Source organism: Monodelphis domestica, chromosome 8, assembly GCF_027887165.1.
Source record: "Monodelphis domestica isolate mMonDom1 chromosome 8, mMonDom1.pri, whole genome shotgun sequence".
Taxonomy (NCBI): domain Eukaryota; kingdom Metazoa; phylum Chordata; class Mammalia; order Didelphimorphia; family Didelphidae; genus Monodelphis; species Monodelphis domestica.
Window position 1 is genome coordinate 241,546,137 of NC_077234.1, and position 72,089 is coordinate 241,618,225.

The following is a 72,089-nucleotide window of genomic DNA, read 5'->3' on the forward strand; positions in this document are numbered from 1 at the left end:
AGGAAAATTAAGGAGGGGGAGGGGGGAGGGAGCACAAAAAGGGAGGGAAGGAGAGGGGGGAGGGGAAGGGAGCATAAAAAGGGAGGGGCTAGAAAGGGAAGCATCTCAAGGGAGGGGACTAGGGGGACTGACCTAAAGTAAATCACTGGTTCAAAAGGAGAAAGCTAAAGAAGAAAGGTCAGAACTAGGGGAAGACATCAAAATGCCAGCGAATCCACAAATAACAATCATAACTTTGAACGTGAATGGGATGAACTCACCCATAAAACGCAGACAAATAGCAGATTGGATTAGAACACAAAACCCTACCATATGCTGTCTTCAAGAAACACATATGAGACGGGTTGACACTCACAAGGTTAGAATTAAAGGTTGGAGTAAGACCTTTTGGGCCTCAACCGATAGAAAGAAGGCAGGAGTTGCAATCATGATATCTGACAAAGCCAAAGTACAAATAGACCTGATCAAAAGGGACAGGGAAGGTAAATATATTCTGCTAAAAGGAAGTATAGACAATGAGGAAATATCACTAATCAACATGTATGCACCAAATGGTATAGCATCCAAATTTTTAATAGAGAAACTAGGAGAATTGAAGGAGGAATTAGACAGTAAAACCATATTAGTGGGAGACTTGAACCAACCACTATCAAATTTAGATAAATCAAATCAAAAAATAAATAAGAAAGAGGTAAAAGAGGTGAATGAAATCTTAGAAAAATTAGAATTAATAGACATATGGAGAAAAATAAATAGGGACAAAAAAGAATACACCTTCTTTTCAGCACCACATGGCACATTCACAAAAATAGATCATACACTAGGTCATAGAAACATGGCACTTAAATGCAGAAAAGCAGAAATATTAACTGCAGCCTTTTCAGATCACAAGGCAATTAAAATATTGATCGGCAAGGGTACATGGAGACCCAAATCAAAAATTAATTGGAAATTAAATAACATGATACTCCAAAACCATTTAGTTAGAGAAGAAATCATAGAAACAATTAACAATTTCGTTGAAGAAAATGACAACGGCGAAACATCCTTTCAAACCTTATGGGATGCAGCCAAGGCAGTACTTAGAGGAAAATTCATATCCCTGAGTGCATATATTAACAAATTAGGGAGGACAGAGACCAAGGAATTGGAAATGCAAATCAAAAAACTTGAGAATGAACAAATTAAAAACCCCCAGAAGAAAACCATACTAGAGATCCTAAAAATTAAGGGAGAAATTAATAAAATAGAAAGTGACAGAACTATTGAGCTAATAAACAAGACTAGAAGCTGGTACTTTGAAAAAACAGACAAAATAGACAAAGTACTGGTTAATTTAATTAAAAAAAGGAAAGAAGAAAGGCAAATTAATAGCATCAAGGATGAAAAGGGGGATCTCACCTCAAATGAAGAGGAAATTAAGGCAATCATTAAAAACTACTTTGCCCAACTATATGGCAATAAATTTACCAATCTAGGTGATATGGATGAATATTTACAAAAATATAAATTGCCTAGACTAACAGAAGAAGAAATAGTTTTCTTAAATAATCCCATATCAGAAATTGAAATCCATCAAGCCATCAAAGAACTGCCTAAGAAAAAATCCCCAGGGCCTGATGGATTCACCAGTGAATTCTATCAAACATTCAGAGAACAGTTAACCCCAATATTACACAAACTATTCGACATAATAAGCAAAGAGGGAGTCCTACCAAACTCCTTTTATGACACAAGCATGGTACTAATTCCAAAGCCAGGCAGGCCAAAAACAGAGAAAGAAAACTATAGGCCAATCTCCCTAATGAATATAGATGCAAAAATCTTAAATAGGATACTAGCAAAAAGACTCCAGCAAGTGATTAGAAGGGTCATCCACCATGATCAAGTAGGATTCATACCAGGGATGCAGGGCTGGTTCAACATTAGGAAAACTATCCACATAATTGACCACATCAACAAGCAAACCAACAAGAATCACATGATTATCTCAATAGATGCAGAAAAAGCCTTTGATAAAATACAACACCCATTCCTACTAAAAACACTAGAAAGCATAGGAATAGAAGGGTCATTCCTAAAAATAATAAACAGTATATATCTAAAACCATCAGCTAATATCATCTGCAATGGGGATAAACTAAATCCATTCCCATTAAGATCAGGAGTGAAACAAGGATGCCCATTATCACCTCTATTATTTGACATTGTATTAGAAACACTAGCAGTAGCAATTAGAGAAGAAAAAGAAATTGAAGGCATCAAAATAGGCAAGGAGGAGACCAAATTATCACTCTTTGCAGATGACATGATGGTCTACTTAAAGAATCCTAGAGATTCAACCAAAAAGTTAATTGAAATAATTAACAACTTTAGCAAAGTTGCAGGATACAAAATAAACCCACATAAGTCATCAGCATTTCTATATAATTCCAACACAGCTCAGCAGCAAGAACTAGAAAGAGAAATCCCATTCAAAATTACCCAAGACAAAATAAAATACTTAGGAATCTATCTCCCGAGACAAACACAGGATCTATATGAACACAACTACAAAACACTTTCCACACAACTAAAACTAGACTTGAACAATTGGAAGAACATTAACTGCTCATGGGTAGGACGAGCCAATATAATAAAAATGACCATCCTACCCAAACTCATCTATCTATTTAGTGCCATACCCATGGAACTCCCAAAAATTTTTTTTACTGATTTAGAAAAAAACATAACAAAGTTCATTTGGAAAAACAAAAGATCAAGGATACCCAGGGAATTAATGAAAAAAAATACAAAGGAAGGGGGTCTTGCAGTCCCAGATCTCAGACTATATTATAAAGCAGCGGTCATCAAAACAATTTGGTACTGGCTAAGAGACAGAAAGGAGGATCAGTGGAATAGACTGGGGGCAAGCAACCTCAGCAAGACAGTATATGACAAACCCAAAGATCCCAGCTTTTGGGACAAAAATCCACTATTTCATAAAAACTGTTGGGAAAATTGGAGGACAGTGTGGGAAAGATTAGGCTTAGATCAACACCTCACACCCTACACCAAGATAAATTCAAAATGGATGAATGACTTGAACATAAAGAAAGAAACTATAAGAAAATTAGGCGAACACAGAATAGTATACATGTCAGACCTTTGGGAAGGGAAATACTTCAAAACCAAGCAAGAATTAGAAAGAATTACAAAATGCAAAATAAATAATCTGGATTACATCAAATTAAAAAGTTTTTGTACAAACAAAACCAATGTAACCAAAATCAGAAGGGTAGCAACAAATTGGGAAACAATCTTCATAAAAACCTCTGACAAGGGTTTAATTACTAAAATTTATAAAGAACTAAATCAATTGTACAAAAAATCAAGCCATTCTCCAATTGACAAATGGGCAAGGGACATGAACAGGCAATTCTCAGCCAAAGAAATCAAAACTATTAATAAGCACATGAAAAAGTGCTCTACATCTCTTATAATCAGAGAGATGCAAATCAAAACAACTCTGAGGTATCATCTCACACCTAGCAGATTGGCTAACATGACAGCTATGCAAAGTAATGAATGCTGGAGGGGATGTGGCAAAGTGGGGACATTAATTCATTGCTGGTGGAGTTGTGAATTGATCCAACCATTCTGGAGGGCAATTTGGAACTATGCCCAAAGGGCGATAAAAGACTGTCTGCCCTTTGATCCAGCCATAGCACTGCTGGGCTTGTACCCCAAAGAGATAATGGACAAAAAGACTTGTACAAAAATATTCATAGCTGCGCTCTTTGTGGTGGCCAAAAATTGGAAAATGAGGGGATGCCCCTCAATTGGGGAATGGCTAAACAAATTGTGGTATATGTTGGTGATGGAATATTATTGTGCTAAAAGGAATAATAAAGTGGAGGAATTCCATGTGAACTGGAACAACCTCCAGGAAGTGATGCAGAGCGAAAGGAGCAGAACCAGGAAAACATTATACACAGAGACTGATACATTGTGGTACAATCGAAGGTGATGGACTTCTCCATAAGCATCAATGCAATTTCCCTGAACAATCTGCAGGGATCTAAAAAAAAAAATACTACCCACAAGCAGAGGATAAACTGTGGGAGTAAAAACACCGCTGAAAAGCAACTGCTCGACCACAGGGTTGGAGGAGATAAGACTGAGGAGAGACTCTAAATGAACACTATAATGCAAACTCCAACAACAGGGAAATGGGTTCGAGTCAAGAACACATGTGATAACCAGTGGAATCATGCGTCGGCTATGGGAGAGGGAAAGGCGGGGGGGGGGGGGGGGGGGGGGGGGGGGGGAGGAAAAGAAAACGATCTTTGTTTCCAGTGAATAATGTATGAAAACGACCAAATAAAATAATATTAAAATTAAAAAAAAAAAAAAAACTTTTTATAAGCAAAGTATATACTGAATAAATTGTAAATTAGGAAAGGTCCTAGAACTAAGGAGGATCAAGAAAGTTTTCTTGTAGTAGTTGAAATTTTAATTGAGACTTGAAGGAAGATGGAAAGCGAAAGGAGAAAATTCCTAGCATGAAGATGCATGCTGTTGGGAGACAGACTATTTTCCATAAAGCAAACTGCTTTGAGAACATCTTTCATCATAATATCTTTTACAACACTGAGAAATTGAAATTTTCCTCTGCTCAAAAAGCATGAGAAGTACCACCTTGCAAATCAAATCTAAACACTGGCATTCAAGTCCTCCACTGATTCACTCTTTACCTATCCAGGCTCATTTTCCTCTACTCCTTTTTTTTAATGTGAATTTTTCAGAACATTTATATGATTTTTACAACAAAGAATATTATAAATTTTATTATTTGTAAAACCTTTGTGTCAATAAAATTGGTAATAAATATGCACATGTATATAAGCATATTTGCATACATTTGCATAATGCATAAAAAAAAAAATTATGTTTCCACAAGGGATTATATCCTAACAGAAATTCCACCCTGGGCTTATGGTCAGGACCATTTGTCTACTTGCCACCATTGATGATGTGTTTCTAGATCCCCTTTGTGTTGATACAATGGTACAATCAAAGGATTTTGATGTGTTTGTTAGTTGACTGCAGAGCTGTGACCAAATGTTTGGCCCATTTCCTGACCAAATGATAGGTGAAGTGGGCTGTTAGCACAGACCCTGAAATAATGTTCCTGAATGTAGAAAAATCTAAAAACACACCTCAATTTTGATTTCCCATCAACAGGGAAAATGGAAATGGTGATTTTTTTCACCCTAAAAGGGATAATATTGGATTTTGTATTTCTAAACTATCAGAATCTCCAGGATGGACCACAGCAAAGCCCCAAATGTTAGGATAGTATTGCAGGAAATTTAAGGAAGATCTGACTTCACTAAAATAAAAGGAAAAGATAAAGCTTGTCATGCCTGTAAACCTGTGAACTATACTTAGAGAATTGTAATTCTCTTTTAAGTGGAGTCTTGAGACGTCTCATGATTTCCAAGCTTAACTTCCCAGATTCTGGTATTTGTGTGGAGGTGGTAAAAAAATAGCTCGAATTATATAAGCTTTCAAACTGAACAATTTGAAATTTGGGATTACTTTGAGTTTGATAAATTAATTGGGGAAATTATTACTCATGGTATCATTGATCTGTATTCTGAATGATAACTTCTGCTGCCATATTTTGGTAACTATGAGAACAAAAGTTGATAAGTACTCTATCCTGGTTCCTGAATGCAATAAAATGCCAAAATTGGAAAATAGATGGAAAGGAAATTCACGTAGCTGGTTTGAAGGTGCATTCAACTGGATTGATGTAACTTGAATGACAACAAGTTTTGTTTCTTACCTCATTTCCTATATCCATGATATTGATTCATGTTAGTTTTATGTTTACAAGTTTCTTGCATTTTGATTTTGGAAAATATTATATTGAAATGCTGTCGATTTGTGGGAAGATATTTAGGAAATGATACATTTAAATCACTTGAGGTTAGTGTCTCTTTAGATCAAAATACTTATATAACCGAGCTAATAAGAGACATATCTGATAGACCAAGTGCTCCTTTTCTGGTTAAAGACATTCTTAATTATTCAAGTGGGTATAATCTGGCTTGTGGAAACAGAAAAAAAAATACTCTGGTACTTGAGAACAGTACAAGAAACCTTGGAAAGACTCACTGTGAGAGGTTCCCTGAGAATTTGCCAGTCTGAATTTTCTACCTCAATAAGGTCATAAAATATTGTCAGCTCTATGACACTGAAGAAGCTTCAGGCATGTGTGAATAAGAACCTTGTAAATTCTGCCCTAAGACAGGAGCAATTCCATCACTGGATTACAAAGGGGCTAAAACCTACACCTACAATTCCCCTTTCCCCTACTCACAGCCAAATGGCAAAGATGGCTTAAAAGTTTGCTTGTTAGGCTCAAGAATTCATTATATGGCAAAACGATGACATTATTTTGAAGTCTACAGAAAACTAACTGGATAAAATGCATCTTGAATGAATTGTGTCTTTTAATTAGCATTGAATGAACAGCTACCAATGGAAAAGGTTTTGCTTTTTGCCCAAGGGATTGATATGCCCTGAAAAAAGGTGTACATGCTAATAGAGTCTTGTTTGGTTTTAGTGAACTATCATGCATTCACTTTGTATATACAATCCCAGAATGTGAATGTTTTCATATTTTCTAATTTTATTTTTGCTGCAGAATGTGTTAAACTATAAAATCTTTTGTAAAGACCTTGAATATACTTAATTAGTATGGATTTACTGATATTACTGTTAACTTTAGACAAGCTCATATCCTGCTCCAAGCTATAAAAAGTTGAATTTCCTATGTGAGGAAGGACCCTTTGGGATTGTAAATTGACTATCTCTGACTATACAGATAAACTATAAATTATTGTTAAACAGTCCTCCACCATTTAGGGGGAAACACCAAGAGTTGTTCAAAGGGAGACATTTCCAAGGGCTCCAAGTGGAAATAAATTTCTGGGAAAGTTGAGAAGAAAATCTTATGAAGAAGATGGCAGAATCCTCTTCACTTGGTTTCCCCATTGTGCTGTTCTCTTCCTGAGCACAAAAATTTCCCACTTGGGTCATGAACCTGGCTATGAGACAATTTCTATTAAAAGGAATTGGTGCTTGATTGGCTATTCCAGAAAAGCATTTATGATAGTGACCCAACGTAAGAAAGAACTGAGGGAATTTTGTTATGCCTAGGAGAGCTATAGGTCTATGATTTCAGGCTGGTCCTGATGAAAAGGTCTGATGTCCCTCCTCTTCCTTTCATAGAAAATTTCTCTGAACATGACAGACAAACTGCAAAAGTTTTATAAATGAGTCTGAATATTTTGATCATCAGGCAGTCCTGAGCCTACTATGGTAAAGAAACAGAAATAAAAGACTCCATTTTTTTTATTCCTATTATTTTCACTTTATATCTCTCACTTTTCTCCAAATTCTGACCTAGAGAATTAAAACAAGGCTTGCCATCTATCTCCTTGTTCATGAGAATAATTATATATGTATTTATATATATATAATATATAATAATATATAATGATATAAAGGATTATGATATTGCTTGTCATCTCTGGATGGGAAGAGAGGAAAGGAGAGGGAAAGAACATGAATCATGTAACCATGGAAAAAAACCTCAATATAAATATATATATAAAGATCTGCATGTAAGTGACCTCTTCTCATCCTAAGGTTAAAATATAATCTCAGAAGAAAAGAATGATAAAAGATATAAAATCTTGAATTTAATGGGGTTATTGTACCTTGAGAGAGATAATAGTAGATTATTTTCATGAGATGTGGGGTATATGTGGTTGGCTTCTAAATATTTTCCAAAGGCTAAAGAATATATTTAAAGTTCTCAGAGTAGCTGTGATTGTATTAGGAGTCTAAGAATTTGTATTTTGTTGTGCCTGTAAAAACAACTCAAATGCCAAATTAAGAAAAGGATCATAAAGGGATGTATTTTATATTTGACCCTGTAGATTATGGGGAACAGGCTGAAAAGTTGGAGCAAGGTCCTTCAAGGCCCATTTGAACATCCAAAGATGAGTTTCAAGTAAAACCCTAAATTCAACGCCTTAAATATATTTTAGTAATTGTCTGCGAATTCTCAAATTATATTGAAATTTTTGCATGGAGAATTGCTTTAATAGTGTACATTTTTTTAAAGGCTTGTTTTGGGTACTTCTGTTTAAGACAATATCAAGTGACATAGATGTTCAGCTCATTTTTACTGTAGATCCTGACAAGAGTCTTGATAATTGGATAACAAAACATATAAAATGTAAAATCTATCTCTTAAAACAATAAGCATCAATAATAATTAAGACATAGTCAAATAAATGAGAGGGAATTTCTTAAAAGTTAAAATAAAACCTCTTAGGAAAAAACAAATGGTAGTAATAATTTCTACAATGTTGGGTTCTCGAGAATCCTTCTTAAGATTCCTCCTCTAACATAAAAACAGCATTGTTCATATCCTCTATAGGACAGAGACAAGGTAAAGACAAACAAACAAACAAAACCAAAGGGTTATGAAAACAAATTCTTAAATCTTTCAAATTGTGATTATCCTGCTGAGATATTCTTCCTCTAACCCCGAGGATAGCTTTTACCACATGAACTAATCATTGAAGACCAACGTGTTTAGGTTTTGTCAGGATCTACTAAATGATGCTGAGTCTTATCACTAGGAGATTTGAGCATTATTATATGGAATACATAGGGAAGCACACCAAGGTTCATCACACGACTGGGAACTTGAAAAATGGATTTACTGGAAACATCTCTTCCGATCCACCTTAGAAACAAGGTACAAAGACCATCCTCGGTACTTTTAACAACACAGTGGAAAACCCCAAAGTGTCAAGTCAATTAACTCTGTGGGTGGGTTTGAAAGCTGGACAATCTGTGGGAAAGTAGCCTTTAACTCAGAATTACTAAAGGAAATTTTTTCCCTTCAAAAACTTACATGACTTCATGCAGTAAGGAAGTAAACCCCAAATGCCAGAACAAGAAATCTTCCACATGTTCCTCTTGGCGCTCCTGATTGTATACAGGGTCACAAATCCCTTAGACTGGGATGCTGACCCCTTTGGAAGGGTACTTAGGTGCCAGACAAACACCGAAACTTAAGCAGAGGTGTTTCACGTTCCCAAGCCTTGTAAAATGCCAGTAATGATTTCTCAGAATATGGCTGGTAATTCCTTGAGTCCCATTAGATGCTACTCTTGAGATCCAGGTACCTATCTCTAACCATGGTCACTTTTCTTGGTTAGTGACTATTATTTAAAATAATAGCTACAGGGGGCAGCTGGGTAGTGTAAAAATAGAGATTTGAACCCCAGACTTCAATCCCCAGAAGTCTTTGGTACTTCCCAGAATTCCCTATAATCTCACCTAAGCCCCCACGTGACAAGGAAATCACTTTAAAAGACTGATATATATTAATTTAAGGTCGCCAAGGAATTCAGCTATGTAATTCCTTAATGAAAACTCAAGTCAGCAGTCAACCTTTTATGGAGTTTAATTACAAACAGGAGGAAGAAAGGTATGAGAGAGAGAGAGAGAGAGAGAGAGAGAGAGGGGGGGGGGGGAAATAGGGCTTAAATACCCCCTCTGTTTAGGCTGGGCCAAAAGGCCCAAGCCCTTAGATAGCTGAGGCAAAGAAAAGAGATCAGTCCCTATCACTCACGTGACCAAAATGGAGAAACAGTCTCAGGGGCCTCCACCTCCAGCTTCCTTCAGAGCAAGCTTCTCAGAGCACCACCTCTCAGAGCAAAACCTCTCCAACCACCCCTCAGTCCTCAGACCCCTCTATCTTTAAGGAAACCATCCAAGTTCCCTCCCCTCAGTTCTCACATCTACCAATCACTGTCCATGTCTTCCCTGTGCCAATGGTGGCTCTAGCTTAACCTAGGACCGCCCAGAGGTCTGTGGCTTTGCACATGTCTGTTGAAGGTCATATTCTCAAATAATTACATCTTGATCCTTTTCTGCAGCCCTTCCTAAATCCTGTTACCCTGAGCAGGGTGGAGATTGTATTTTCTAAGACCTGGTTCTGTCATTCCAAGTATCTCTATTGTATCAATTCTAAAATCAATCATGACTCAAAGAACTTCCTGTTCTATGCTTAAGCATAGGTCAAAGCCCTTTCCATTGTTCAGCAAAAGGTTTCTGTCCTAAAGTAATCGTAAGTAGGGAGGAGAAAGACCCTCCCATGCCAAGGGGGGGTTCACATTCCAATAGACTATCAGTAGGAAATTTTTCAAGTATGAAATTTCCCAATTGTGAAATTTCCAACATTTATAAATCTAAGAAATTTTAAGGTTTACACCCGCCTGGGAAAGATCACAATTAGTATTTAAACTGGCTGTAATGCCTACTTCAGCCTCTTCCTCTACTCCTCTTCCTCTACTCGGACATGTAAGATGTAGTGAGTAAGCTGTGAATGGGCTAATCAGCCCTAGGCACATGGTTTATTATTTTGTATCCTTGATTTCTACTAATCTTTAATAAACCTCTTAAAATATAATATTTTTATTACTAGAAACCAATTTAATTTTTACAGTAGCTCAGTGGATTGAGAGCCAGGCCTAGAGATAGGAGGTCCTAGGTTCAAATCTGGCCTCAGACACTTTCCAGCTATGTGACCCTGGGTAAGTCACTTAACCCCCATTGCCTAGCCCTTACCACTCTTCTGCCTTGGGACCCATATACCATATTGATTCCAAGATGGAAGGTAAGGGTTTATTTTAAAAAAATAAAATAAAATAAAATAATGGCTACAGAAGTTGTGTGAGGAAAGCCCAACTCTTTGGAAATCATTGCTCTTGTTACTTTTCCTAGTTTTTCTCCTACCTCTCTTATTTGATTTTTACATCCTTTTTGAGGTCTTCCATGAATTTTTAGTCTTTAGACCAATTTGTATTTTTCTTGGAAGCTTTGAGTGCAGCTTTATTGACTGTTGTCTTCTGAGTTTGTTTTGATCTTCCCTGTTGCCAAAAAAGCTTTCTATGTTGTTTCTTTTTTGTTGTTGTTTGCACATTATCCGGCCTTTTTTCTTTTAACTTAAAAAACTGTTAAAGTTGAGCTTTGTAAGTATGGGGAATGGAGTCTTGCTGCAAGCTTCAAGTTCTTTGTGCAGCTGCCTTCCAAGCTCGTTTCAGTTCTTCCAAAGTGGCATGATGTAAGGAGAGTTGAGTTTTATACTCTCCTGGCCGGAGCTTTGTTGTGTGAGTAATCACAAGCACACTTTTCTGACTTTGCACTGTGACCAGGATCCCCTGCTCCACTGGCCCCAAGAGCTGCTTCATCCTCGTGTTTCTCACTCTGACACTGCAGGACTGTGACATGGATCTGCATAAGGGCATTGCAACAAGAGTTGTGCACCCAGAGCTAACCAAGGAACCCCTGTAATTTTTTTCTAAGCAGTTATCAGATCTCCCTACCATCTATGACTGAGAACTCTTAAAGCCTTTGTTGCTAATTCAGCTGACTCCAAGGTGTATTGCCATGGTAGGGCCCACGTTAGCATGCTGTTTTGTGATCTGCTTCCACCCTGGTGCAACAGATCTTTCATGCCAGCCTTCCAGGTTGCTTTAGGCTGGGAAATTATTTCACCCCATCTTTTTGTGGGTTATACTTCTACAGAATTTATTTTGAGGCATGATAGCAGTTTTTGGAGAGTAAGTTGGTAGAGATCAGGTAGACCTTTGTAGCTTCTCCACCATCTTGCCTCTGCTTCAGTATCACTACTGATAGATTTCCTGATAACAAAGGGAATTCTGATAAGAATAACCTACAGAGAAAAACATTTTCCAAAGAAATATATCTTGCTGTTAGCAACTTTCATTGCTCCAGGTCTTACATGCTACTTCCCATCTTCCCCATAGTCTGAACAGACATGATGGACCATGAGCAGGGCAAAAGAGTGGAGCCAAAGAGAGTGGATCTGAAGAGGAAGGTAACCCGTTGTGACTCCACCACTCAGTCCCTCCCTTTAACATCCCAAACAATCCCACATTGGGAAAGAGACCCTGAGGAGGTGGACTTAGAGAACTCAACTGCTTCCTCAATAGTTCATCACAAGAAGAGGCAACTCTTAAGGATGACAACATCCCCTTTCTTCCCTGCCACAGGGTTGGACCACCATATTTCCCAACAGGGCAGCCTGAGCTTGAAGATTTCATCTACTGTCTCCTGTAGGTCAGGGTTGACCCTGCCCTGAATCCTTCCATCACTTAAGATCTAAGCAAAGGAAAGTAGATCCCAACCCAGATTCATAGGGAAAAACTATTTTCTCTTGACAATGCAATTGTCCCAGATATCTGGGAATGAGTACTAAACATGTCTCTTCCATTGCTACAGTGGCATCCAGTCCTTCTCAATAGGAGGCAATGATGCCAGACAGAGTGGAGGAGAGGAGAGAGAGTTCTATGTGCCTATTTTAACTGCCAATGGCAAGGTCATTTATCTTGAGCCTTGGAAAAGTTGAACTAAATCTACTGTGCCTTTTTTAGGGTTGGGTTCTTCAGTTTTATTTTGCCTTCTGCAGCAACGGGGCCAGCTGGAGGACTGGCAATCCAGCCAAGCCAAGGAGAACACTTTACTGGCAACACATCCAAGAGTGTGCTAAAGCGGGAAGGATTCCAGGAAGAGTCTGGATTGAATCACGCTTCCCAAATTGCTCGCTGGAGAGAGATGCTTCTTTTTCTTTTTAAAACTTTCAGGCAATAACGAAAGAGCAGCCCATTGCCTTGGCTCTGTCATCGAGTCAAGTCACACGTCCATTTAGGTATTGGTGATCATCCATACACTTGTCCATTCACATCTCATGGCCATAGTGTGGTCCTCATCTTAATCCCCCACACGGGGGAATACTTGGCTCCTTCTTTTACAGGAATCTTTGAATGGTTTTCTTTTGCACAGTTGGGATGGAAGAGGTTCCTGACACTCTACTTGTTTGGGAAGTGTATTCCCCTCACTTGGAGGGCAGGGACTGCTTCATATCTTTGCATCTCCAGTGTTGCTTAAAAAATGTTGTTGTTGAGTGCATAAGTGACACAAAGAGCAAAGAGAACCAGGACCTTTTTCTTAATTCCATTATTGCTTTGTGTGAATTTATCTTTTATCTTTTATTTTTAAATAGTTTTCCATGTTTCCATGATTCATTTTCTTTCCCTCCCCTCCTCCCAGGTCTGACAAGCCATTCCACTGGTTGTACAAATGTTGCCTCTTGATACCTATTTCCATATTAATCATTTTTGCCATAAAGCAATCTTTCAAAGCCCAAACTCCTAATCTCTGTGTGAATTTAGGAGCAGTCGGTCACCCTTCCGGAGGTGCCAACCCAAAGGGCTAGTGTTTCACAGTTCCTGCCAAGCATGCCACATCTAACAGAGCAGTCTCAGTGTCTAAAAGGTCCACTTTTCATATCTCTCAGTCTGGTGTTCCCCTTTTTTCTTGTCACCTCATTGCACAGATGATGGTTGGATATTGGGGGTAGGTAAGAGATCAATATTTTTTACATTTCAAAATAAAATTTTGAAATCATTTTTATATTTACTGTATCCTTCCCCTCCTCCCAGGGAGACAGCCCACATAATAAAAAATGAAATCAGAAAAACCAATCCATGTACATTGAAAGAAAGTGATAAAAAAGGCATCTCCCCTCATCTGTGGACCATGTAATCCAACAAAGGATTGGGGAAAGGTGTCTCATTAATCTCTTCTTTGGGGCTAAATAATTTATGAAATGATGAAACGGGGTTGGACACACCTAATTGTATTAATTTACAGCTCCCCCAAGCCAGTTTGCCAATAAGCATTTATTAGTCACCTGCTATGTGCGGGCACTGTGCTAAGCACTGGGGATACAAATAAGAAAAAATTAACGATCTTTGCCCTCATCTAATGGAAAGAGACAATACACACAAGCTGAGAAGTGTATGTGGGAAGGTTAGTGGAGCTGAAACCAAGCAGAGAAGCCTGATGGAAAATAAAGTGACCAGCAAAGTTCTGAGTCTTCTACAAGGAAGGCTCCCGAGTGCTCCACCCTTGAGGCAATTGTGGGAATTGAGTGAATCATACTGACGCCATCTTGTGACTCAATACTGGAGCTTGCTCATTTCCCTTTCTATTCCAATAGAGGTCTAGTTCAATTTCTGTCTTGTGAGAAAATTGACTCAATAATGGGAATTGTGAGAAAACTTTAGTGTATTGTTGGAACCTTGCCCTGCATGGCTGGGAAGCTGGGCCCCCTCTACATGCTGCTTAGGGACCCTTAATGGTCTGGGGTGATGCTGACCAGAAATCCCATCAGATCTCATGGAGTTTTCTTACGATTGCTCATCTCCAGCAATCTATGTGTAAATCTAAAAACTAGCCTTAGCCTGGTCACTCCGTGTTTCCTTGTAGACTATAGACTTGGTGGGGAGTGGGGGCCTCTTTTTTTCTGATTTCTAGGATCTGTAACTGTTCATTCTGCCCCTCCCAACTTTGCACAGCTCTCATCTTTCTTCCAATTAGAAATCAGATCACCTCATTTATTTTACTTTTTAATCTTATATCCTGATTTAATGCATAAAAATGTCTCTCCTTGTATTGGGATCCAGTGCCAAGCTAAGAATGCCCAGTCCTGATTCATGCTCTTGGCATGCATTGCTCCATACACTTGGAAATTCCTTCTCTGTTTCCTCAGTCATTTTAGCTACTTTACGTCACATTCTCCTGCCTTCCAATCAGATGGGAGAGTGACTAGGTTCTGAGCTTATCCTGGGGGTGCCGTGCTGTTCCTAAAGTCAAACCAAGCAAAACAGTTGATAGAAAATGCATTTTAGTAAGTCTATGACCCTTCCAGCATTGCCTATTCCCTTCCTTCATCCTATTTACCAATTTGCAAGGTATAAGGCAAAACCTCAATTTTTTTTAATGTAGAAGTATGTTTTCTAAAATTTATTTTCATATTAAAATTTTTTTAATGTTCCAAATTCTGTTTCTCCTTCCAGCTCCTCCCATACCCATTAAGAAGGCAAGTGATATCAATTGTATATGTATATATATATATATAAAATCATGCAAAACATTTTAATATTAGCTATCTTGCCAAAAAAAAAAGCAAGAAAAATAAAGTTTAAACATTTTACTTCAATTTGCACTCAGTGCTCATCAGTCTTCTCTCTGGGGTAGATAATCACCTCCCCCTGTCCCCAAATTAATCAATTAGTAATAATTCAAACTAGCTAAGTCTTTCACAGTTGATCATCTTTACAGTATTGCTGTTACTATATACAAGGATCTAATTCATCTGACTTCACTCAAAGTTGTTTTAATTTGCATTTCTCAGGGGTAGCTAGGTGACTCAGTAGACTCAGGCCTGAAGATGGGAGGTCCTGTGTTCAAATCTTCCCTCAGATACTTCCTAGGATTGTGACTTTGGACCAGTCACTTAACCCCAAATGCCTAGCCCTTACCACTCTTCTCATTGGAACTGATACTCAGTATTGATTCTAGGTCTGAAGATAAGAGTTTTAAAATAATTTGCATTTCTCTTATTGACTTGGGGCACTCTTTCCCTTGGTTCTTAATAGTTCAATCTTTTGTGCACTGTATTCTCATATCCTTTGACTTTTTATTGACAAATGGTCTAAAATATATTTCTGTTAACTATCAATATATCTTGGACACAAACTCTTTTCCAAAAAATCTGTTAAGATTTTTTCCCATCCAACTTTTCTGTGCTGCATTTTGTGCAGCTCATCAATTCCATGTAATAACAATTATCTATTTTGCCTCTTGTAATTGCCTCTATCACATGTTTGATTAGAGTACATCTCCTTTCCAAGACTAGGAAAAGTACATATGATCTGCTTCTCTTCTATGTTCATGGCATGATCTTTAACGCTAAAGGAGTAGGGTTAATATCATCATCATTCTTATTGCTTCAGCCAAAAATCATCCTAGAACAAATCACTACTCTTATTTTTAATGTCGAGCTAACTTGGAGCAATAGATAAAATAGTCATTTTTTATAGTTGCACTAAAATGTTGGGAAATAGGCTCATCTTATCTTTGAGACAACTATAATACCACATAGGACAATGGGGATATTATATACTTTACTCTCTTACAGCATGATTTTGATTTCTTCTGCTATGGCTTTGTATTTTGAGAATATTTTGTTCCAGGCATCTGGAGAGCATGTGTTCAATTCAGTAACATTTGCTTAAAATGTTTTTTAAAATATATTTTTTTATTTTCCAATCATATGTAATAATAATTTTTAACATTTTAACATTTTAACATCCAAAACTTTGAGTTGCAAATATTTCCCTCCTTTTTCTCACCTCCTCTTTCCCTGGGACAGAAAACAATTTTATCTAGGTTATAGATGTACAATTATGCAAAACATATTTCTTTCTTGGTCATGTTGTGGAAGAAGACTCACATAAAACAAACAAAAACCCACAAAGAAAATAAAATAAAAAGGAGTTTGCTTCCATCTAAATTCAGATTCTATCCGTTTTTTCTCTAGAGGTGGATAGAATTTTTAATCATGAGTCCTTTGGAACTGTCTTGGATTATTGTATTGCTGAAAATAGCCAAGCTATTCGTAGCTGATTGCCAAAGAATATTGCTATTATCATGTACACTATTCTCAATTTTCACCGCTTTACATCAGTTCATGCAGGTCTTTCTAGGTTTTTGAAATCACTCTGCTTATCATTTCTTATAGCACAATAGCATTTCATTACAACTATAGTCTACAGCTTGTTCAGCCATTCCCCAATTGAGGAATCCTCCCTCAATTTCTCATTCTCTGCCACCCCAAAAGGAGCCTTTATAAACATTTTTGTGTACAAATAAGTCTTTCCCTCTTTTTCTGAGTCTCTTTGGGATACAGACTTAGTAGTAATATTGCTAGATCAAAGGATATGCACAATCTTCAAGCCCTTTTGGCTTGGTTTCAAATTGTTTTCCAGAACGATTCGATGAGTTCATAACTCCACGCACACTACATAAAATATTGTTCTTAATTTTGTTATTGTTGCTCTGTCAGGGTAATTGTAAAGAACTCTTTTATTTGTAGTGACTTGCTGATTCTAGCCCAGTTTACTTGTTGAACTCCCCAAATTATTTCGGGGTACATATTTCTAGTAAAGAATCAGTTGTGTGGTAGTTTGTGAAGAGTCATGAGTTATGGAGTACAATTCTGACTACTTAATCTTGAGAGGCTGTTTTTTTCCCTCCAAACACTGTCTTCCAATATGAATTTAGTTTTCTCCCCAATCATTGATAACCAATGAACATCAGGTACCATTTTCAGTGAAATACTTGCTGAGGAAGACTAGAAAGAACCAAAGGGCCACACATTCCAGAACCTAAAGCCCAGTAACAGACTCAGGTTTTAATCTCCATCCCTTGACTGTAACCCAGAATGCCCTCCAGTGCACTCCCAAAGTTGTCCCAATCAGGGCCAGAGCAAGTGATCAGTGATTCATTTACTAGAAAGCATACATAAAAAGGCAGAATTCATACCCACAAATCTGAGGCAAAGGCAGCTACCCTATCAATTTAGCCACCTTTTGTTCCTCTGCTCAGGCTGATTTGTGGGACAAAAAGGAGAATTATTGGGTTAAGGAGAGCCTTCTTGCCCCTTATAGTTTTGTTGGGTGGGTCCTCAAAACGCTGAGAGGACACAGATGGACAACCATAGGTTTGATTGGAACGAAAAGAGATTTTGAAATTCCAATTTCAATCACCGCCTGGGGCTGGTGACTTCTAGTCTAGGCTTCATTTAGTCAATCAATACAAATTTATCCAAGTGCCCACTACGTCCCAGGCACCATTGTGGATACAAGCCCCTTCCCTCCCCGGAAATAAAAGCTGTAGTTCCGCCCGCAGAACACTTCCTATCTAATGGTCCTCAGAGTGGATGCCAACTTGGTGGCCACTTTACTGCCTGAATGTTTCTGTTCTAGTTTGTGTGCTGCAGAGTGGTATGAGGACCCCAAACCAAACCAATGAATAACCCTCTCTTGCAAGGAAGGGGCTTAGTTATATTTTCATCTTAGTAGATGATAGGAAGGAGCAGAAGAGCTAAAAAGCAGCAAAGAGTAGCAGAAAGAAGTTCAGTACAAAGAGAACTCAGCAGAGAGGACTGGAGACCCATCAGCATGTGGGGAATGGCGACTGAAGCTTTATATTCTAATTAAAATGTGTAGGTAAGCGAACCTGTCAAAATGGGCCAGAAAAAGATCACGTGGGAGTTGGGAGGGGGAGGAGCATTTGATGCTGCCAGTGTCAGGGATCAGTTTTTTGAGGGATCTCTAAGCTTCCTCTCCCAGAATCAGCCTGACCTGAGCCCGTTCAAGGAAGTTCCTGTGATATGTATCTGGTTCTTTGCTTAGAACCAAGAAAAGCTGAGTTAGACTGTGGTCTAGAGAGGCACATGTGCACACACACACAAATCTATGTACACATACATATACAAATGGCAGTCACCGCATGTCAGAAACTTGGAGAACTTCTTTGTTCAGCTCGATTTTCCAATTAAACTCTTCACCAATTCCTTCTCCTATAAGCGATGCAGTGACCAGAGGAGAGTAGTCGAGACTGACGCTTTCATGAGTGTAAGTTGCTCTGGCTATACATTCATATATGTGTTCCCAGGTCATGTGTGTTCATGCATTCATTGTGCCCTCTTCCTATGTGTTTTTTGGTTTACTTAATTCCCCTAGTTATGCAGATTCTATGTCTGTTTGTACTTCCCATAAACCCCAGTTTTAAGAAGGAAAGTCCTCTTTTTTTATCCCTTCTGCCTTCTCTGTGCACGTGTTTACACACATATACTCAAACACACTCCCTGTTGTGGGAGGTCAAAACCAGACTCTCCCCACACTATTGAAATTCCTGTTTTTTTGTCGAAGGGGAAAGACAGTTTATTATTTCTTTTGATCCTTCGTCCTCTGCTTACTGCTTGGTCAAAAGGTTGAAGGTGGTCTATGGTGTCTCCTCCATTTCTACTCTTGAAGCTTTTCTGTCTTTGGTTTCCAGTTTCCCCTATCTTCTCTATATATCCTGTGACATAGTGTGTAATCTTTCTTTTAAAATCCAAAATTTTAATTGAAGAGGATTTTCATTATTCAGCTACATAACCCTGGGAGGACAGCCAGAGACATCCATCAAAAATGCTCTGGAGAGCCCACTACTCCATCCAGGAAACTGTGGAGAGAGTAGGCTCCAGTAAAATCCCAGTCATTACTTGGATACAGTCAAACCTGTAGCCCAGGCATTGCACAAGGCCCCCAAAGGCCTCTTTTCCATCTCTCCCTCCAGAAACTGATTATTCTTCAAAAAAAAAAAACAACAACCCACTGATGTATGCCTGCCTTCCCCGAGAAACTGAGTTATATATTAACATATATAGAAAACTGTCTGGATTCGATGAGGTAAACTAAGTCTATTGTAAAAGAATGATAAATTAGCTACATTCATTGTGTATGTGAAAAGGTTACCTAGTCCCTTAGCCTACACCACTTTCTCCATAAAATACTAGCTGTGATCCATAAAACTCACCTTTGCTGCAATTTGGCCACCATCAGCCCTTCCGAGTCTGTCTGCATTCTTAGCCCTGGAGACCGCTAATCAGGTGGTCCCTGACATTACCTCTAACATCCCGTCATCCTCTCCCAGAAAGCCATCTCTTCATAGAATTTAAAAAAGAAAAAGAACCAAATTAGTATTTCTGAAAAGACTGATATGTGCAATGTTTCACAGCCAAGCTTCCCCACTTGTCAAGAGGCAAAGGGTGATTGCCTTCTTGTGATTCTTTTTTGAGGTCAAACTTTGTCATAATTTTAGAGTCTTTGGTTTTATTATTTTGTTTTTTCCATTGACCTTTTGAGGTCATTATCTTTAATGTATAATGTTTCTCTATGTATAATATATAATGTATATTGTTTCTCTAATTCTACTTCACTTTGCATCTGCTCATATTAGTCTTCTCTTTTTCTCTGTACTTTTCATTTCTTATAGAATTGTAATTTTCCATTTCATTTGTGTTTTGTTTCTAGTTCTTTGCTAGCATAAAGTGTTCCTCTAAATATTTCAGTGTAATAGATGGTCTTGTTGTCAACAACCGCCCTGGAGGTGTGTGTCTTGCTACAGGATCTTTGAGACAAAGATATGGACATTTTAATTACTCTCAGATTATTACTTATTACAAATTTACTAATTACAAATGAGCTTCCAGAATGGCTGAACCAATCCACAGTTGGATAATAATCCATCAGTATGCCTCATCTTTCTACAGAGCCATCAATACTGTTATCTTTGTCTCTTTCCTGGGGATAAAGCACAACCTGGGATTGTTTTCATTTGCCGGACTCTAGAGCTTTTTTCATGCTGTTAATAGATGGTGAGTCTTCCTTTGCTTATGAGAGATGTCTCAGATATTTACCTAAAGGCAGCACTTTGCAAATCACTGTTTCATTTGCACTTACAATGATACTTTAGACACCTTGAGGGCCTTTCATTGCAAGCCAGAGCTGACAAAAGGCTCCCTGGTGTTCGCCCAGCTGGTAGAGGGCTTCCATCACTTCTGTGGTGACTCAGCTATACCTACTTCTGTGGTTATTACAACATAAATGGAAAATACAGGAATAAAATTGTGTGAAAAATCATATTGGAAAGAACCATTTGAATACAAGATTTTAATAACAAAAGAAAATAAACTTATTGATTTAGTGGTAGAATACACTTTAGAAGACACTCCAGGGGGCCGCTGGGTAGCTCAGTGGATTGAGAACCAGGCCTAGAGACGGGAGGTCCTGGGTTCAAATCTGGCCTTAGCCACTTCCTAGCTGTGTGACCCTGGGCAAGTCACTTGACCCCCTTTGCCTAGCCCTTACCCCTCTTCTGCCTTGGAGCCAATACACAATATTGACTCCAAGACGGAAGGTAAGGGTTAAAAAAAAAAAGAAGACACTCCAACTCCTTCATTTTACAGATTAGGTAACTGAGGCCCATGAGAATACAATGGCCAGCCCAATTCCAGCCCAGATCCTTCACTCCAGAGATACCTTGCTTTCCACTATACCAATGATATAAGAAACACTATTTTGCCAAAGAAAGCATACCAATGTAAACATGAAGTTTCTTTCTTTTTCTTTCTTTCCTTCTTTCTTTTTTAAGAAAACAAGACGCTTTATTCCTAGCAGTCTGTGCAGTGGGGTCCTCAGGAAGCCCCACCCCCAGGAAGCCCCACCCCAGGAAGCCCCACCCCCCAGGAAGCCCCACCCCCAGGAAGCCCCACCCCTTCCAAACCCTTCCTCCTCCTCCAACTTTTCTTTCCAGTCACGTGCCCAGGGGCAGTAGCTGGTGTAGGGCAGTGAGGACGCTCTGATTCCACGGAAGTTGGGCTCTCTGAGAGCTCCTAGCCAGGCCCCTCTGGTGTCCCAACCCAAGTCTCCCAGGGACGAGTCTAGGATCCCTCAAATGCCGCCCAGGGGTCTGAGAGAAGGGCCAAGATGGGGGTCTGTAGCATCAAAGCTATCATTGGAGGTTTTTGTGGAATGTAATTATTGGAATTGTATATCATGTGGTAGGAATCTGAGCACATATAACTGTGTTATAGTGTATGAATCTGAGTATATATAACTATATTATATTGTATGAGTCTGAGTATATATAATTATATATTATATGAATCTGAGTATATATAACTATATTATATTGTATGAGTCTGAGTATATATAACTATATTATATTGGCATGAATCTGAGTATATATAACTATATTATATTCTATGAATCTGAGTATATATAACTATATTATATTGGTAAGAATCTGAGTATATATAACTATATTATATTGGTAAGAATCTGAGTATATATAACTATATTATATTGGCATGAATCTGAGTATATATAACTATATTATATTGGTAAGAATCTGAGTATATATAACTATATTATATTGTATGAATCTGAGTATATATAACTATATTATATTGGTAAGAATCTGAGTATATATAACTATATTATATTGGTAAGAATCTGAGTATATATAACTATATTATATTGGTAAGAATCTGAGCAAATATAACTATATTATATTGTATGAATCTGAGTATATATAACTATATTATATTGGCATGAATCTGAGTATATATAACTATATTATATTCTATGAATCTGAGTATATATAACTATATTATATTGGTAAGAATCTGAGTATATATAACTATATAATATTGGTAAGAATCTGAGTATATATAACTATATCATATTGTACGAATCTGAGTATATATAACTATATTATATTGGCATGAATCTGAGTATATATAACTATATTATATTCTATGAATCTGAGTATATATAACTATATTATATTGGTAAGAATCTGAGTATATATAACTATATAATATTGGTAAGAATCTGAGTATATATAACTATATCATATTGTACGAATCTGAGTATATATAACTATATTATATTGGCATGAATCTGAGTATATATAACTATATTATATTGGTAAGAATCTGAGTATATATAACTATATTATATTGGTAAGAATTTGAGTATATATAACTATATTATATTGTATGACTCTGAGTATATATAAATATATTATATTGTATGAATCTGAGTATATATAACTATATTATATTGTATGAATCTGATTATATATAAATATATTGGTATGAATCTGAATATATATAACTTTATTATATTGGCATGAATCTGAGTATATTGCAACTATTAAAGTGAATATTAAGGACCCCTTTATAAAGTAATGATGAAAATCTTAAATCCAAAGCATGTGTGTGTGCGCTCTAAGGGCTATTGCGAATGTCCAGTATAGAAATGATGAAAGCTTGTACTACAGTGGCAGCTGGGCCAGTGAAGAGATGTAGACACCTACAAGAAATGCTATGAAGATAGAAAAGATAATATTTAACATATTTCTAACAATGAAGTATGAATGGAGATACGGACACCAAGGCTACAAGCCTCAGAGCCTGGGAAGATGGTGATGCTCTTGACCTTAATGCATAAGTTAGAGAGAAGGGAAGGTTTGAGAGGAAAGGTAATTGAATCTATTTTGCATATATTCCATTTGAGATGCTTATTGGACAACCGGCTTGAGATATCTGAAAGGCAGTTGACAATACAGTACAGTACTGTACCCATCCCTCTCCCACTACCCATGGGCACATACTGAGAAAGAATAGAACTGTTCAGAGAGATTAAAAGCAATGAAAACTGTTAGCCCATCAGGGAATAGCAAGTAAAAGTCTTGTAATGAGCCAATTGTAATGGAAGCATGGGATACTGATGTAAACGCTAGATGTGTAGTTAGCATAGATGAATTAAAATCAGAATTTTGCTACTTCTATCTGTTTGACCTTGGGCAAATTACTGAAACACTCTTCACTTCCCCTGGATCTCATTTCCTTCATCTGTAAAATAAAAGGCAAGATTAAAAAAAAAAAAAGGAAAACCATGACTTGATCCAGTCTCTTCCATGGAGAATCCTGTGATTGAAAAAAAAATCTAATTTATTTTCCTTTAAAATTTGGAAGTCAGGAACCCAAGTACTCCTAGTAGAGAGTAAAGTATTATTCAAAGGATATTTCTAGTGTAGATGGGAAAAGAATAATGGCAGCCAGAAAGAAACAATTCAAATACCCTGAAGCTACAGTCAGCATTACACAGGACTTGGCAGCCTCTACATTAAAGATCAAAAGGTTTGGAATATGATATTCTGGAAGGCAAAAGATCTAGGTCTACAACCTAAAATCACTGATCCAGGAAAACTCAGTATATTTTTTTCAGGGGTGGGGAATCATTTAATAAAATAGAAGATTTTCAAGTATTGATGATGGTAAGACCAGACCTAAACAGAAAATTTGATGTCCAAATATATGATCCAAGAGGAGCCTAAAAAAGTAAATAAGAAAATTTAAGGGACTCAGTAAAGTCAAACTATAGTTAGTCCTATGTGGAAAAAGGATTTTTTATTAGAAGTATACATAGACAGAGGGTGTGGGAATAAGGTGAATTAGGATGATATGAGAAAAAAAATTGAGTGAAAAAGAGGGGTGCACTGAGAAAAAAATGAAAGGGAGAGGTGTAGTGGGATAAATTAGGTCACCTAAAGAGGCACAAAAAACCCTATTACAGTGGAGGAGAGGAAAAAGGTGGTGATGGGCAATGCTTGGCTCAGAGAGGGAATAACAATCATACTCATTCGGATATAGACCCGTATCTCATCCTACAGAGATGTAAGAGGGGAAATAAGACAAGGAAGGGTAATAGAAAAGAGTAGGGGAAGTAGAATATAATGATTAAAAGCAAAATATCTGTGAAAAGGGACAGAGTGAAAGGAGAAAGATCAGAATTAAAAGGGAAAAGGGAGATGGAGAGCAATACAGAGCTTGTATTTGTAACTGTGGATGTGAACTGGATAAACTCACCCATAAAATAGAAGAGGATAGCAGAGTGGATTAAAATCAGAATCCTACAATATGCAGTTTACAGGAAATATATCTGAGGCAGGGAGAAGAGTACAAGTAAGGGACTAGAGCAGAATTTATTGTGCATCATCTGAAGTAAAATAGATTCACAGCTGAATTCTATTGAACATTTAATGACAGTATTATAGAAATTATTTGGGAAAATAGGCAGAGAAGAAATCCTACCAAATTCTTTTCATGACACATATATGGTATTGCTACCTAAGCCGAGAAAGGCAAAAACAGAGAAAGAAAATCATAAGCAAATTTCATTATTGAATACTGATGCAACGATTTTAAATAAAATATTAGCAAGAAGACTACAGAAATATATCCCAAGGATCATTTACTATGATCAGGTGGGATTTATACCAAGAATACAGGGATCATTTTATTATTAGGAAAATTATCAGCATAACTGACTATAGCAATAACTAACAAATCATATGATTATCTCAATAGATACAGAAAAAACCTTTGACAAAATATAACACACCTTCCTATTAAAAAACCCTAGAAAGAATAGAGACAAATGGAACTTTCCTTAAAATGATAAATGGTATCTACCTAAAATCATCAGCAAGTCATCAAATGTAATGGGAATGTCAAGCCTCCCCAAGAATATCAGGAGTGAAGCTAGGATCCCCATTATCAGCACTATTTAATATTGCACTAAAATGCTAGCTTTAGCAATAAGGAAAGAAAAATAAATTGAAGCAATTAAAGTAGGAAGTGAGGAAACTAAACAATCACTCTTTGTAGATATGATGTATGTATACCTAGAGAATCCTTGAGAAAAAAACTCATGGAAAGAACTAATAACTGTAGTAAAACTAAAGGACACAAAAGAAATCCACATAACTCATCACTATTTCTATATAATACCAACAAAGTTCAGCAGCAAGAGACAGAAAAGAGAAATTCCATATAAAATGACTCCAGACAGTATAAAATACCTAGGCATCTACTTGCCAAGACAAAGCCAGGAATTATATGAACACAATTACAAAACACTTTTCACACAAAGTCAGATCTAAACCACGAGTGGGCCAAGCTAATAAAAATGCGAATTTTACCAAAATTATTTTTGTATTCAATGCCATACCAATCAAACTATCAAATAATTATTTTATAGAACTAGAAAAAAGAATAACAAATTTTTTTTGGAAGAACAAAAGGTCAAGGATATAAAGGGAATTAACTGACCCCCCCCCCCAATGTAAAGGAAGGTCACCTAGCAGCAGTACCAGACCTCAAACTGTATTATAAAACAGTAATCTTCAGAACAGCCTCCTACTTTACTGGCTAAGAAATAGAAAGGTAGATTAAGGAACAGAATAGATACATGGTACACAGGGATAAATGAATTTAGCAATTTAGTTTTTGGTAAATCCAAAGACCCCAGATTTTGGAATAAGAACTCATTGTTTAACAAAAACTGCTGGGAAAATTGGAAAGCAGTGTAGCAAAAACTAGGTATACCAATATCTCACATTATATACCAAGATAAGGTCAAAATGGGCTTAGAAACGAAGAGTGGTAACCATAAGTAAATTAGGGGACTGTAGAATAGTTTACCTCCCAGATCTAAGGAGAATGGAGGATTTTATGACCAAACAAGAGAGAGAGAGCATTATAAGATATAAAATGAATAATTTTGATTATATGAAATTGAAAAGCTTTTATACAAAGAAAACTAATGTAATGTAATCACTATTAGAAGGAGTGAAAGGAAATTCTTGGTTCTTTTTGTCTATTTTGAGTTTTCACTTGTGAAAAGGGAATCCTTTGTTCTCTTTGCCTACTTTTTAACTCTTTGGAATAACAATACCATAAGTACCTCACTAGACTGAAGACAGGATTAACTCTCTTTTGTCTACTTTTGAATTAATCAACAAAACCAATACACCCATCCTTAACCCTACAGTAAGGGAAGTCCATAAATTCTTACTCCTAGGAGGAGAGTTAACACCTTTAGAGGTGAGAAGCCAACAAGATACTTGTAAGAGCTCCACCTTTTTTTCTAACTCAGACAGCCAGAAACTTGAGTTCTTTTAAGAGTTCACACACTCAGAAATGTATAGATCCAAAAGTGTGAATCCTAGGAGAAGAGTTGCTACCTTCAGAGAATAAGAGGTGTGACAATTGTGGAAACTGTGATTGGCCCCTGTGAAGAGGGCGGGGATAGGAAACCACCATAAAAGCCACAAAATCCTTTGGCTGGGAGTCTGGTGAAGTTGAGTCTCCTGGAGATAGTCTTTGAGGGAACCTCATTGGAGACTGCAGTGTGGATCCTGACTTCAACTTAGACTCTGACTCCTGGACTACTTGGTTCAGTGAGTGAAAAGACTGACTTCCTCCCTAATTTCCTAAGAGACTAGCTTCCATCTTGGAGGAGGCCATGTGATTACTCACTATTGGCCCTCCTGGCTGAGGAACAGTATAGATATTTTCTTTAACTTCTTTCACATTTCTCTACTTTATTGTTTCCCTTCTTTTTTGGTAAATAAACTGTGTCCAACTATTAAATTTAACCTTTACAAAGAGAAACAACTGGCAAAAAAATTATAACAAATCTCTTTGCTAAAGGTCTAATTTCTCATATTTATAGAGAATCAAGTCAGACTTAAAAGATATAAACAATCAATTTTCAGATGAAGAAATCAAAGCTATCAATAATCATATGAAATAATTTTTTTCTTAAATCACTCTTGATCAGAAAAACACAAATTAAAACAATGCTGAGACATCACCTCACACCCATCAGATTGGCCTGTATGACTACAATGGAAAATGATAAAGGTTAGAGGGGATGTGGCAAAATTGGGACACTAATCCATTGCTGATTAAGTTGTGAACTGATCCAACCATCCTGGAGGGCAATTTGGAACTATGCCCAAAAGACTATAAAACTGGCTGCCCTTTGAGTGTAGGCCAAAGAGATGATGAAAAGGAGAAAGAACCTATTTATATGAAATTCTTAATAGCAGCTCTCTTTGGGGTGGCAAAGAATTGGAAATTGAAAGGATGGCCATGTTTTGGGGAATGACTGAATAAATTGTGGCATATGTTGGTGATAGTATACTATTGTGCTATATAAGAAATGATAAGCAAGATGATTTCAGAAAAAGCTGGAAAGATCTGATTTGAACTCAGAAATATGCATTTTCTTGCCTCCAGGACAAGCATCCAGGTCACTCTATGCACGGTGCCAAGTAGCCACCTTATTTAACTTCTTATTAAACTAAATCAACTATTTTTCTTATTAAAACTCCCATATGTTTGTCTCCTTTGCCCTCTAGAGGCAATAATGAAAAAAAATCTTCTAAATTGCTATCCTACTCTTTCACGTTAAGTGGATAGCTTCAAAAATAAATCACAACAAAAACTCACCAAATCCAAGACTATATGCAATATTAGAACTGAAGAGACTCATGTGCGGTATAATACCACCTAATTTTAGAGATGAGGATCCTCAGGCTGAAGGTAGTTACCTTAAAAAGAACAAGCTGCATTTTTTTCTATCAGTCCATAAAAGAATTCTGATCACCATTGCTGAAGAAATGTTTCAGAGTGAATCATTTACTCCTCTTCTTCTATATTATGAAGTTTTAGTGAAGAGGAGAAAAGAATCTGCAGTAGAAAAAAGGAGAAAGCATATGATAGGCAAATCAATCCACCAACACTTTGTATTGTCATCTCCCTCAGAACCAGAGGCAGATAGGTGTAGCCTCAGATTTGGACCTAAGAGCCCTAGAAATAAATAGCAGTGGCCCTCTGATCCCAAACGGCTAGATTTACTTCCAACCAAGCACTTCCAATCATCAATCATGGTGGACATCCTCACTACAAATGCTGATCAACTGCCACCAACAGATAAGGAAGAACAAGAGTCCTGGTGCAATACTATTCCCCGACTATTAGTCTTGAAACCTTTCCCACCATCAGCTGGGGTAGCAAATACTATGGAGAGGCCAGCCATTTCCATTGTGTGGAGTAGAATTAGGGACAGGGGGCTCATGCCCTCCCCCCAAAATCACCTATTGAGCAGACAGGAGACTTAGATAAGATGCTGGCAGAGAAAAAAAAGCATCTTTATTTGGAGAAAACAGTAGACAGTAGGGAAGGGAGAGAGAAGGCAGAGGGGAAGGGAAAGAAAAGGGATTCTGCCCACACAAGCTCTCCTTCTACATACAAACATGGACTTTTATAATAATCAGGATGCAAGATTCTCCTCCTTCCCTCTGACCAATCCAGTAGTAAAGGGGAGTAGCGAGATTGTGACATTTCAAGTCTTAATCATGTTATTTTCAACATTATATACCCCTAAATACCCCCCGATCACAAAACCCATGACCATCATAGGCTTTTCAGCCTAGGCCAATAAAGTGACTTTTGAAACTCCCTGTTCTTTCTTATCTTACACCTCCTTCCTAGAATTGGCAAATTTCCCAGGCTATAGATAAACTCTTCTCAAGATTTTTGGAAATCGGTCGGGAAAACGAAAATTTTATGGGGTGGGAGTACAGATTTAGTCTAAGGAATAATAATACTCAGGGGTCTTGAAAATACTATTCTGAGAAGTATACACTGAATCTCATCCCACACTATTAACTGCCAAAAGCTACCCACACACTCGATAGATAACTCAGCCTTGGTGAAGCATCAAGATACCCTGAGGAAGAAAACAGAGCAGCATATGCCAAGCAAGTCAATCATGACCAATTTGAAAATCAACTCCCCAGTGAATCCACAGCCTCAGACTCTGACCCCAAAAGGCTTAGAGAGTCAAATAACTGTGAAAATAGTGATCACCCCAAACAACTAGATCTATTTTTAGCCCAGAACCCCATAATTAAAGGGAGAAATCACTGTAGAGGAAGTTTTTACCTTCTTCACCACCAGCAACTACCATTAAGAGGCAGATCTGCACAAGAGCCCTGGGAGTGGCAGTACCTTCCCAAATCACCAATCTTGCTTCTATAGCCCAGCCATCATACACCCGGACACTCCTGTGGAGGAGGAGACAACCATCTCTACCTCCTGCCAACTGACTAACCCTGCTACACCCAGGGTATCCAAGCCAACCAAGCTGAGCCAGCAAGGCACTCTAAGGGAGAGATGGGCATGTATAAGAAAAGTCAAACCACCACCACCACCACCCACCACGAACACCATTTCTCCTCACACCTTAATGGAGACAGTTCAGACTTCTAAACCTTAGAACCTGGGGACTAGCAGAGTCCTCCCCATCTCCCAGGAAAACCAGAAGACACACTGCTTAGAAGAGCACCTGAACCCTCACTGAAGGATGATATCCTAATGGAGAAGGGTCTCCAGCAACAGCAACAACTACTGACCAGCTGTTAATAAAAGGTCCTGAAATGATATCATCCCCAGACCACCAGTTCTACTTCCAGCCCAACTACAGGGGAACAACTGCTGTGGAGGAGAGACCAGCGCTCTCCACCAACTGCCAACCAACTGCTACACAGTTTAAATGATTTTCCTTCAATAACTCCAAAAGTTGGGGGGAATTAATATTTCTTGGGTAAAAATAAGTTTTATTTTAAGAGTTTGTTTTAACTGAATCTAATTAGGTTCTCTGAATGATTTATTTAGCAGATTCAATTGTCTAAGTGAATAGTAAAGTCACCCCAAAATAATTAAAGTCTAATATACTTAAAAAAGAAACAATCAAACACAGGACTAAGATGGAGGCAGAGTAGAAGGAAGGGGCTTCTTCTCACAATAGATTGAAATAAAGTGTCTCAAAAGGACAAAAATCAAAAACAGATGAGTGAAGGGGCTCTGCCATGGGGCTCAGCCTTGAAGGTAGATAGGGTTTGGGCATTTCTACCCTACAAGGGCGTAAAATTATACCTACCATAGTGTGAACTGATCACCCCTCCCCTACACCACATACCACACCAGAATCAGAGTGAGGGTCAGGGCAATATCTAAATTCTCAGGGTCTGGCTGAGGGCACCACAGACTTATCTCTGAGAGCAATGCAAGGCCTTTGCAGAGAGACTTGGGACCCGAAGCTGAGGAGCATATAACCTGGGCACCATATAGGGCAGAGAGGAGCAGCCCACAGCAGATGTGGCAGAGACTGGAAAAATAACTTCAGGGCAAAATGCTTTGTAGCTCACTACACGAAGAACTGCCTGCCCTCCTCACTCATACTTCTGGCTTGGCAGGGAAGAGAAAAAACTAACATAGCAATGGCCATCAACGCCCAGGAAATACAGTCCACAAGTATCAAAAGACATAAGATGCAACAGAAAAAGCCTTTGATACCAGATAACTTCAATGGAGAAAAAGAGCAAAGTACAGAAGCAACAGCAGAGAGTGACAAACAAATGCAAAATTCCCCCCTCCAATGAAAATTGGTCATAAGCTCTCAAGCAATTGAAAAAGAAGTTCAAGAACCAAGTAAGAAAGATGGAAGAAAAATGGGAAGTGGGAAATAGAAATAAAAGCAATTCAAAAAATAACAGTTTAAAAGACAGAATCTCCCACTTGGAAAAATAAGCACAGAAATCACATGAAGTAATCATCAAATTGGAGAGCAGAATTGACCTGCTGGAAGCCATGAAAAAGCAGGATAGACCAAACCAAAATGGAAAATCAAAAGATCATAGTTGAAAATCAGTCTTTAAAGACTAAAGTTGGGCAAGTAGAAGCCAATGATCTCATAAGACAGCAAGAATTAATAAAGCAAAGTTAGAATGACAAAATAGAAAGAAACATAAAATATCTCATTGAAAAGACAACTGCCCTAGAAAACAGATCTAGGAGAGACAATTTGAGAATTACTGGTTTACCTGAAAACCTGGAAAAACATAGAAGCTTTGATGTCATATTACAAAAAAATTTTCCCAGAAAATAGCCCTGATATTCTTGACAAGAGGGCAAAATATACATTGAAAGAGTCCATAGATCACCCTCTACATTAAATCCTCAAAAGACAATCCCCTGGAATTTGCAAGCAGCCAGAAAAAGGAAATTCAGATATCAAGGAGCCCAAGTCAGGATTACATAGGATCTGGTAGCTTCCACACTAAAGGACAAGGCTTGGAATATGATATTCAGAAAGGCAAGAGAATTGGGTCTTCAATGAAGAATCACCTACTGATCAAAACTGACTATATACTTCCAGGGGAAAATGTGGACATTTAACAAAATAGAAGATTTCCAGGCATTCCAAAAAGAAAAGTCCACAACTAAATGGAAAATTTTATGTCAAAATACAAAATTCAAGAGAAACATGAAAAGGTAAACAAGAAAGAGGGGAAAATGTTAAGGGTTTCATTAAGGTCAAATTACTTATATTCCTATATGGAAAAATGATATTTGTAAATCTCAAAATTGTTTTTACTATCATAGTAGATAGAAGAGTTATTCATAGACAGAGTTTGGGATACTAAGTGGTGTAAGATGACATGTATAAAAGGGGGTGAATAGAAGATGGCACCAAGAGAAACTTGAAGGAAGAAGAAAACTAGAATGAATTATACCACATAAAGAGGCACATGGGAGGAGAAAGGGGAAATTAATATTATAAGAAGGAGAGGAAGAGAGAGAGGTAATAAGTAATACTTAAACCTTACTCTCAGTAGAATCAATTCTGAGGGAGAAGAGATCCATTGGGGTATAGAATTCAATCTTACTCTACAGCTACATTGAGAGGGAAAAACCAAGGTGGGGGAGAAGTGCAGTGAGAATCAAAGGGGAAGGAAAGAGAGTGGGGAGGCAATTTAATAGACCTTAAGAAAAAATAAAAGGGGAATAAGAAAGGAGGGACTGGGAAGGAAAGTAAAATAAGGGTGGGGATTAGGGCATATGATTAAAAGCAAAACACTCATGTAGAAGGAAATAGTGAAAGAAGAAAAGACGGGACTAAAAAAGGAAGTCAGAATGATGAGACTACACAAGTGGTAATCATAACTCTGAATGTGAATGGGGTGAGCTCACCCATAAAATGAAAGCAGATAGCAGAGTGGATTAGAAACCAAAATCCTACCATATGTTGACTACAAGAAACCCACATGAGGCAGGTAGATACTCACAGGTTATAGGTAAGAGGCTAGAGCAAAATTTATTGGGCATCAACTGAAAAAAAGACAGGAGTCACAATCATGATATCTGACAAAGCCAAAGTAAAAATAGATCTGATTAAAAGAGGTAGGGAAGGTAATTACATCCAGATAAGAGTCAGTATAGACAATGAAGAAATATCAGTACTCAATATGTATGCACCAAATGGTATAGCATCCAGATGTTTAAAGGAGAAACTATTGGAGCTTAAGGAGGAAATAGATAGTAAAACTATACTAGTAGGAGACCGGAACCTTCCTCTATCAGGTCTAGATAAATCAAACCAAAAAATAAATAAGAAGTAATAGATGTAGAGGGCAGCTGGGTAGCTCAGTGGATTGAGAGCTAGGCCTAGAGATGGGAGGTCCTAGGTTCAAATCTAGCCTCAGACACTTCCCAGCTGTGTGACCTTGGGCAAGCCACTTGACCCCCATTGCCTAGCCCTTACCACTCTTCTGCCTTGGAGCCAATATACAGTATTGACTCCAAGATGGAAGGTAAGAGTTTTAAAAAAAAAAAGAAGTAATATATGTGAATGAAATCTTGGAAAAATTAGAGTTAATAGATAAATGGAGAAAAATAAATAGGGACAAAAAAGAATGCTCTTCTGATTAAAAACATTCTTTCATATTTAGATGAGTGCACTCTAGTTTATAAAGAGAAATAAATACCTTAGTGTTCAGGAAAAGAAGACACCTCTAAAAGACTCATTATTTGTGACTAAATTTTTGAGACCATGTGTGACTCTGAAATTTCTGCCACAATTAGGCCAGAAAGTGTTATCAGTTCTAGAAAAGAAGCTTCAGGAGCATGGAAATAATGAAAACTGTATAAAGTTTATCTTGTGAATCTGAGACTTGAATAATTTGGCCACTGGTTTCTAGATGGGCTGAGAACATGTTCCTAAACACCCTTTCTTCCCTTCTCATAGTAAAATGGGAGGGATGCCTTAGAAATTTTCTTATTTGGAATAGCAATTAATTATATGAGGGACCATATAATGATTATTTTTGAATCTATGGAAAGTTACCTAGATAAATCAACTTGATTGATAGAGCTATGGATTAACAGAATCCAATTTAAAAGATTTTGCTTTTTGCCCTAGGGTTTAACATGTTGCCCATGCTAAGTGTAACCAGAATCATTCTGGCTTTTAGCAAACTATCATGTATTCAATTGCAAAAATTCCAGAATGTGATTATTGTCTTAATGATTTTTTTCATTTTACATTTCAAACTAGAAAAATAAATTACTGGAAGCTTTTAGGAAGACTGTATATGCTTAATGAATACTAGACATGTATTTTCATTAACTGATATTACTGTTAACTTGAGGAACACTTTGTTTTACATGTCTGCACATGTAAAATCTTTATGAGATGGGTTACCATCTCAATGGGATGGGAAGTGGGGGACAAAGGAGGAAAGGAGAGAATTCAAATTCATATTTTTAAATGATGTAAATTTATTACATAGAGAAAAAAATAAAATTTACTCAGAGAAAATTTGTATTCTACTAAAGGTATTAAATAGTGGAACTTGCTATTTGAAGTAGAACCTCTTGGAACTATAATTTGACTTGCTCTAAAGGTCCTGGGATAATTGTTTGAATTCTTGTTTAGTTCATACTCCACCATTAAAAAAAGAGTTGCTTCAAAAGGAGAGCTGTATCCAAATGTTATAGGTAGATGTGTATTGCTGAAAAAGTTGAAAGGATGGCTGCCTTCAGAAGGCAATGGCAAGATCCTCTTGACTTGGTTTCCCTCTGGTCTATTCTCTTTCTGAGCATGAAAAATTCCCAACTGTGAGTTCATAAACCTAGCAAAGAAATCCTATTGGATAATATGAAACTCTAGGTTAGATTGGCTATTTCAAAAATCATTTATGACTTTTACCTGAAACCAAACAGTGTTGAGGGAGATTAGTTTTGTTATACCTTGGATAGGTCAGTTTGTGACTTCAAATTTGTTCCAGCTGAAAGAGGACTGGTGTCATTACAACCATGTCCCTCATCCTCCTTTCATAATAATTTTCTTTGTGCCAAGTGAACTGTTAAGGTTTTATGATGAATCTACTAAGGTTTTATGATGAATCTGACTGTTTTGACTCTTAGGTATCCTTGAGTCTACTGTAGTGAGGATGCCAAGAAAAAGGATCCAGTGGATTGAATTTCTACCATTTCTTATCTTGACTCCCTGGCCTAGTCAATTAGGCCAATTAGTCATCCATCTCCTTACTATTACTAGATTAACACGTATATTTATGTAAAAATTTATGAATGTCTTTATGATCTCATTCTTTCTGATGACCTTTCCCAATCCCATTGTCTTATTCTAAGGTTAAAATATACCCTCAAAAGGGATGAATGATAAAAGATATAAATGTTGGAATTTTTTATTACGTTCTAAATCTTACTTTGAAAAAGACAAGACCAAATGATTTCCCTTGCAGGTTAGGATACCTGTATTTGGTTGCCAAATGTTTCCTGATAGATAAAGGATACATATTTAAAGGGCTAAGGGTGGCTGTGATTTTATTAGTAGCCTAAGAACTCATTTTATCTGTCTCTGTTCCTAATTGGGAATAATTCTGAAAAAAGTCAAGTGAAATACCGAATTCTTCAGAAGACCCATTTGAATATTCACAGATGGGTTTCATACAAATATCTGAATCCAAGTATGTTTAATTAATTGATTATAAATTCTTAAGTCTAATTGAAGTTTTTACATGGATAATTGCTCTGATAACCATAAAGTAAACTTGAAACCTGAGACTGATGGTCAAGACTTACCCAAAGGTATATCAGGGTGATGAGAGCCTACCAGAAATGCCAGTTAGGGATTCAGGTCTGGGTCTTGTGAAGCTGAAGCTGTAGTGAAGAGCTCAGATAGAGATCTTGTCATGGTAATTCAGGAAGGGCTTGGCTTGCCCAAGGCAGGAGCTATGTACAAAAGTACCTGAGGCCCTTAAGAAGGCAGTAGTTATTCCCTGGGTGTATATTACTCTGCACTGATACAAAATTTTGAGTCTCCAGGACTGAGTTCCATGTGACTGTACTGACTTTGTGAAAAGTTGACCTACATCAAGTATGACCAGGTTAAATACTTAAAGAATTTTAATGTTCTTGGTCACACCGAAAATGGAAAAACAGCATGGTAGATACATAAGTATATACATAAGAAAAGTCAGAAGGTCTTCCATTGTCCAGGAACTTAAGTTTAAGGGAACAAACTCTGGGAAATCTAGCAGCACTTAGACTGTTCAAAGCAAACAGTCTCCAGGGTCTTCAGAGATTTTCTTGTTTTCTGATTTAAGGTCTCATGAAATTCCTTTAGGTGAGTTTCCAAAAATCTCATTGCTATGATCTTTGATTTAGTTTAGATTCCCTAGTGTTTTATTTCTTTTTATTAGCCCCTATCCATGCCAGCATGTCACATTTTACTTCCTCAATGGACTCATTTGTTCATCACAACCTTTGGAGATAGGTGCTACTCCATCCTTATCTTACAGATTTAGAAACAGAAGCTCAGAAAAGTTAAGTGAAAATGCCCCTCAGAACTCAAAAGTTTCTCCCTTTCTCAACCTCTCAGCCAATTTCTCTATCATTTATCCCCAAGGACTTCTTTATTGAACCTTATTCTTGACTTGCTCGTTTTTGATATTTACTGGCTTGATGACTTTACATAGGACTTTATAAAGGTGGAAGTGGAAGACTTCAAATGTTCCTGGCATCCCAAATAGTCAGTCTAGAATAACAGGGTAGCTACTTAAAACTTCCCTGATAGGGGAATGTTAAGGAATATAGAATTCCCATTAAAAATAATGTATATAAAAGTGAATTAGCCACGGCAGTCTCTACGGCACTACTTATTGGAGGGGGATAGAACAGTATTTATATATGTGTGTATATACATGTCTATACACACACACATGTATGGATGTATGTCCAGCCCTACTCTCCTGAACTCCATGCTTATGTTAACCACTATCTCTTGGACACCCTGAACTGGATATCCTATAAGCATGTAGACATCTCACACCTGACGTGTCACAGCAAGATCTCATTTCTTCTCCAACCCCTCAAAAACACTTTTTGAAATAATACAGAGTGAACTGAGCAGAACAGACAGGGGAGATGTTTAAACAAGATGATCATTATTTGAAGAAAAAAAACCCTCAGACTTCAGAAACTTGATAGTTGACATTAACCACTGTAGCTATAGAGAACAGATTGCAAGCAAGACAAGCACCCACCTCCTGACTAAGACATAATTTATACCTGGCTGCTATGTGAAGTTTCTTTTTCTCTTCTACATACGTTACAATGCTTTTATTCTTCCTGCCTTCTCCCCCAATGCTCTAGTTTGGGGCGGAGGGAAGGTATTATGTTGGGTAGGACAAGGAATTAAAAGTAGTACTATGAAAACAGAAAAAGAGTCTCTGGAATATTTTGTGAAATATACAGAAGGAAATTCAGGGAGAAAAGAGGAACAGGGCTGCTTTTGAAAGGTACAGATTAAATTCTTTATGTACTTAAAAGTAAAAGGAATCTCTTATATTTCGTAGATGTATATACATAAAACAGAACTATATACAAGCTATGTATTGTTATAAGGGTTTTCTAACCCTTATTGACTATTGCTATAATATGGTAATGCCAATAGATTTGTCCGGTATGGACATGCTGTTGGTGTGACTGTTTGAGAAAAACTGCTTCTCAGAGTAGCCTAAGAATTCCAGTTCAGCCAGTTGTATAAAAACCATATTTATTATAGGTAAAAAAAAAACTAATGAAGGGATCATAAAAGGAAACCAGTGGAAAAGAAATTCTTATATAAGTTCCTAAATTAATCATTCTTAATCTAACCACCTCAAATCTCATCTGCAAAGATCTTCTTCCCCAAACAGAGTTGAGGTTACTCTTCCTATTTTATCTAAATCCCCCCAAAATCTTAATCTATCTACCCTACTCTAAATTATACACAAGAGAAACAAGTTAGGTCTCTCTTTCTTCCTTGCTGTACAGATGAACAAAGAGTTTTGAGTCTCCACAGCCTCTCTCCACTTGCACAGAAAACCTGCTGGGGCTTGCACTGATGTTTCACCCAACAATCTCCTTCACTTGTCCGGTCTTTTAGATGAATCTTTAGATGTAAAAAACACTGAGATTTTCCCAATCTCACCGAGCAGCACTTAGGACGTCCTTTCAGAACAGGGTCAGCCCAAAGAGTTAAAGTCAGTTGGGTAGCTGTCTCTCAAAGCACTCTGGGAAAATTCACTCATCTTTAAATCCATTCAGATTTTTGAAAGAAATCTCATATCAATAACTTATCCTACTTAATTTCCCAATGTACTCTTAATTAATAAATAATTCTCTACAGTAGAACAGACATTCACAGATATGTCACGCTCATGGGCTCTAAAATGTTTTTTGTCACATATAAAAATTAAAAACAATCAGCCACCCTGAGACCTGCCAAGGAGATGGGAATGTTAGAGATGAGTAATATCAAACTCAATAAAAGGGGTTCGGGGGCATATTTGTGGTCAGTGAATGAGACTTATTAAAAATGAATTCTGTGTGGGACAGAGGACCCATTTAAATAGAAATCAGTATTAGTGAGAAGGTAGCCTGGGATTGCCTCCTGACATGCTGATTTCAGTCCAGTTGTGAAATGTTCAGATGGTCTAGGTTCATTGGAAAGATGCTTGGATGTCCTTAAGCTTGCTTGTCGGAGTCTGGTTTTTGCATGTCCAAAAGGTGGTGGTCAGGTTTCATTAGAGAAAGGCCTGGTGTGCTCAGGGCACAGCGTTTCTTCAGTTTCCCTGCCTGTCTGCAGTTTTGCACACGTGAGTGCTCAAGCCCTTTTACAAAGTGGCCTGATGTTCTCAGGGGGCTGCATAGTTTCAGCTATGTTTGATGATAGCCTATTTAGGAGATGAAACAATGAAGAGATACACGGGTGTTCATGATGACTCAGGTAGATGAGGTCAGTGGAACATCTCGGTCCAATTGTATAAACCTGTAAACAGGCTAACATTGTGGACTGACGCTTTATCTCTGGCTTATACATATTCTCAATTTGCTGACTTTAGCTTGGTAGAGCTCTGGTTAGACTGAGGGATTGTCATGATGCAAACGTATCCATTGGCATACAGTACATGCAACGGTACTTCAGGCATGTAGAAGAGCACTTGGCCCATTGTTGGAAATCTGAAAAATTCTCCTTTTCTGCATGTTCCCATGGTCCAAATTTTGGTGTTTCTAATCCCAGGGCTGATATTATTTCGTCTATATCATGTGGCGGTTTATCTGTAGTGGGAGTAGGCCACTGTGTGGGGTAGGAAGGATGGGCATTTCTTGCATCGGTAACATTATTACAAAGAGAAAAAGTGGGAATTTGGGGCCCAGAAAGAGATTTTCTCATTTCTCTTTCCTTAATCCAGTCATAGTTTGATGGTTTTAAACCATTAGCTTTAGGTAAAGACTCAGAAAAACATGCTGAGATAATTTTAGATTTGGAGGCAAAGTTTAAACTTCTTACAAGAGCATTTAGAGTTGTCCCTTTTGGCACATTGTGCTCAGGTAAGACTTTGAAGTCTTTCTTCACGGGGGCTTTATGCTTAACTTTACCTCTGTGTCCACGTACAGATGGGATCTGAATCTTTTGGGCCTCAGCTGTTTGGTGATTGTGGTCAACTAAAATGTTCTGGAAGTGCCCAGGTCCTGATAAAGGCTCCATATGGGACTGGTTACTAGGGCAACGTTTTAAGGGCAAGTCTGACATAGTATACGACTTGCCAGGGCAGGTCAATTTTTTTGAGTTCTCCTTTGTATTAAGAGATGGCATTAGTACAGTTTTTTGAGAGTTTGGAAACTGTGTTACTATGAGTGGTTGTTTGAGACATGTCCTGCCTATGGGTTGGTTGAGGTGGGACATTGGCTTAGAATTCAAACGATGCTCTATTTTTTCCCACAATGGTTCTGTCTGGTTTTCCCAAGCAGCTGTAATCAGTTTTCTTTTCATCTTTCCTGGAAGGTCTTTTGATGGGAACTGGATCATGATTTCTAATGAAAAAAGATAGCACTGAGTGAGTCCAGGAAAATGTTGTCCCTCTGATTTGTGTATGGGAAAGGCAGCTGTAAAAATGGACCAAATAGGGAAGATAGCAAATAATAGTGAATCCTCACTTGTCTGTATCACTTTATCACTTTCAAAGGGCTTCAGCATCTTTTTTGTACTCACACAAGTGCCCCATTAAAAGCAAGACTTATTATCTCCATTTCACAAATCAGGAAGTAGACCTTTCAGAAGAAGCATATAAGCTTTAATGAATTTTAAGTGTTTTTTTTTTTCCTGACAATTGTGAGTGTTTAGGAGATAAATTCTATTAAGTCTTTTTTGGAGAGGACAACTATAAGGCACAAAGAATGGTCAAGACTCACCCAAGTAGAAATTTGGCCCCACTAAGGCTCAGCCAGGAAAAACTGAAATTCATCATGTGCTTAATGTACAGATTAGGAAATAAGCCACTGCCACCCTTCTAAGCTGTGCAACTTAGATTTTACAAATGTATGCTTTCCTGAAAACTGAGACAGGGAGTTTGAAATGATATGATTGCCATCTGAAGAAGAGGAAAAACTGAGGATCAGAGAACTTCAAGCCATACTTCATGTAGTATGGTGCAACAAGGAAACATTCAGACCCAGGAAATGGAGCTTCCTGGTGCTTGCCTGACTTTCTAAGTTCACAGGACTGGAATGCATCATAGAATTTATCTCCTGGGGCAGAGCTCTTCCTCTATACCTTCCTAGCTTGAGGATCGCAATAATTTATGAATGAATGATTGAGGAAAAACACCAAAGAGTTCAGAAAGAGACTTGGAATGGGAATCTATTTGAAGTCACTGAAAATAAATTTTCTTACCTTTTTGATGCTCCTTTGTTCTTCTCATTTTCCCCTATCAAAAATTTCCCTGAGAAAACAATGTTAACCAAGATATATGATTTCCTTAAGTTTCTACACAAATTCTCTTCCTCTAACTAACAGTTTTTACTCAGTGGTCTCGCCCTTCCAAAGTCCTTTACAATTTCCTTTTCTTCTTGTCCCATTCTGGTTTCCCCAACAGTGCCCACCCACTGTCACCCTGAGGCCTGTAAGCTCCCTGTGCTAAAAATGTTTCAGCTAATTTATATAGTTGTTTTGATATACATCATTTTAGACTAACTATAATCTATTTTGTATATTAGTAACCATTAGTCTTTGTCATTCCAGAAACTTTGCCTTTCTTTTCACCACCCCCACACCATTCAGTCCCAGGTATTGCCTACTCATATTTATTAACATTTATTTGGGTTATGAAAGACAAAGAAAAGGGGATAATGCCCCTCCTTTGTTGCAAATGAATGAATCAGAGTGAGGGTCTAAGGGTGGAATTCCAAATACCGCCTACTTCTTTCAGAATCTGATTTCTTAGGCATCTGTGTCTTTCCTTCTGTCTTGCCCTAAATAACAAACAAGTTGTCTAAGGCCATCTTTACATGCCATGATGTTGCCATCCAAATGATTCTATAAGCTTAGCCACAAATCCAAGCAAGAACATTTCCAAATGAAACTTATATGTGTAATATATGTTAACAGAATATTATACACATTTTATAGGATTATGTATATTCATTCTTTAAATTTAAGGTCAAAGACACTTTTTAATGATGCCTTGTTATTTCATGACAAGTCTAGTCACCTGCTATGGTCTAGAACAGCTAAATCTCCCTCCAAGTCTCCTTTCTCCCATTCTCTTTCACCTCAGGAGTACTGAGAACCCATCAACATATCCTGCTAAACAGCACACCCATTCCATTTGATGATCCTTATCCCAAACTAGACTAACCTCTTTCACAGTTGCAGAGTTGGTATCAAATGGGATGACCAAGTAGAATCAGGATATTTCAAGACTCTGAAGATCAGAATTGGATAATCCAATTTGAACTATCACAAGGTTGATTTAGTTATGTTTCCTCTTTAGAGGGAGGTTCAGCAGGCTATAGAGTTAGCCCCTAGTAAAAAAAAAAGAAAAAGAAAAAGTAAATTCAGTTGCTTCAGTGAAATCTCTCCTGGGATGCAGGAAAAACTGAGAGCATTTCCTGAAATATTTTCTTGCTTTAAGGTGAAACTGTTTTATGCTCTCATAAAGAGCAGTAGTGGGGTAGCTAGGTGTGACTCAGTGGATAGAGAGCCAGGTCTGCACTCAAGGGGACCTGAGTTCAAATTTGACCTCAGATACTTCCTAGGTGTGTGATCCTGGGCAAGTCATTTAACCCCTATTGCCTAACCCTTATCCCTCTTCCTCCATGTAACCTATTAGGATCAAATATAAGACAGAGGTCAAAGGGTGTTTTTTTTAAGTATTAGTAATTATAATTGTTACCTTCCTTGTTATCTACTCTAGACTCTCCCAGTACACTGTGCTCCTTGCTTCCAAGTTTCTTCCCCCTCTTCTGGAAAGGAAGAATTAAATCAGAACTTCTGGCATAACTTCTCTAAGGCTCAAGCTATCTGGAATGTGGAAAGGTTCCCTTGGACTGATTGAGAAGACTATGTCAGCCTTCTCATTACTGAGCTCAAACCTTCAATACCTCCCAAATTCCATTCTTGTCCCCTCAGATTCACTGTCCCATTTGCCCCTGGAGAACTGCAGTGACCCTAACTATCCATATTGGCCTCTCCTTCCCTGCTTCTTTCTCAAAAGATTGTTTATGCCCAGTTCTTCAATAGTTTACAATTATTTGTGATTCCATGAATTTTTTATCCCATGAGGTTTTCTTGACAATGAAAATATATTGGTTTGCCATTTCCTTACCCAGTGGTTCCCCATTTTGCAGATGTGGAACTGAGGCAAATGAGAATTGGCTTGCCCAAAGTCACATAATTTTTGAGTGTCAGAAGATGCATTTGAACTCAGATCTTCCTAGCTCTAAGCCTGGTGCTATATCCACTGTAATACTAAGCCACACAGAAGAAGCACTGGGTAATTTCTTACCTTATTTCAGGTTTTCAAGAAGAGATTAAACCAGGGATCTCAAATATTCCTATCATTCTTTTGATTGGCAGGGCTAGCCAATATTATTTCAGGTTATAAGAAGTATTGTGGGCTTAAATTCATCTCTAAATAGATGAAAGATTTAACCACAAATAAAAAATTAAAATAAATATTGTAAGTAGTATACTCACCTTTTCAAAATAGTGTTCTCTCCTGAGAGAAGGACCATGTCCTGGGATACAGAGAAAAACGACCTTTATTTCCTGAGACAGCTAAGTCAGAACTTTGGTCCTGTATGCAAGATAAATGAACTGAGGTTGCCTCTGACATCATAGAGCATTCATCTTTTAGGCAATAATTGGTATTGAGGTAGAAAAAATGCAAGAATTTGGAATATTTTTCAACATGTACAGAAGCCAAGAAAAAGTTCCAAAGAGAAAAACTGATCAAGGTTGCTTTTGAAGACAAGTCTGAATTCTTTATACACATATAAGTAAAAGCAAGTTATATATAGCAAAGATTTATAATGTTATACATAATACTCATATTTTCTAAAAAAAAGTTTTTTGCTTCTTTTTAAAATTAGATACAATACAAAAAATAAGTTTTAAAAAAAAAGAAACAGTAAAAAACAATACTAATGCTAATACCTGCAAAAGAAATGTCAGATTGAGAGCAATTCAGAATCCCAGAAAGGGGTTCGGGTGCCATGCTGGTAGGCATTATGACCTAATGAAAATGAGTTCTGCACAGGAAGCAGAGCATCTTCTGATCAGTAGTTAGCAGGCTCAGGGGACCATATTGTGGTAAAAATTTGTCCTCAGGGTGTTATATATTTTAGCTTAGTTGTCTGTGTTTGATTGAGGCATGTTTGGGGGTCAAATGTTAGAAGAGGGCTATTGAGGTGTTTCATGATGGTTCAAGTGGATAAGGTCACTGGATAGGGGCTTAATATAATGGAAGACTGATATTTTAGCCCCTGGTAGAAACTAATTCCTCTGGCTGGAACCCTCGTGGAATTTTGGTTCATTGATTAGCTTCTCATGTTAAAGTTGTTCCCTTTAGAACCTGTTAAGTATGTCAGTAGTCCAGGGATGGAGAAGCATGTGTACCTCAGCCCAATTTGCCAAATCTTTTGAAAAAGGCTCCATTTCTCCTCTTTGCCATAGTCCAAAGCCTGTAAAGTTTACTCTTCTGGCCAGATTTATTGCTCTGTGCAAAATCTGCTGGTGCCATAACTGGTGCAGTCACCCTATCGGTTTTCCATTTTTCTATGGTCCAAAGTCTGGTGATTATTGTAGAGCTGCTATTACCCTGGCTATGGCACTGGATTGTGGTGATCTTTTAGATGAAACTGCAACCACATTCAGATAAAGATGAGATCTCAGGGGACAGGTAGGTGCTCTGAGGATTGGGAACCAGACCTGGAGACAGAAGGTTCAAGTCTGGCCCCAGACACTTCCTAGCTGTGTCATAGTGGGCAAGCCACTTAACCCCAATAGCCTAGTTCTTATGGCTCTTCTGTCTTGGAACCAACACTTACTATTGATTCTAAGACAGAAAAGTAAGCGTTTAAACAGTGAGCTCTCTCAGCCTGATGATTCTCAGCTGTATCAAGCTCAGAAAAAATCTGCTGGTTCTGAAGTCTTGACAGAGATTCCACTCAGGGCAACTTATTAACAAGTCTAAGCTGTTATAGGACTTGTCCAGGTGACTCAATTCCTTGAGATCTCCTTTGCATTGGAAAGATGGGACAATCATGTGCTTTGATGAGGGTTGGACAGTAGCATTACTGTGGGCTAAGGATTATGTCCTGTTCATGGCATGGTTAAGGTGAGGTATTGGCTCAGAACTGGAATGATGCTCTACTTTTCCCAGGGATGATACCATTGATTATTCCAGGAAGATGAAGGAAATCCTGTTTTCATCTTTTTTTCTGAAAGCCTTTTGGTAGGAACTGTATCTAGATTAGATGCTGTGAAGGATCTAAGGGGGAGACAGTTCTGAATGAGGCCAGGAAAATGTTGCCTTTCTGGTTTGTGGATGGGAGAGGCAGCTGTTGAATTGGGCTCAATGGGAAGGAGAATGAATAATCATTGATTCTTCCCTTCTCTATTCCACTTTGTTTCCCTAATTCCCCATCTCTTTTCCCAATAAATATTACACCTTCTCTATTCCACTTTGCCATTTTCAAAGGGCTTGATCATCTTTCTTGGACTCACCCAAATACCCTATCATTAGGAAGACAATGATTATTATCCTTATTTCACATATGAGGAAATAGCCTGTTTTCCTCACAAAAAAAGGTAAGCTTCAATGTGCTATCAGTTCTTCACTGACAGTTGTGAGGCAGCCCCTCAGCGCTATTCCCTAAATTGAACTGTTCTTCTTTACTTATTTTGAAGGCCACTCAAAAAGCATTGTGATAAGACACCCAAACTGAAAGAATTCAGAGTCATGGAATGTTGGAGCTGGGAAGGGCTGGGGATGGAGGGAGAGTTAGTATACTGTAATATTTATTGGGAAAGGAAATAGGATTGGGAAAATGGGAATAAATGGGAGGTTTGTAGCAGGGTATGAAGGAGAGAGGGGAGAGAGGGTATATTGCTTGGTGATACAAGGGAGGGAGATGCCCCCTGCTGAGAGGAAGCCGCAGGGGTCCAATAAGGACTGTTTGTCCTGGAATGACTGAACTGAAGTTCGGCTCCCTCTATGACCAGAAAAGATAGTCTACTTATCTGACTGCAAATTCAAATAACATAAAGTTTAATAACTAGTTGGGATTGGAGTTTTTCTCAGCTTCAGACTCGAGGCCAGGCCCCAGAGGCTGGCGGAGGGTTTGTCCCACTCCCGTCTACTCTCGTTGTTCTAATTCAGAATCTTAGCAGTACACAGAAAGCAAACAAGAACAAATCTGACCTTCAGAGGCCTGTGTCTTCTGACTGAACCAAGAAGAGCATGCCACTCCAGACTGGGCTGAACAAGCTCCTCTCTCCTCCAACATCCGGAAAACCCTTCCAACCCAGCAGGAAGGAAGAGCTAGTCACAAGCCCCAACTGCCCCTCCCAGTTGGCCCTTCCCCCACACAAACTGTCAGTGTCTTGTTTCCTTTCTACAGTACACGTGCACACACTTGGATGCACTCATCCATGCCCCTGTATGCATGTATCTCTCTCTGTATATAGAAAGACATGTAAATATATAAATATGTAGGTGTATGCAAATATATTCATACATACATATAGACACACATACACCTATATATTTGTTGTTGAATCGTGCCAGCTCTGTGATCCTAGATGTGGGATTTTGTTGGCAAAGACACTAGAGTGGTTTGCCATTTCCTTATCCAGTGGATAAAAACATAACAGAAGTTGGTTAATTATCCTGCCAAGGTTCACACAGCTAGTAAGTGTTTGAGACTAGATTTGAACTTAGGTCTTCCTGACTCCCAAACCAGTGATTCATCCACAGAGTCTCTTAGCTGCTAGAAAAAAAGCATCTCTCTATAAGATATATACAGACTGGGTAGAAGGCAATCTCAGAGTGAAGGGATGGCTGATGGGCCCGGGGAACTGGGAAAGGCCTCTTGTGATTTGAGCTGAGTTTCAAAGGAAGCCAGGGAGTAGAAGTGACTAGCAAGAGCATTCAAGGTGAAGGAAAGAGCTAGTGTCAGACAGGGCTGGGTCTACAGTGTTGGAAAAAAGAGCAAAATGACCAGTGTGTCTGGACCGGAGACTAGATGGAGATGAGCAAAATAGAAGAAGATGGATAGGATAGGAAGGAGCCAAGAAGTTGCAAAGGACTTTCAAAGTCAAATAGAATTTTCTATTTAATCTTGAAGGTAAAAGGAAGCCACTAGAGTTTATTGATACTGGCTTAAAAGTCTGATCTGTGTTAGGAAGAACCAATTGGTGGTTTAGTGTAAGGCAGATTGGAATGTATAAGAGACTTGAATCAAGGGGACCAATTAACAAGCTATTATGGTAATCTAAGGCATGAGATAATAAAGCCTGAAGCAACATGGGGTCTGCTGGTTTGAGTTATGAAATGAATAACAAGGGAAACATTGTGAAGGCAAAAATGACAAGATTTGGTCAAAGATTTCCTACTGTAGGGTAAGAGTGAGAAGCTGCGGATAACAAGATTTAAGCCTTGGTAACTTTGGGAAGATCACAGCTCACTTTGGTAGCTGAGTTTAAGGGCACTTTGGAATGGAGAGACTTGAGCTTGGGAGAGCAATCAACAGGCTCTTGCAATGTCGCAGGAATGAGATGATGAGGACCTGCAGGCATCAGGGTGTCCAGTTGTGCAAGTGGTGAAAAGAGAATAATAAAAGAGTATTGTGAAGATAGACATGACCAGATTTGGCAACAAATTGTGGAGCTGAGGAATGACAGCAAGCCTTCAAGACTGGATAACTAGGAAGATGTTAATAACTGCAACAATATTAGAGAAGTGGGGAAGAGGACGAGGTTATAGGGGAAAGTAAATGAGTTCTGTTTATGACCAATTAAGTTTGAGATGTCTACATGCCTGTGGGACATCCAGTTCAAGATGTCCAAGAACCAATTGCTGATGCAAGAATGGAATTCAGGAGAGAGCAAGGATTCACACACACACACACACACACACAGATGAACGTATATATAAAATATATGTACACATATACAGACGTGGATGGATGTATAGATACATGGGGGTATATGTGAATCATCGGCATAGACATGATAATGAGGACTATAATTCCTAATAACTTCCAAGACCAATCAATTCAATTTGAGGCTCTGCCAGCAATGCATCACTCTTCTTCTCTTTCCATAATCCCTCTTCACAATGGCCATTTTTCTTTTTTGGTCATTTTTGCAAATCTCATGCATGTGAATAGAATCTAATTTTCACAAAATCCAAAGCAGGATATAAAGAAGGGGAACTGCATATCCATCCTTAGGTACAGTAGGAAAGGTTTGTTTTGGAATCAGCGAATGTAGGTAGATTCCAGTTGTATTTCAGTCACTTACGACCTGTGTGATCTTAGGCAAGTAAGTAATCTAGGTCTCAGTTTCCACTTCTTTAAATGAGAAGAACTTAGAATAGAAAGCCTCTACGATCTCTCACCATGAATCTAGGATCAGATTTTTCCTTTTATCTGCCTTATCATGACCTAGGCCAAAATATTCCCTTGGGAAAAAGAAGAAATTTAATGGAATTCAAAATGTATGTTCTCAAGATCATAGGTACATGGATGAGGATCTGAATACTGTACATTTCAGGAGGTATTGAGCATACCTTGTAGCATTCTGTCTTCAAAGCTTTTTTAGAACTTCTTTGAGAAGGAACAGTAATTTCGCTGGTTGCTACAATTTTGTGGCAGCATATACATGTGTCCAGTGAAGCAAAAAGCTCATTTTTCTCATCATCATTTCCCCATCATTAACCCTTCTTCTGCTCTCCCCAATAATTGGTGCCCTAGAGATAAGTGTGGCAGTTTTTTAAATGGTTTAACCAAGTTTGCTTTTACATGTACTCTTGTTGGAGATTCTTTTTTCTTAGCCATATCATCATCACTATGCAGAATTAGACAAGATAATAACAAAATTCTTTCATTAAGAACCAAGGATCTAGAAAAAGACTTATTTGACAAAAGATCTTTTTGCAAAAATGGAAAAGCAGTATGGTTCAAACTAGGTTGAGACTGACATCTTAACACAAACAAGTGGGGTATCACAATAATTTAAAAATGAATGCATGTTCATAATATTAAAGATTATACTATTTAAAAGATTGTGAGGATATTATATTATATTTCTTATATAGGTATAGGTACAGGGAAAATTCTTATCCAAACAAGAACATTATAAAACAGAAAAATTTATTATTTCATTATATGAGATTGAAAAGTTTTTCATGTAAAAAACCCACTGGAAATAAGGAAAGTGATCTGGAGGGGAAAAAGTTTCTATCATATTTCTCTGATAAAGACTTAACATAAATACACACTTTATGAGACAGAGTTTATTATCTAGTAAAAGCGTTCAAAGGATATGATCAGAAATTTCTCAAAAGAAGAATTGCAAACAATTACTATATATCCCTCCTAATAAGAGACCTGTCAATCAAAGCTATCTTAAGTTTTCATATTTACTTCCCAGAAAATTGGTAAGTTGGCAGTATTGAAAAGATTATGAAAAGAAAGGAATAATACTGGGTTGGGGGACCTGCAAAAGAGTTCTACTGTTAGGGAAAAATAATTGGTAATTGTGCTAACAAGTCAATTAAAATGGCCATCCCTTTTGACTCAGATTTGAGAGGTTAGACAAATCTAGCCAAAGAAGTCAATAACGCTGAGAAATATACCATTTACAGGACACAAAAATATTGAGAGCAACATCTTTTTAGTAAAAACAAGTAATGAAGCACACGTCCTTTGACTGGGGAATAGCTAAACAAATCATACTACCTTAATATAATAGAGTATTGCAGGCTTTAAGAAATGACTACAGAAAAGAAAAGGAACCTAATAGGAACTAGTAAAACAAGATACATAATGGCTTCAAAAAAGTCAAACTCGAGATATTAGAAGACACCTCATCCTAACTGTTTGCAGAGGAGGAGAACCACAGTTGTGGGAAAATGAATGTTTTTTGGTTTTTAAGATTTTTTTCTTCCTAATTTTTATTTCTTCATGTGTCTCTAGGATGATCTGGGAGTTGGAAAGGACACATTGAAAAATGTAGGTAATTTCATAAGATGAGCTATTTATATCTTTTTTAAGAGACCATAGATTTTATTTCATAGCCTGTGGAATGAGAATGTTCCTGCTCAATCATTAATCAATTTACTTTCATCTTAAAATTTTCCTCTCATTCTTTCTGTTCCTTTGTAATTAGTGACACCTAGTTTCCTCCTGATGACAACGTATCACTGACCACCCTTTCCAGTCTTGGGTGCAATTCCATTCACTCTCTGATTATGGGGAGCTGGGAAGGTAAAAGACTCCTTGCCCTGTCCAGTCTCTCCTGTTACAACCATTACCCAGCAACCTGTCCTTCTTTCAACTTAATAATATTCAGATTTATCTTCTAATCAACAACTTGATGTCTATCAGCCTCAAGCATATTTTTCTCCCTTCAGAAGCCAGTTCAGTGCCTGACTCACAATCTTTTTTCTTCCTCCTCAAACCTGCCCTCATAACATAACATAACAACATCAATACTGAGGATACACTCTCTCAAACACTATAATTCCCAATCCTCAATCTACAAAGTTCCTGTGATCTACTCTTCTCTGTCCGTGGTTATACATAGAGGTCTATATGGTCATACCTTTGATCTTACCATCACCCACAAGTGTTAACTTTTCTATATTCACAGACTCTGAAGTTCTTTGATCTGATCATAACCTTCTACTATTCTATCTTTCCCTTTGCCTTAGGATGCCTCATTCTGTTCTTTATGTTTTCACTGTAACTTCTATTCCTTCTACTTCTCAGTTCCTTTCTTGGATATCATCTCATGCACTCCCTACATTCTCCTCTTTTCCCAACCTCCTCGTGCATTAGGAGATCCTTTCCACTCTACAATATCTTCTTAGATTCCAATCCTTTGTATCATTTCCTATGGTGATACCAAATCATGCTTTGCCAACCCTCCGTCTTGCACTAAAGCTACCATCTGCTTGTTCTGTATTATTCATATGCTGAACAAAACTGGGGATGAATCATTCTGAAGCCCTACAGACTGCATCTGAGCACTACAGTTTTGTGGCATGGTCTAAACTGGAAGCTGACTGCCACAAGGCAATCATTTGACACCATCTTGATTTCCCTTTTCACCATGGTGGCAATACAAAATTTTGTCATGCTTCCTCTTCAAGTCTCTGCCCCTTATGGCACAATACATACTTTGGATTTGGACTGGTCTCCCATTATGTTGGGGGAAAAAAGTGAAGATACTAAATGTGAGCTCCCTCTTCTTCTGACCTCATCTTACATCACTTAGATTTCTGTCCCTACTATCTCCTACTTGGTCTCTTTCGCTCAGGAGGATGTAGCTTTCTTGACAAAGAAAACCCCTTTGCATACACTTTTGTTTTTAGGTTTTGATGTTTCCCATCTTCTTCTGTAAATGTCCATTCTATGGCATCCCACTCTATCTCTAATCTTCATTCGTTTATGTTTATATCTAGCTCCTTCTCTGTTGCCTAAAAAATGCTCATTGTTTTTTTGTTTACCTGATATATAGATATAGATATAGAAATAGATATAGATATAGATATAGATATATGATACATATATCATAAGAAAGCCAACTATAGCTCTTCCTCTCCACTTCCTACTTTCTCTCTTCTAGATTCTTTGGTTTTCCAATTTCATTATTCAATTGAAACGCCTCTCTCTAAAATCATCAATGGTTTCTTGTAATGTGCAAATCTAATGTTATCTTTGTTAAGTCCTCACCTTTTCTACAATTTTTGAGACTGTTGTCTGATCACTCTCTCTTGTTTGATATTCTTTTCTCTGTAGATTTTTTTGTGACACTCTTTTCTTCTGGGTTTTTGTTGGTCCTCAATCCTATGAACTATGGGAGTTCCCCAAGGTTCTATCTTGTGCCCTTTTCTCCCTCTGAAATACATGTTTCAGCAGGCTCCCCCCCCCCCCCGCTCCGGAATATCTTTCTGCACCTTCAGCTTTCTTTTGCTAAAAGATACCTCCCTAACTTTGCACTTTTGCTCTGATGACTTAATTCTTCCCCAGACCTCCTTTGTAAGGAGGGGTCCAACCTAGTCTAGTCATACTCATTACTTCATTTCTTCTCTGGGCTTGACTTCTGATTCTCCAGATATTTTTTCCTCCAACATGCTCTTCAAATGTTCTTATGGATCTTTGCTCTATATTATCTTGCTTGGTGATATTCTCAGCTCCCAAGTGTTCAAATGTCATCTTTATGGAAATAATTTTGAAATCTATAGTCATCCATTTTTCTAGGCTTTTACCTCAACTTCAGTCTTGAATCATCAATTGTCTCTTGCACTCAATATGTGCCCCCAAAATTTAGTCCTTTCCCTGTTATCTTCTTCTATATAATTTTCAAAGGAATCACTAAATCATATGAAATAAAAAACAATCTCTTAACAATAAAATAACAAATGCTGATAATTAGTCATAGTGCAAAAAATAAAAAAAAAAGAATAAGGAAGGCAATTTAAATAAAACTTAGTAAGAATGAAGGGTCACAATAACGTACAAAATGCTTTTCCCCTGTAGCTTCTTGAGCTACTGTTTTGAAAGTAGATACTAAGTGGCAAAAGTATCCACATTTATGAGTAGGTGCCTGGATTTCAAGAGAAGTGCCTTTGTCACACTCAAAATGCTACCAGCAGACGTCTGGAGAAATTATTACCAATAATTTTGAAAGGACCTGGAACAAGGAAGACCTAGGTTTAAATGTCCAGTCTTTGTTTTAAATCTGTCACTTTGGTACTCTTCTGAAAGAGCCAAGACACTAATAGGAAAGATAATGGACAAAATACACAAATGCATAATTGGGAGCACAAAGTGGAACATATGTAATGAATCTAAATGTTAAATTAAACAACGGGTTTCTTGTTCTGGCAATTGGGGTTTACCTGCTTTCTGAATAAAGTCATGCAAGCTTCTGGGAAAAGATTTTTCACTTTGAAATTCTGAGTCAAAAACAGCTTTCCTAGACCATTGTCCACAAATTTACAGCGTGGGTGCCTCCTTACACCAATAAATAGGAGTCTATGAATCAACAACCTAGATTGTTCACTGCAGTGCTCATTTAAGTACCTTTCCATCTTTGTTTCTAAGGCAGATGCAAAGAAGTGTTTCTTCCAGCAAATGCACTTTCCAAATTCCAACTCATGTAATGCCTCTTGAGGTGGTTTCCTAGATAATGATGCTCAAAACTATATAAGATTTAGCATAATTTAGTAGGGACTGACAAAACCTATTCATGTTGAACTTCTAGTAATTAGTTCATGTGGTTAAAAACTGGAAGAATCATTATGGTATTAATCTTATAATCATCAGGGTTTTCAGTGTTTCAATTTCCACGTGCTGTTTATTCTTTATACCTTGCCCTGTTGTTATAATATGGATAATGGCAATTTTTTATGTTAGACAAAGAATTTTTAAAAGAAGTTTTGAGGAGTGTAGTGAGATTAAGTGTGTTGCTTTAGTTTAGCTGAATCAACTTCCTGTTAGGCCACCATTTTTTTATAAAATATTTTTATGTTTTTATAACTATTTTTCCAACATTAAGATAGGCATATATGATATAGTTTGATCAAATATCATGTGTGTGTTGTTCATAAACAGTTGAAACATATGAGACCCATAATATTATGACTGAAGACAGTTCCTGCATTCCTCACCATGCCATCCCCACCCTTCTATTTCAGACTCAAGTATGAAATTGGCTTGAGGGCAGTGCTGATTAACTGACTCAGATTTGCTATCTTATGGGAAGGCAACACACTTCCAAGATAACTAATACAATCACAGCAACCATGAACTCATTGAGTATACTCCTTATCCTTTGGGAAACATTTGACAAACCTGTCCTGGTTGCCAGGGCAAATAGTCTGATATTTGTCCTTCTCAAAGTAAGATTTGCAACTCCATTAAAAATTTGAATTTTTTTACCTGTACAAAAATGTTTATAGTCACACTCTTTGTAGTGGCAAAAAATTGGGAAATGAGAGGATATCCATTGATTGGGGAATGGCTAAACAAATTGTGGTATCTGATGGTGATAGAATATTATTGTGCTGAGAGGAGTGATGAAGTGGAGGAATTCCATGTAAAGTGGAAAGACATCCAGGAATTAATTCAAGGTGAAAGGAACAGAATCAGGAGAACATTCTACACAGATACTGAAACCTTGTGGAACAATCCAATGTAATAGAATACTGGCAGCAATGCAATGACTGAGGACAATCCAAAGGAACTTAGGAGAAAGGATGCTATCCACATCCAGAAAAAGAACTGTGGGAACAGAAACACAGAAGAAAAACATGAGATTAATCATGTGACTCAATGGATATATAATTGAGGATTTTGACTTTAAACAATCACACTATTACAAATATTAATAATACAGAAATGAGTTTTGAACAATGATACTTGTATAACCCAGTGGAATTGCTTGTAACCTCAGGGAATGGGAGGGAATAGGGGAGAGAAATAACAAGAATCATGTAACTGTGGAAAAATATTCCAAATTAATTAATAAAATTTGTTTTTAATTTATATTTTTAAAATCTTCTATTATTTTCCTCTAAAAGGATATTTTAACCTCATATCTTCTCATCCACAAGAGATTCTATCCTAGATTGGTGGTTGGAGGCAGAGAGAGGGGGCTGGGCTAGAAGCACTCTCAGTAATCTGGGTGATTTTGTCCCTCCCAAGGTTCTTTGAGTTCTTAACTATCTCTCCCAGGCAATTGATCATCAGTTGTTTTTTGGTTTGTTTGTTTTAATTTTTAAACCCTTACCTTCCATCTTAGAATCAATGCTGTATATTGGTTCTAAGGCAGAAGAGCAATAAAGGCTAGGCAGTGGGGGTTAAGTGACTTGCCCAGAGTCACACAGCTAGGAAGTGTTTGAGGCCAGTTTTGAATTCAGCATCTCTCTTGGCTAGGCCTGGCTCTCAATCCACTGAGCCACCTAACTGCCCCAATCAGTTATTGATTGTGGTGTTAAGGAAAATAAGGACTTATATATTATGACTCAATGATGGTACTGCGCTGAGAGGAGATCTATTGGTTTAAGGGTCACTGATATTCTTAGGGTCCATGAGTTCATGTTCCTGAGCTATGTCTATCAGGTTTGGGGGGATAATAATACTCAAGGTGCTGTTGGTGATTTGACTTGCACCATATATAATTTCTCCTTTGTCTCCTATACAATGCTTTACTCCTTCATTAAAAACTAATAGACCAGACTAAAAGGGATAGGGAAGGTAAATATATTCTGTTAAAAGGGAGTATAGACAACAAGGAAATGTCACTAATCAACATGTACTCACCAAATGGTATAGCACCCAAATTTCTAATGGAGAAACTAGGAGAATTGAAGGAGGAAATAGACAGTAAAACCATATTAATGGGAGACTTGAACCAACCACTATCAAATTTAGATAAATCAAATCAAAAAATGAATAAGAAAGAGGTAAGATATGTGAATAAAATCTTAGAAAAATTAGAGTTAATAGACATATGGAGAAAAATAAATAGGTACAAAAAGGAATGCACCTTCTCAGCACCACATGGCACATTCACAAAGATTGATCATACACTAGGTCACAGAAACATGGCATACAAATGCAGAAAAGCAGAAATAATAAATGCAACCTTTTCAGATCATATGGCAATAAAAATAATGATCAGTAAGGGTACATGGAGAGCCAAATCAAAAACTAATTGGAAATTAAATAATATGATACTTCAAAATCGGTTAGTTAGAGAACAAATCATAGAAACAATTAATAATTTCATTGAGGAAAATGACAATGGTGAGACATCCTTTCAAACCTTATGGGATGCAGACAAAGCAGTACTCAGAGGAAAATTCATATCCCTGAGTGCATATGTTAACAAATTAGGGAGGGCAGAGATCAGTGAATTGGAAATGCAAATCAAAAAACTTTAAAGCAAACAAATTAAAACTCCCCAGAAGAAAACTAAATTAGAGATCCTAAAAATTAAGGGAGAAATTAATAAAATCAAAAGTGAAAGAACTATTTAACTAATCAATAAGTCTAGAAGCTGGTATTTTGAAAAAACAAACAAAATAAAGTACTGGTTAATCTAATTAAAAAAGGAAAGAAGAAAAGTAAATTAACAGTATCATAGATGAAAAGGGAGAGCTCACCTCCAATGAAGAGGAAATTAAGGCAATCATTAAAAACCATTTTGCCCAATTATATGGCAATAAATATGCCAATCTAGGTGATATGGATGAATATTTACAAAAATATGAATTGCCTAGATTAACAGAAGAAGAAATAGAATTCTTGAATAATCCCATATCAGAAAAAGAAATTGAAGAGGCCATTAAAGAACTCCCTAAGAAAAAAATACCCAGGGCCTGATGGATTCACAAGTGAATTCTATCAAACATTCAAATAACAGCTAATCCCAATACTATACAAACTATTTGACATAATAAGCAAAGAGGGAGTTCTACCAAATTCCTTTTATGACACAAATATGGTACTGATCCCAAAGCCAGGCAAGTCAAAAACAGAGAAAGAAAACTACAGATCAATCTCCTTAATGAACATAGATGCAAAAATCTTAAATAGGATACTAGCAAAAAAGACTCCAGCAAGTGATCAGGAGGGTCATTCACTATGACCAAGTAGGATTTATACCAGGAATACAGGGTTGGTTCAATATTAGGGAAACAATCCATATAATTGACCATGTCAACATGCAAACCAAAAAAAAAAAAATCACAGGATTATCTCAATAGACACAGAAAAAGCCTTTGATAAAATACAACACCCATTCCTATTAAAAACACTAGAAAGCATAGGAATAGAAGGGCCTTTCCTAAAAATAATAAACAGTAAATATCTAAAGCCATCAGCTAACATCATCTGCAATGGGGATAAACTAGATGCATTCCCAATAAGATCAGGAGTGAAACAAGGATGCCCATTATCACCTCTATTATTTAACATTGTACTAGAAACACTAGCAGTAACAATTAGAGAAGAAAAAGAAATTGAAGGCATTAAAATAAAATAAAATAAAAGAGGAGACCAAGTTATTGCTCTTTCCAAATTATATGATGGTCTACTTAACGAATCCTAGAGAATCAACCAAAAAGCTAGTCAAAATAAACAACAACTTTAGCAATGTTGCAGGTTACAAAATAAGCCTGCATAAGTCATCAGTATATCTGTATATTTCCAACATATCTCAGCAGCAAGAACTAGAAAGAGAAATCCCATTCAAAATCACCAGAGACAATATAAAATACTTAGGAATCTATCTGCCGAGACAAACACAAGAACTATATGAACACAATTACAAAACATTCTCCACACAACTAAAACTAGACTTAAGCAATTGGGGAAAAACACTAACTGCTCATGGGTAGGATGAGCCAATATAATAAAAATGACCATCCTACCCAAACTTATTTATCTATTTAGTGCTATACCCATTGAAGTTCCAAAAAATTTTTTTACTGACTTAGAAAAAACCATAGCAAAGTTCATTTGGAAGAACAAAGGATCAAGGATATCCAGGGAAATAATGAAAAAAAAAATACAAAGGAAGGTGGCCTTGCAGTACCAAATCTCAAACTCTATTATAAAGCAGTGGTCATCAAAACAATCTGGTACTGGCTAAGAGACAGAAAGAAGGATCAGTGGAATAGACTTGGGGTAAGTGACCTCAGCAAGATAGTATATGACAAACCCAAAGACCCTAGCTTCTGGGGAAAAAACCCACTATTTGACAAAAACTGCTGGGAAAACTGAAAGACAGTGTGGGAGAGATTAGGTTTGGATCAACACCTCACACCCTACACCAAGATAAACTCAGAATGGGTGAACGACTTGCACATAAAGAAGGAAACTGTAAGTAAATTGGGTGAACACTGAATAGTATACATGTCAGACCTGTGGGAAGGGAAAGACTTTAAAATGAAGCAAGATATAGAAAGAGTCACAAAATGTAAAATAAACAATTTTGATTACATCAAGTTAAAAAGTTTCTGTACAAACAAAACCAATGTAACCAAAATGAGAAGAGAAGCAACCAATTGTGAAAAAATCTTCATAACAAAAACCTCTGACAAAGGTCTAATTACTGAAATTTATAAAGAGCTAAATCAATTGTACAAAAAATCAAGCCATTCTCCAATTGATAAATGGGCAAGGGACATGAACAGGCAGTTTTCATCCAAAGAAATCAAAACTATTAACAAGAACATGAAAAAGTGTTCTAAATCTCATATAATCAGAGAAATGCAAATCAAAACTAATCTGAGGTGTCACCTCACACCTAGCAGATTGGCTAACATGATAGCAAAGGAAAGTAATGAATGCTGGAGGGGACGTGGCAAAGTCGGGACATTAATTCATTGCTGGTGGAGTTGTGAATTCATCCAACCATCCTGGAGGGTAATTTGGATCTATGCCCAAAGGGCGATAAAAGACTGTCTGCCCTTTGATCCAGCCATAGCACTGCTGGATTTGTACCCCAAAGAGATAATAAGGAAAAAGACATGTACAAGAATATTCATAGCTGTGCTCTTTGTGGTGGCCAAAAATTGGAAAATGAGGGGATGCCCTTCAGTTGGGGAATGACGGAACAAATTGTGGTATATGTTGGTGATGGTACTATTGTGCTCAAAGGAATAACAAAGTGGAGGAATTCCATGGAGACTGGAACAACTTCCAGGAAATGATGCAGAGTGAGAGGAGCAGAACCAGGAAAACATTGTACACAGAGAGTGAAACACTGTGGTATAATCGAAAGTAATGGACTTCTCCATGAGTGTCAATGCAATGTCCCTGAACATTCTTCAGGGATCTAGGAGAAAAAACACTATCCACAAGCAAAGGACAAATTGTGGAAGTAAAAACACCACAGAAAAGCAACTGTTTGACTACAGGGGTTGAGGGGACATGATTGAGGAGAGACTCTAAATGAACACCCTAATTCAAATACCAACAACATAGAAATGGGTTTGAATAAAGGACAGATGTGGTACCCAGTGGAATGGTGCATCGACTATGGGAGGGGTGTTGGGAGGGGGGGAGGAAAAGAAAATGATCTTTGTTTCCAAGGAAGAATGTTTGAAAATGACCAAATAAAATAATGTTCAAATTGAAAAAAACTAATTTAAAAATTAGGAGAGTAATAAGTGGCTGATTTTGAAAGATCTATTCAGTTATGGGGGTCAATTCTTCTTATGGTCCTGCTGAGAAAAAAAATGATGATTGACTTATTTAAATTATGTTTGGATTACAAGGGGCAGAGCCAAAATGATGGAGTAGATGTAGAAAAATTCAAAGTCACCACGAGAATCCTTTCCAACCAATCTTAAAAAGACACCACAAATCAAGTCATTCTCCAATTGATAAATGGGCAAGGGACATGAATAGGCAATTTTCAGTCAAAGAAATCAAAACCATTAATAAGCACATGAAAAAGTGTTCTAAATCTCTTATAATAGGAGAGATGCAAATCAAAACAACTCTGAGGTATCACCTCACACTTAGCAGATTGGCTAACATCACAGCAAGGGAAAGTAATGAATGCTGGAGGAGATGTGACAGAGTTGGGACATTAATTCATTGCTGGTGGAGTTGTGAATTGATCCAACCATTCTCGAGGACAATTTGGAACTTTGCCCAAAGGGCAATAAAAGATTGTGTGCCTTTTGATCCAGCCATAGCATTGTTGGGTCTATATCCCAAAGAGATAATAAGGGAAAAGACATGTACAAGAATATTCATAACTGCGCTCTTTGTGGTGGCAAAAAAAAATTGAAAAATGAGGGGATGCCCTTCAATTGGGGAATAGCTGAACAAATTGTGGTATATATTGGTGATGGAATACTATGGTGATCAAAGGAATAATAAAGTGGAGGAATTTCATGTTAACTGGAACAACCTCCAGAAAGTGATGCAAAGTGAGAGGAGCAGAACCAGGATAACATTGTTCACAGAGACTAATACACTGTGGTACAATAGAATGTAATGGACTTCTCCATTAGTGGCAATGCAGTGTTCCTGAACAACCCAGAGGGATCTATGAGAAAGAACACTATTTACATTCAGAGGAAAACCTATGGGAGTAGAAACCCAGAAGAAAAAAACTGCTTGAATACATAGGTCGAAGGGATATGATTGGGGATGTAGACTCTCAATGATCATCCTAGTGTAAACACCAACAACATGGAAATAGGTTCTGATCAAGGACACATGTAATACCCAGTGGAATTATGCATCGGCTATGGGATGGGGTTAGGGGAGAGGAGGGAGGAATAGAAAATTATTTTTGTGACCAAGGAATAATGTTTGAAATTGACCAAGTTAAAAAAAAAGACACCACAAAATGAATACAGGAGTAAAAGAACCAACAAGGAGACAGAGTGAAACAACTTTCAAAAAGAGAAAAACCGAAAAGGTAGGCAGAGACCATCTGGGGCCCTGGAGTGAGAGGGAAAGAGAATCAGCAAGAGGCTTTAGCAAGAAGTCAAAAGCAAGCCACACACACCCACCCCACATCTGCTGATTCAGACTCTGAACCTAAGTCCAAGTCAACATCCAGATCCTGAGACCCTGCCTGGGCAAGGAGAGGTCCAACCAACCCTTGAAATTTCAAACCTGCAGTGAAGTTCAGAATTCCAGCCCAGGGCAGTCTGTGCTAAAGCAGCCTGATCTGTGTGGACCCAGAGAAAAACAAGGAGTCCTAGTCTGGACCTGTGGTGAGGACATAGATTCTAGTTTGGGGCAGTTGGTAGGCCCAAAGGGGATGTGAATGTTCCTGATCCTCTTGCCAAAAGCTCATGATAGAACTGTAGGATAGTGAAATCTATTGTGGGTCTCACAAAATCAAGCTCACAGTGAGACCAAAAGCTTATACTGTGACAAGGAAATCACTTTAAAAGACTGATATATATTAATTTAAGGTCGCCAAGGAATTCAGCTATGTAATTCCTAAATGAAAACTCAAGTCAGCAGTCAACCTTTTATAAAGTTTAATTACAAGCAGGATGAAGAAAGGTATTAGAGATAGAGAGAGAGAGGGAGAGAGAAAGGGGAGAGAAGGGAATAGGGCTTAAATACCCCTTCTGTTTAGGCTGGGCCAAAAGGCCCAAGCCCTTAGATAGCTGGGGCAAAGAAAGGAGATCAGTCCCTATTACTCACGTGACCAAAATGGAGAAACAGTCTCAGGGGCCTCCACCTCCAGCTTCCTTCAGAGCAAGCTTCTCAGAGCACCTCTCCAACCACTCAGAGCCAAAACTCTCCAACCAACCCTCCCCAGTCCTCAGACCACTCTCCCTTTAAGCAAACCATCCAAGTTCCCTCCCCTCCATTCTCACATCTACCAATCACTGTCCATGTCTTCCCTGTGCCAATGGTGGCTCTAGCTTAACCCAGGACTGCCCAGAGGTCTGTGGCTTTGCATATGTCTGTTGAAGGTCATATTCTCAAATAATTAAATCTTGATCCTTTGCTGCAGCCCTTCCTAAATCCTGTTACCCTGAGTAGGGTAGAGATTGGAATAATTAAATTTTGATCTATGCTGCAGCCCTTCCTAAATCCTGTTAGGACTGAGTAGGGTGGAGATTGTAATTTCCAAGACCTGGTTCTGTCATTCCAAGTATCTCTATTGTATCAATTCTAAAATCAATCGTGACTCAAAGAAATTCCTGTTCTATGCTTAAGCATAGGTCAGAGCCCTTTCCATTGTTCAGCAAAAGGTTTCTGTCCTAAAGTAATCTTAAGAAGGGAGGAGGAGGAACCTCCCTTGCCAATGGGGTTCATATTTCAATGGTGAAAATTCCAACATTCACAAGTCTAAGAAATTTTAAGGTTTACAATACCTAAGCCTGAGGCTAGAATTTTAGAAGTCCTGACCTGTTGAAGCACAGAGACAAAAAGATTACAACTGTACTAATGGGAGATCAGGAACCAAAGTTTGACAGGTAACTGAGAGGTAGGGAGCAGATAAAGAGACACACCACTTCCCTCTCAGGCAGAGTTGTCCTAGAGAAAATAGAGTTGAATCTCTGACCAGAGCTGAAAGGAAAGCTTAAGGAAAGAATTTAAGCTATCATCATCTCAAGGGTTAATTGAAAAAGCATTGGGAGGTGACTCTCATAGCTCCCAGCCCTCAGGCTGTCATGCTATCTTTGAAAAACTGAAAATAAATGCAAAAATAAAGCCAAGAGTAGCATCAAGGAAGGATTGACATTTACGAGGGTACCCTAGCATCACAGAGAACAGAGCTACCTCTAAAAATAAAAAGGTAGGAAAAATGAGCAGATAATCAAAAAAAGAACTAAATTATAAAGAATTTTATGGAGACAAAGATCAGGGTATAGACACAGAAGGGGACAGTGAAAGCAAAGCAAACACATGCAAGGTCCAAAACAAAAATATTGATCAGACATAAATTCTAGAAAAGCTCAAAATGGACTATAAAAACCAATGAAGAGAGGCAGAGGACAAGTGGGAAGAAAAATGAAAGCAATGCAAGAAGAAATGAAAATGGAGATCCAAAAACTGACGAGGAAATTAAGGCCTTAAAAATTGGAATTGAACAACTAGAAACTAATGATTTCATTAGAAATTAAGTAATAATACAATAGTGGGGTATAGCATTCTTTTTTACCCTACAGAGAAGTAGAAGATGAAAAAGACAAATGAAAATGGAAGTAAGTTGAGGGAGTAGAAATTAGGCGGGGGGGGGGGGGGGGGGCATGATAAAAAGCAAAGAACTGATGAGGAGGAACAGAGTGAAAGAGAATAGAACAGGATCAAAAAGGGAAAATAATATGGAGGGCAATACACAATTAGTAATCATAACTCTGAATGTGAATGGGATGAACTCACCCATAAAATGGAAGCAGATAGCACAATGGATTAGAAACCAGAATCCTACTATATGTTGTTTATAAGAAACACATTTGTGGCAGGGTGACATATATGGATTAAGGATAAAAGGCTATAGCAGAATTTATTATGCATCATCTAAAATAAAAAAAAAGCAGGAGTAGAAATCATGATGTCAGACAAAAGCTAAAGGAACAATCAATCTGAATAAAAGAGATAAGGAAGAAAAATACATCTTGCTAAAAGGTCCTATAAACAATGAAGTAATATCAATACTAAATATGTATGCACCAAATGGTATAGGATCCAGATTTTTAAAGGTGCTTAAGGAGGAAATAGATAGTAAAACCATACTATTGAGGAACATCATCCTTTCTCTATCACAACTAAGTAAGTTAAATAAAAAATTAAATAAGTCAGGGAAGTAAGTGAAATGTTAGAAAAATTAGAGTTAATGGATATCTGGAGAAAATTGATAGAAATAAAAGGAATATGCCTTCTTTTCAGCAGCGCATGATATATATACAAAGATGAACAATGTGCTAGGGCATAAAATCATTTAAAAAATGGAGAAAAGCAGAAATAATTAATGTAACTTTTTCAGATCATAATGCAATAAAAATTATAGTTAAGGAGACTTGCGGGTAAGCATGGTGGTAGATTAGACATGTCTCTCTTCCCCTCTTCAGACCCAACAATAAAGATGACCTCAAAAGACCCCAAAAAACCCACCTTCATAAGAATGGAGACTCTACAGTAGGGCCCAGCATTGAAGGTATGTGGGATTCACGCATTTCCACACTATAAGGGAACAAAAAAGCTCCCATCCAAACTTGAGCTGACCTACCCTTCCCCACCACACCTACAGAGCCAGAGTTAGTCAGCCAGAATCAGTGAGTGAGTGAGGGGCACCCCAGGAGTGAGCAATGGGCAGCTCCAGGTCTTGGGAGCTAAGACCACCAAAGAATTACTCCTGAGAACAGTAACACCCGAAACCCCGGCAGGTGGGCAAAGGGAGCTCAGATCTTGGGCGTTCAGAACCAGTGCACCATAATCAATGGGTGTGCGAAGGGCACCCCTGAAGTGAGCAAGGGACACCTATAGGTCTTGGGAGTTGACTAAGACAACCAAGGACTTACCCCTGAGAGCAGTAACACCCAAAACACCATCAGGCAGGGCACAGATCTTTTGGCACCCCCCAGGAAGATAGCGCAGCTGTGGAGAATCAAGAGCTTGTCCGAGGCAAAATCCTTGATCATTAGATCCATACTCAGAGAGCCAGCCCTCCTCACCCAGATTTCTGACTGGAAAGGGAAGGAAAAACGATAGAGATAACAAACAGTGCCCAGGAACAACTTCCCAACACCAAGAAAAGCAAGAAGAAGGGGTTGAGTTTGGATGCTTTTGGAAGAAAAATACAGACTACAGAGGAAATAGCAGAAGAGGAAACCCAAATAAATGCTCCAAAACCTTCCAAAAGGAATGGAAATTGTCCACAAGCTCTTGAAGAATTTAAATTGGAGGTTATCAAAAAGATGGAAGCCTTCTGGTATGAAAAATGGGATAATGCAAAGAGAATACAATAATCTGAGGGACAAGAGGATAATTCAAACTGAAAAGGAAAACCAGTCTTTAAAGAACAGAATTAGGCAACTGGAAGACAATGATCTTGCAAAAACAGCTAGACTTAATAAAGCAAAGTCAAAAGACTAAGGAATTAGAAGAAACAATAAAATACCTCACTGACAAGGTGACAGATCAGGAAAAGAGAAAGGAGAGACAATTTGAGAATCATCGGTCTACCTGAAAAGCCAGAAATAAACAGAAATCTTGACATCATAATACAAGATATCAGCCAAGAAAATTGCCCTGAGGTTCTAGAACAAGGGGGCAAAATGGACATTGAAAGAGTTCATACTCTTTCAATACCCTCTACACTAAATCCCCAAAAGACAACTCCCAAGAATGTAATTGCCAAATTCCAAAGCTTTCAATCTAAGGAGAAAATTCTACAAGACACCAAAAAGAGACAATTCAAATACCAAGGAGCACCAATTAGGATCACACAAGACCTGGCAGCTTCCATACTGAATGACCACAAGGCCTGGAACATGATATTCAGAAAGGCAAGAGAACTGGGTCTCCAACCAAGAATGACCTATCCATCAAAACTGACTATATACTTCTATGGGAAAGTATGGGCATTCCACAACATAGAAGATTTCCAAGTATTTGTAAAGAAAATACCAGAACTCAGTGGAAAGTTTGACATCCAAACATAAAGAGCAAGAGAAACCTGAAAAGGTAAATATGAAAGAAAGGGAAAAGGAGAAAAATATTTTTCCTTTATTCAAACTCTCTTCTATAAGGACTATATTTAGATCAAATTATATATATTAATATATGGGGGAAATGATATGTATAACTCTCAAAATTGTATGCATTATTAGAGCAATTAGAAGAATTGCTCATAGGGAAAGATTGAGGCATTAAGATGATATGGAGAAAGGAAAAAGAAAGAAAGAAAAAGCGAGTGGGGAGAATAGATGATGGTACCAAGATATACTTGAAGAAATAGAAAAAAATTAAATAGAATAATCTTTGTTACACAAAGAAACATATGGGAAGGGAAGGGGAAGAATTCTCATATAAGAAGGAGAGGAAGAGTGGGCTAATTGGTATTACTTAAACCTTACTCTCAGTGAAATCAACTCTGACAGGGAAGAGAATCTAGATCCATTAGGATCTTGAATTCTATCTTATCCAACAGGGTAAGGAAGAAGGGAAAATTAAGGGGGGGGGTAGCGGAGAGGGAGTAGAAAAAGGGAGGGAAGGAGAGAGGGGGCAGGGAAATTAACAGACACTAAAAAAAAAAGGGAACAAAAATGGAGGGGCCAGAAAGGGAAGCGTATCAAGGGAGGGGACTAGAGGAACTGATTTAAAGTAAATCACTGGTTTAAAAGATTATAGTAAAAGAAGAAAGATCAGAATTAGGGGAGTATATCAAAATTCCAGAGAATTCACAAGTAACAGTCATAACTTTGAACGTGAATGGAATGAACTCACCCATAAAACGTAGACGAATAGCAGAGTGGATTAGAATCCAAAATCCTACGATATGTTGTCTTCAAGAAACACACACGAGGTAGGTAGATATTCACAAACTCAGAATTAAAGGTTGGATTTCTCAACTGGTAGAAAGAAGGCAGGAGTTGCAATCAGGATATCTGACAAAGCCAAAGCAAAAATAGACCCGATTAAAAGGGATAGGGAAGGTAAATACATCCTGATAAAAGGGAGTATAGACAATGAAGAAATATCACTAATCAACATTTATGCACCAAATGGTATAGCACCCAGACTTCTAATGGAGAAACTAGGAGAATTGAAGGAGGAAATAGATAGTAAAACTATGTTAGTGGGAGGTCAGGAGGGTCATTCACTATGACCAAGTAGGATTTATACCAGGAATACAGGGTTGGTTCAATATTAGGAAAACCATCCACATAATTGACCATGTCAACATGCAAACCAACAAAAATCACATGATTATCTCAATAGACACAAAAAAAGCCTTTGATAAAATACAACACCCATTCCTATTAAAAACACTAGAAAGCGTAGGAATAGAAGGGTCTTTCCTAAAAATAATAAACAGTATATATCTAAAACCATCAGCAAACATCATCTGCAATGGGGATAAACTAGATGCATTCCCAATAAGATCAGGAGTAAAACAAGGATGCCCATTATCACCTCTATTATTTAACATTGTACTAGAAACATTAGCAGTAGTAATTAGAGAAGAAAAAGAAATTGAAGGTATTAAAATTTACAAGGAGGAGACCAAGCTATCACTCTTTGCTGATGATATGATGGTCTACTTAAAAAATCCTAGAGAATCAACTCAAAAGCTAGTGGATATAATCAAGAACTTTAGCAAAATAGCAGGATACAAAACAAACTCACATAAGTCATCAGCATTTCTATATATCTCTAGCACATCACAGCATCAGGAATTAGAAAGAGAAATCCCATTCAAAATCACCTTAGACAATATGAAATTCCTAGGAATCTATCTACCAGGACAAACACAGGAACTATATGAACACAACTACAAAACACTTTCCACACAACTAAAACTAGATCTGAGCAATTGGAAAAACATTAGCTGCTCATGGGTAGAATGAGCTAACATATTAAAAATAACCATTCTACTCAAACTTATGTATTTATTTAGTGCCATACGCATTGAACTTCCCAAAAACTTTTTTTACAGAATTAGAAAAAACCATAACAAAATTCATTTGGAAGAACAAAAGATCAAGGATGTCCAGGGAAATAATGAAAAAAAAATGCAAAGAAAGGCATCGTTGCAATCCCAGATCTCAAACTATACTAGGAAGCAGTGGTCATCAAAACAATTTGGTGCTAGCTAAGTTACAGAAAGGATAAGTGGAATAGTCTTGAGGTAACGGACCTCAGCAAAACAGTCTATGATAAATCTAAAGACTCTAGCTTTTGGGACAGAAATCCATTTTTTGATAAAAATTGATGGGGAAATTGAAAGACAGTGTGGGAGAGATTAGGCTTGGATCAATACCTCACACCCTACACCAAGAGAAACTCAGAATGAGTGAATGACCTGAACATAAAGAAGGAAACTATAAGTAAATTAGGTGAACAGAGAATAGTATACATGTCAGATCTTTGGGAAGGGAAAGATTTCAAAACCAATCAAGACTTAGAAAGAGTCACAAAATGTAAAATAAACAATTTTGATTACATCAAATTAAAAAGTTTCTATACAAGCAAAACCAATGTAACCAAAATCAGAAGGGAAATAACAAACTGGGAAAAAATCTTCATAACAAAAAAACTCTGACAAAGGTCTAATTACTTAAATGTATAAAGAGCTAAGCAAATTGTACAAAAAAAGCAAGCCATTCTCCAATTGATAAATGGGCAAGGGACATGAATAGGCAATTGTCAGTCAAAGAAATCAAAAGCATTAATAAGAACACGAAAAAGCATTCTGAATCTCTTATAATCAGAGAGATGCAAATCAAAACAACTCTGAGGTATCACCTCACACCTAGCATATTGCCTAACATGACAGCTATGGAAATTAATGAATGCTGGAGGGTATGTGGCAAAGTGGTGACATTAATTCATTGCTAGTGGAGATGTGAATTGATCTAACCATTCTGGAGGGCAATCTGGAACTATGCCCAAAGGGCGATAAAAGATTGTGTGCCTTTTGATTCAGCTATAGCATTGCTGGGTCTATATCCCAGAGATAATAAGGAAAAAGACCTGTACAAGAATATTCATAGCTGAACTCTTTGTGGTGGCCAAAAATTGGAAAATGAGGGGATGCCCTTCAATTGGGGAACGGCTGAACAAATTGTGGTATATGTTGGTGATGGAATACTATTGTGCTCAAAGGAATAATAAAGTGGAGGAATTCCACGGAGACTGGAACAACCTCCAGGAAGTGATGCAGAGTGAGAGGAGCAGAACCAGGATAACATTGTTCACAGAGACTGATACACTGTGGTACAATCTAAGGTAATGGACTTCTTCCTTGGTGGTAATGCATAGATCCTGAAAAACCCAGTGGGGTACAGGAGAAAAAACACTATCCACATCCAGACGAAAAACTGTGGGAGTAAAATCACTAAAGAAAAACTACTTCTTAATGACATGGGATGAAGGGGATATGAATGGAGAAATAGACTCCAAATGAACATCCTATTGCAAATACCAACAACATGGAAAGAGGTTCTGATCAAGAATACATGCGATACCCAGTCAAACTGCACATCAGCTATGAGAGGGGTGAGGGAAGGAGAGGGAGGAAAAGAAAATGATTTTTGTAACCAAGGAACAATGTTTGAAATTAAAAAAAAATATTCAAAAAATTATAGTTAATAGGGTTTCATGGAGAGGTAAATTTGAAATTAATTGATAACTAAATGCAATGATACCTTACCTGTCATGGGAGTTATGTACCAGAGATCATTACAATAGGTGAAATCTGTGAAGTAGTGTGAGAGCCTGAAGAGACCAATGCTACAGTCACTGAGCTAATTAGTACCCAGGATACAGAACACAGCAATGTGGTTGGTGGCCTTTCATTACATCAGCTGACAGTGTACAATCTCACACTGGCAAAGTTGAAGAAGTGGTAGTGGTGTACTGAATTTCCATTGGATACAGTATGGTATTCAACTGCAAAATCCCACAATATAGCGAAAACTCCGCAATATAGAATTAGTTTTTTTTTTAAAAGCCCATGATACTGTAAAGCTGTAAGAACTGAACTGTGATATTGCAAGGAACAACTGCAAATCTTCAAAACTGGTGGGCCAAAGAACAAATCATTGAAACAATTACTGATTTCTTTGATGAGAATGACAATGAGGAGACAACATATAAAAAATCTTTGGGATATAGTCAAAGCAATACCCAGGGGAAAATTTATATCCCTGAGTGACTATATCAACAAAAAGAGACAGAGGAAAGCAATGAATTGGGCATGCAACTTAAAAAGTTAGAAAGAAAACAAATTTAAAATCCCCAGATAAAAAGTAAATCAGACATCCTAACAATTAAAGGAGAAATCAATGAAATTGAAAGTAAAGGAATTATTGAATTAATGAATTAGGCTAGGAATTAGGCTAGACCCCTAGATTTTGGAACAAAAACTCACTATTTGATAAAATGGCTGGGAAAAATGGAAAACAGTATTGAAAATTGGTTTTAGATGAGCATGTTATACTCTGTGCCAAGATAAATTCAAAATGAGGAAATGACTTAAATATAAAGAGTGAAATCATAAATAAATTAGGTGAACATAGAATGCTAAACCTCTTAGATCTATGGGAATGAAAGGAATTTAAAACCAAGAGAAAAATATTACATGATGTATAATGAATAATTTTGTTCATATTAAATAAAAATGTTTTGTACAACAAAACTAATACAATGAAAATTAGAAGGGAAGCAACAAACTGAGAAAAAATTTTATAAAAAAATTCTTACAAAAGTCTAATTTCCCAGATATATCAGGAATTAAGTCAAATTTGCAAGAAATCAATCCATTCCCCAATTGACAAATGGTCAAGGGATATATATTGATTAGAATGTGTCCCCAGAATTACATTTCACAAAATCCCCTCTTCCTTTTCCTGTATGTGTGTCATTGGTTAATTTGGTATTCAGTTCCAGTTTCCTCCAAACTGGCTCTCTCCCCCAGGTCCTCTTTCTGGCTTGAAACTGTGTGGACAAAGGAAGTGGTTTTTCCCCCCTGGATACTTCCCCTTTGCTCTAAGTTGATTTTATTAAATTGTTTTAAAATAATACTTGAAGATTCAGATATTAATTTAATCTTTATAGATATGAATAGGCAGCTTTCAGATGAGGAAAACAATGATCAATAAGCACATGAAAACGTGTTCTAAATCTCTTCTGATTAGAGAAATGCAAATCAAAACAACACACCTAGCTGAGTGGCCAATATCACAGTAAAGGAAAATAATAAATGTTGAAGGGGTTGTGGCAAAATTGGGACATTAATGTATTGCTGGCAGAATTGTGAATTGATCCAATCAATTTGGAATAAAGCCCAAAGAGCTTTGAAAGACTGCCTGCCCTTTAATCCAGCCATACTGCTACTAGATTTGTACCCCAAAGAGATAAAAAAAAATGTTTGTACAAAAATGTTTATAGCTACACCTTTTGTGGTGGCAAAACAATTTTAAAATGAGGGGTTGTCCCTTAATTATGGAATGGCTAAACAAATTGTAATATATGAAGGTGGTGGAATGCTATTGTGTTATAAGGAATGATGAACTGCTTGATTTCTATATGAACTTTAAAGACCTCTATGAACTGATGCAGAGTGAAATGAGCAGAAATCATGAAAAAATTGTACAAAGAGGCTGTAACACTATGGGATGAACAAATGTAATAGACTCTGCTACTGATAGCAATGTGTGAATTTCAAAACTACTCAACCTTGTTCAAACCATTCTTTAGAGGATGGGATTTGTCTATTTCCTGATCAATACCAATGGAGATACTTGGAATGACAGAATCATGTCTTGGAAACTACAATCTCCACCCTACTCAGGGTAACAGGATTTAGGAAGGGCTGCAGCAAAGCTCAAGATTTAATTATTTGAGAATATGACCTTCAACAGACATGTGCAAAGGGGACAGACCTCTGGGCAGTCCTGGGTGAAGCTAGAGCCACCATTGGCACAGGGGAGTCACAGGAAGTGAGGTAGAGGATAGCTGAGGAGTCTGGGGACATCCTGTGTGGAGGAGAGGGGGTTGTTGGAGCCTGGTACTTGGAGTGGAGGCCCTGAGACTGTTTCTCTATTTTGGTCACGTGAGTGATACGGACTAATCTCTTTTCTTTGCCTCAGCTATCTAAGGCCTTGGGCCTTTGGCCCAGCCTCAGCAGAGGGGGTATTTAAGCCCTATTCCCTTCTCTCCCCTTTCTCTTTCCCCTTCTCTCTCTCTCTCTCTCTCTCTCTCTCTCTCTCTCTCTCTCTCTCTCTCTCTCTCTCTCTCTCTCTCTCTCTCTCTCTCTCTCTCTCTCTCTCTGTCTCTCTCTCTCTCTGTGTCTCTCTCTGTCTCTCTGTCTCTCTCTCTCTCTCTCTCTCTCTCTCTCTCTCTCTCTCTCTCTCTCTCTCTCTCTCTGTCTGTCTCTCTCTAATACCTTTCTTCCTCCTGTTAGTAATTAAAAACTCCATAAAAGGTTGACTGCTGACTTGAGTTTTCATTTAGGAATTACATAGATGAATTCCTTGGCGACTTTAAATTAATATATATCAGTCTTTTAAAGTGATTTCCTTGTCACATTGTGGTGACCACGAAGGGACTCTAAAGAATTCTCTCAATAAACTTCTGAAATTCCTTGCCTTTTTACTATACTGTCTCACCACTTAGTCCCTTTTAACAGCTAACTCGGCTTAAAGACACAGCTGCTAGAACAAGTGAGTATAAAAAACTTCTCTCTTCTCTTTTCTACTTAAGTTAAATTGGAATCAGCAGTTTTTCTTTTTCTTCCCTTTAATCTTAAGGGGCAGCTGGGTGGCTCAGTGGATTGAGAGCCAGGCCTAAAGACAGAAGGTCCTAAGTTCAAATTGGACCTCAGATACTTCCCAGCTGTGTGACTCTGATAGTTAGATAGAAAACAGCTGTTTTAAATCTTAGCAACAGGACCCTAAAGTCCTGGCTGGGAGAGCTGTTTCTAAATATCCTTTCCCTTAAGGAACAACTTCTTAGATTAGAAAAAAAAAACCCTGGGGAAAGTTTTTTGCTTTGCTCTGCTCCCCACGTGTTGAGACTGTTAGAGAAATAATTACTATATATATATATATATATATATATATATATATATATATATATATATATAAATGAGTACTACATTCTTTGACATTTATATGGCAGCTGAAGAATTAGGGGCATTGAGGAATGCAGGATACCTCCAATTTTTTATATTAATATGTACTGTCATTTTTGTACTCCTCAATTCTGTATTTAGAGATGCTAAAATGAAAAAATTGAGGATAAAATTCAAGCCCAATTAGAAGATCTAAAATGTTTCTTACAGGATCAATTGGCAAACACCCACTCTACCAGAAACAGACCTGTTTCTGAACCTTTGAATGAGGAAATTTCCTTCCCTGAAATAGAGATGGAAAAAACCTTCCCTATAGCTCAGTTAACAGACTGCTTCTCTCATATAGTGCAAATCTTGACTGAATTTAATCCCCAAAACCTT

General features: G+C 37.6%; 1 protein-coding gene across 2 annotated transcripts; it reads right to left on the minus strand.

Moving 5' to 3' along the window:
• Positions 1-37,386: 37,386 nt before the first annotated feature.
• Positions 37,387-43,097, minus strand: LOC103096759 (uncharacterized). 2 transcript variants are annotated; one of them, XM_007500813.3, is made up of 4 exons: positions 42,870-43,097; positions 41,530-41,695; positions 40,566-40,614; positions 37,387-39,706 (listed from the first exon to the last, which is right to left on the minus strand). In XM_007500813.3, the coding sequence occupies exons 3-4, from the start codon at positions 40,591-40,593 to the stop codon at positions 38,766-38,768; spliced, it is 969 nt and encodes a 322-aa protein (XP_007500875.1). In that variant the 5' UTR covers positions 40,594-40,614; positions 41,530-41,695; positions 42,870-43,097; the 3' UTR covers positions 37,387-38,765. The 2 variants fall into 2 exon arrangements, with proteins under 2 accessions (XP_007500875.1, XP_056662781.1); XM_056806803.1 differs by lacking the exon at positions 42,870-43,097 and having other exon boundaries at positions 41,530-41,756.
• Between the last annotated feature and the right edge of the window lie 28,992 nt (positions 43,098-72,089).

What these genes read in the sequence shown, in the direction of transcription:
- LOC103096759 (XM_007500813.3), bottom strand. Translation starts at nt 40,593, where the DNA reads ATGAGAAGAACAAAGGAGCATCAAAAAG. An exon ending in AACAAAGGAGCATCAAAAAG is followed by an intron (nt 39,707 to 40,565) that starts GTAAGAAAATTT and finishes TTTTTTCATTAG; the next exon opens with AAATCATGATCCAGTTCCCA.